The sequence below is a fragment of the Pteropus vampyrus genome, unplaced genomic scaffold, assembly GCF_000151845.1.
Source record: "Pteropus vampyrus isolate Shadow unplaced genomic scaffold, Pvam_2.0 Scaffold349, whole genome shotgun sequence".
Lineage (NCBI taxonomy): Eukaryota > Metazoa > Chordata > Mammalia > Chiroptera > Pteropodidae > Pteropus > Pteropus vampyrus.
Genome location: NW_011889130.1, coordinates 1,341,966 through 1,408,398, shown reverse-complemented (window position 1 = coordinate 1,408,398; position 66,433 = coordinate 1,341,966). Strand labels below are relative to the sequence as shown.

The 66,433-nt window shown below is 37.1% G+C and overlaps 1 long non-coding RNA gene across 2 annotated transcripts; it reads left to right on the top strand.

The window, feature by feature from the left end:
• Positions 1–34,807: 34,807 nt before the first annotated feature.
• LOC105304672 lies at positions 34,808–61,692 on the top strand. Of its 2 annotated transcripts, XR_002776958.1 has the most exons (5): positions 34,808–37,849; positions 38,620–38,683; positions 52,724–52,854; positions 61,196–61,310; positions 61,539–61,692. It is a non-coding gene; the product is annotated as an uncharacterized LOC105304672 (long non-coding RNA). The 2 variants fall into 2 exon arrangements; XR_002776957.1 differs by lacking the exons at positions 61,196–61,310; positions 61,539–61,692 and adding an exon at positions 56,101–56,377.
• The last annotated feature ends 4,741 nt before the right edge of the window (positions 61,693–66,433 follow it).

Sequence of the window (66,433 nt, the reverse complement as noted above, 5' to 3'; positions counted from 1 at the left end):
ACTGTGACCAAACCAAAGCGAGTTCACATGCAGCAAAGCCAAACCCTGAACACCAAGGTTTGTAATGGAGAAATTAGAGTGGTTTATTGGCATGACGCCAAGCCAGGAGACCAGGGGGCTACTACACAAAATCCAAACTCCTCAATGGTTTGTAATCAAGGATTTTTAAAGGCAGAGATTGAGGGTTAGGGAGTAGGGGTTATGGATGAAGCTAATTGGTTAGTTCTTGTGAAAGCCTCAGTGGTTTTCTTTAGTCTGATTAGTTCAGTTCCTAATGTGAGGAGCTAAGATTCTATAAAATATCTCATAATTGTTCATCAGCGATGTTATTTTTAAAGGAAAAGGCAGAAATTGAATGTCTTGTTACCATTGTTATTAAGTCAGTGGTCCCCAACTTTTTGGTACCAGATGCTTGGTGCTCAATGCCTGATGATCTGAGGTGGAGTTAAGGCAGTGATGCTAGCTCTGGAGAGCGGCTGCAAATACAGATGAAGCTTTGCTTGTTCTGCTGCTCACCTCCTGCTGTGCAGCCTTGTTCCTAATGGGCCATGGACTGGTACTGGTCCAGCCGGGGGGTTAGGGCCCCCTGGTTTAAGTTATGATTGTTTTGTGCTCAACTAGCTACATTTTTCTGTTATCTCAAATAAATAAATATTTATTTCTGATACAGAATTTATATTTCGAGTTTTTATTTATTTTATTAAGCAAAGTGTACTTTTAAATATTTTTGCTTTACAGGCAGACCTTTAGGATGTGATTAACATACTTTATTTAATCTTTGACTATTAGCTACATGACAACCAAAGCAATGAAAACATCTAGTTAAAGCCTACGCATACATTTCTAGACTCTATAATCTAATACCTAAACGTGTTTACTGTTAACTGTCAGTTTCATTGTGCCATTCTGGAAGCCCTGCCTTGACTTATTATGTTGTCTCTTTGGGAAACAAAAACACATAGTGTCTTGGGCCACCATAATAATACCTCATACTGGGTGGCTTAAACAACAGACATTTATTTATCACAGTTCTGGAGACTGAAAGTCCAAGATCAAGGTGCCAGCTGATAGGTTTTATTCTGAGGTTTCTTCTCTTGGCATATAGGTGACTATCATGTAAGTGGCCTCTTCTTTGTGCCCATGTGGAGAGAGTGAGTGAGCTCTGTTCTCTCATCCTCCTCTTCTTATAAGTACACTAATCCTGTTAGATCAGGGCCCCACCCTTATGATGTCATTTAATCTTAATTACTTCCATAACGGCCCTACTCCAGATAGTTACATTGGGGGTAAGGGATTTAACATATGAATTTGGGTGGACACATTCAGTTGATCACACGTGGCTTATTAAATAATTTTGGCACAAAAGCTATTTGTAAGATTGAAACTTCTTGCACACATATTTTCAAACTAAAGTGAATAAAAATATATACACACATGAGGGTGGGGAGAGAAGGAGGGAGGGAGAGAAGGGGGTGGTCAAAACATATTTGTGGCAGAAAACTGGAAGGAATCACCCACTAGTCTCTTCGCAGGACCCCACATGAGCTTGTCCTCCCCATCGCTAAAGCACCAGAACCGTGGACTGGAGGACAATGGCCAGTGGTGAACATACCAGGCCAGCTACACAGGATTGGTCAGTACACTGACTCTGAGGGACACAGAGCTCTTGGTTTAGAATTCAAGCACACAAAACCACAGAAAGGAGAAAAAAAGGAACAAAGGACAAATAGGATAAATAAAAATCAAATTGCAAGATGATAGACTGAACCCTAATTATATCAATAACCATATTTCTCATGGTATATAAATGGTGTGATCACTCTGATTAAAAGAAATTTACAGATTGGGTTAACCCCAATAATATGTTGCACACAGTAAACATACTATAAATATAAAGAAAGATGCATTGGTGGACCAAGATATACCATCCTAACAATCAAAAGAAGCTAGAGTGACTCTATTATTAATATTAAACAATGCAGATTTTGGAGCAAAGGTTATTATGAGGGCAAAGACATTTCATAATGAAAAAGGGTCAACTCATTAAGGAAACATAAAATTCTAAACATTTATGCCCCTAATAACAGCTTCAAAATAGATGAGGAAAACAAATGCAAAGATAAATAGACAAATTCACAACTATAGTCAGATATTTCAATATCCCTCAATAATTGACACAAGTAGAAAAACCACCATTGTAATAAAGTCTGACTCCAATTTGTGGTGTCTACTGAACATTTAAATCCTCCCTCTTCCTTTTCTGTCCCACATCTAGGAAAGCTTATATGAAGCCCTGGTGCTCACTCCCTGGGCACTGTGGGAAATTCCTGCTGTTAATGGAAGCCCTTGAGCTGACCCTACCCGCTAACTACCATAAAAACCCTAAGACAGTCTCCCTTCTCATTTTAGAGCTGAAAGTCTCATTATGTGGCTAACAAACCTTTTCATCCTCTCCTATATGTATATATGTGCTGTCTTCAATCTCAATATTTGAACCAAATTTGGGGTTGAGATCCCTCCTGTTTCTGTGGACTGACCATAGCAATCATTAAGAACATAGCAGACTTGAACGACGCTATCAACCTGCTTGGCCTGATTGACATTTCTCAAACTTTCCACCCACTGTAGAACACAAGTTCTTTTTATGTGTACATGGTCCATGTACTAAGATAGGTCATATTCTGGGCCATAAAAATGAGTAACAAATTATAAAAGGTTCAAGTCATATAAGTAATGTTCTCTGATCACAATGGAATTAAATTAGAAATCAAGAACAAATCTCGGAAAACACCCAAATAATTTGGAAATCAAATAACACATCTAAATAACCCAGAAATCAAAGAAGAAATCAAAGGAGAAACTTTTTAACTCAATGAAAATAAAAATACAACATACCAAAATTGGTGGGATACTGCTAAAGCAGTACGTAGGAGAAACTTGATAGCAGCAAGCCTGTATTAGAAAAGAAGATCAAATGAAGGACTTTATCCTCCACCTTAAGAAACTAGCAAAGGGAGAAGTTAAATTCAAAGTAAACATAAATTGAATAATATAAATCAATAAAATAGAAAACAGGAAAACTATAGAATATCGATGTAACCAAAAGCTGATACTTGAGAAACAATAAAACTGAAAAACCACTAGCTAGACTGGTTAGGAAAGAAGAGAAGACACAGATTTCCAGTATCACAAATAAGAGAGGTGATATCAAGACTGGTTCCATCAATATCGAAAGGATTATTAAAGGGCTACTATGAACATCTTATGACAATAACTGACTGTTTTGGTGAAATGGACAAATTACTTGAAAGATACAAATTACCAAAGCTTACTTAAGAAATGGATAACCTAAATAACCTTATATCTATGAAATAAACTTATTTGGAATTGAAACTCTTCTCACAAAGAAAACTCCAGGCTCAGATGGCTTAACTGGTGAATTCCTCTAGATATTTGAAGGAGAAATAATGCCAATTCTACACAAACTCTTCCAGATAATTCTGCTGGCTCCATTCAATGACAAAACATAACAGACATTTAAAAAACCCACAAAACCTAGAGGCCAATATTTTTCATGAGCAAAGAAAAAATTCTAAACAAAATATTAGCAAATTGAATGCTGCAGTATATGAAAAGGATAATACTTTATGACTAGGATTTGTTTTAGGAATTCATGGATGGCTCAACTTTCAAAAATTAATCAACGTAAGAATACAAATTATAATAACACTGAAAAGTAGGAAATACTTAGGGATAAATATGACAAAATGTGAAATACCCATATAACATTTCAGAAAGAAATTAAAGAAGACAATAATGGAGAGACATGCAGAGTTCATGGGTTGGAAGACAGTGTTGTTAAAATGCCAATCCTCCAATTGATCTACAGATTCAGTACAATCCTAACTAAACTCCCAGAAAGGTTTTTTTGTTTTTTGTTTTTGTAGAAATTGACAAGCTGATTGTGAAAATTTATGTGGCAACACAAAAGATTTAGAACAGCCAAAACAACTTTGAAAAAGAGTAAAGTTGGAAGACTAACACTATCTAATTTAAAAATGTATCATGAAGGTAGTGATCAAAATTCTGTGATAATGGCATAGAGATAGAGTAATAAATCAATGAACACAATAAGGAGTTCAGAAATATATATGGGCACCTGATTTTCAAGAAAAGCACAAGGACAACATAGTGAAGAAAGGATAATCTTTTCAACAAATGGTGCTGAAACAATTGGATATGTAAAGAAATAAAACTTTGATACATACTTCACCATCTGCAAAAAGCAAGTCAAAATGCACTATAGACCCAAATATAAAACCAAAAAGTGTAAAAATTTTAGAGAAAAAGAAAATATCTTTATGATCTTGAGCTAGGCAAAGATTTAGATACAACACCAAAAGCACAATACATTTTTTTAAAACTTATGAATTACAATTCATTGAAATTAAAATTTCTCTTCAAAAGACACTGTTAATAGAATAAAAAGACAAGTCAAAGACCGATACCTGATAAAGAACTTGTATCCAAACATAAAAAAATTCTAAAACTGCAATAACAAGAACATAAACCAATTTTCAAAAATGAATGAAATTTAAAGAGATAATTCAGAAAAAATATGGGTGGCAAAGAAGCACATAAAAAGGCTCTCAATATGATTAGTTAATTACAGCAAAAAACATGGATTAAAACTATGGTGAGAGTCCTCTATACACTTCCTGAAATGGCTGACATTAAAAACATGAAGCATACTAAGTGCTGATGAGGATAATATGGAGGAACCGGGGCTCACACTGCTGATGGGAATGAAAATGGTTCCAGTCCTTTGGGAAACAATTTGGCAGTTTCTTAAGAGTTAAAAGTGGATTTACCCTATGGCCCAGCTGTTCCACTCCTGGGTATTTCAACTAAGAAAAATGAAAGCATAAGTCCACACAGAAGCTTGCATACAAATGTTCACACCAGCTTAATCTAGAATAGTGAAGAACTGGAACACCAAACTGTCCACCTGCAGGTGAATAGGTAGACACACTGTACTCTTTACTTACATTCGATACTCAGCAACAGGGAAGAATCAACTAGCGGTATGTCCAACAACATGGATAAATTTCAAGTTGTGCTAAGAGATGATACTCAACCCAAAAGGAGTACCTGGCTGTATGTCATTCATATATGGTTATAGAAAATGTGAACTGATTTATAGTGATGGGAAGACAACCAGAAGTTTCCTAGGGAGGGGTTGGGAGATCATAGAGGAACAGAATGAAATTCCTGAAGGTAAGTGATGAGTCTGATCTCTTAGTGGTAATGTCACCATTGTATCTGTACAGTTGACCCTTGAACAACACGGGGCTTAGGAGTGCTGCACAGTCAAAAATCCATGTATAACTTTTGACTCTCGAAAACTTAACTACTTGTAGCCTACTATTGATCAGAAGCCTTAGTGATAACCTAGACAATTGACTAACACATATTTTGTATGTTATATGTGTTATATACTGTATTCTTATAATAAAGTAAGCTAGAGTATAGAAAATGTTATGAAGAAAACCATAAAAAGAAAATACATTTATAGTCCTGTACATACTTATTGAAAAAAATTTGTGTATAAGTGGACCTGTGCAGTTCAAGCTCATGGTCTTCAAGGGTCAACTGTATATGAAAACTTACCAACTGTACACTTTTAATATGTATGGTGTGTCATTTATACTTTGATAATCTGCTACCCTCCTGGCCCACTTCTCCCTTCCAGTGGAGCCCAGACCCTGTGGTGCAAGGCACCACTGGCCCCTCCTCTGCCATCATTGTCACCGTGTTTTAGTTCTCTGCAGAGTATTAGTTACTCTGCCATCATTTTGTATCTTCCCTGGTTTCCTGTCTCCACAATAGATGCACATCTCATCACAACAGGCCTGCTCTGTTCACCTCTTGCCCACTCAGGTGCTCAGTGGCTCCTAGTTTGGTGAATGAATCATTTAGGTTGGTGGACAAGGAATGAGCATAGAGAGAGCAAGGACAGGTTCCACAGTTTGCTGTGGTTAAAGAGGCCACTTGAGTCACAGGGCATGCAGTTTGTGGCTCTCTGGTCCCAGGCAGGGGCTGTTTTCACCTACCTCCAAATCCACGCAAAAGTGTAAAATATAAAAATTAAATACAAAGTTACATTCAGAAGCAAAACAAGAGTGGAGACTGTGGGTTGTGAAGAGCCCCCAAAAGGTGAGGAGTATACTTCATGTCCTGAACAGACAGTGCAGGAGGAAGGATCACTACCAAAGGGCCCTCTGCTTAGAGGCAGAGGGATCTGGAGCTCAGCTGGGGTAAAGAGACCACAGGAGTGACTTGAGGGGTTACTCATTCCCTTTTCCTGTTTCCTTTGGGCCAGGTAACAATGCAGGAATGCCTGTCTCCACATGGGGAGAGGGAGAGGGCAGAGGAGAGGGAGAGGGAAAGGGAGAGGGAGATGGAGCAGAGGAGAGAGAACTACTGCTTGGAACAGATGTAAAGTTAATGGATGATGGAGAAAGCAGAACTCATGGACTCCTGATGCCAAGTCCACTGTTTCCTCCCCATCAATGATGGGTCATTTTGATGCTATAAAATGCACAAATCTGACCTAATTATAAGCCCCTGCAAACGAGGAGATCTTGCTCTCAATGCCCCAGAGCATGTGGCAGCCACCAAGAGCTGCCTGTCCAAAATGGAAGCCAGGAGCCACATGTGTCTAAACTTAAATTAATTAAAATGCAGTAAAATTTAAATTTCAGTTCCTCATTACACTAGCTATATTTCATGTGCTCAGAAGCCATGAGTGACTGGTGGCCACTATCCTAGACAACTCAGGGCAACATATTGGTCTATGGGAGTCTTAAATTATTTACCCGAGAACACAAACATATCAGATATTATCTTAAATGTGTTCACCTCCTTTCCCCATACTATGAACAGAGTTTGGACTTTGTCTAATCAGCCCCTCCCCAGCAGAAGAGTTTTGGCTCCAACTGTTCTGTGTGAGGCTAAGGGCGGCTTTGAAGTTAAAAGGCACCAGATGGAGAGAGAATAGGAGAAAAGGGAAATGTTTAAAATCATGCATGGATTGAGTTGAATTTTTCAAACTTTAGTCATTTGGTACTTCCCTTGCAATATTTTGTCATGTCTAAGTGATCTGAATAACTATTTTCTTTAAATCTAATTTAAATCAGCTAGTTTTTCTCTAGATAGCCTTGTCCTAATGGTATCAGTAGGATATAGTTTAGAACATAATTATTCATTCTAATTATATTTTATCTAATTTATATTAATAAACACAACTATTAAAATAGAAATGTCCATGTAAAATCATCTCTCATAATATGATTATTTTGGTAGTTCAATGTGGTTTTATTAACACATTTAGACCATCAGGAGTCCCTGTAACATGCTCTGGTATGTCCTGGATTATGTTTGCAGAGAAACGTAAGTGAAAAGTTTGCCTTTCTTAGAGTCACTTTTGATGGCTAACCTGTGCTCTGAGCATTGTGCCACTCGGGTCGAATGTGTGGGTCCTGCTTCATAAAGGTGCTGACATCCAGTTAGTACTCTGGGCCAGGCTATGGAACTGTCGTGTGCAGAATCTCTCCTAATCCTGGAATGCCTGACTTTTGTTCTCATGTGAAGACACTGAAGCTTGGAAGTTTGGAGCAGCAGGTGGACCTGGGTCTCTTTCACCTGTGCACTTCGCTGAGTGTTCAGCTCTCACTTGAGCCTGGCTGTTATCAGGCTGATGGTCTTGGGCTGCAATGTCACACTTGTCTCAATACTAATCATGTGCTCCTGTTTGGAAATGTCTTGATTTTGGATGGTACTAACTGTGTAGAATGACTGACTTCTTCATTCGAGAGGCTGAATATTGAGGCTGAATGTTGATTTATTTTCAGTCCAGAGCTGACTTCTGACCTGCATTCTTATTCTTCCTACTCCCCACATGCATGAACAAATTCAAAATGTCAGACTTAAAAAGGAGATTCTAAGCCTGGATATTTTACTAAGTTTGTGAGGGGAAAAATAGTTGTCATTAGATAGAGAAAGATCCAGCAAGTCAAGGACCAGTCCTGGGCACATTGACAATGGCTATCTCAAGCAACTGTACCCCCAGATCCTCACAGCATGGCAGGACATTCTCAGCATTACAACTCCTGGGTTCCAGGATGTTCTCAGCATTACAACTGCTTATCTATGTTCAAGTGTATTACACAGACGTGTCCTGGTTGGGAAATACACATGGGCAGCCATTGTATCACCATCTAATTCTCAGCTCCCAGCACATACTAGGCACTCAAAAGCCATTTGTGGGGTAAATGAAAAAAGCAGGGCTACAATGACAGATTGATCAATGAAAGAGCACTGACCAGTGAGAAAGAATGGCTAGGAAGGCAACAGTCCTGTATTCTAGGACATTCTTCCCACATGTGACTGGCCTGTGATTTTGCCTCTTTGAATTTCTCATTCTCAGCCATAAAATGTTCTCTTGTATGTCCAGGCTGGATCTAGTCCTGATGTGCTGAGATGGAGTCCTTGGTCTCAGGCCCTGTCGATGCAGGACAGGGGGAGGCAGGCTCAGCCCCTTGTACCCAGCTACAGATACAGTGACCAGTGGTCTGGAACCATGCCACATTGGTTCCAGACCCAGACAGTTTAACTTGGAATTTAGCCCAAGTTCCAAGCTACAGGAAGGATGATGGTCCTCTTAGGGTAGGGGACGCATTTTACTTTGGCCAAGAGACTGTTGTATTCCCCCAGGAGACCTGAGACAGAGCAAGGGGAGGAAGCAGTCTCTGGGTGCACTGCCTGGCTTCTCTGGGCTCCTCAGTGTAGACAAGCTTTGCTCTGGGACCCTGAGAACCCTGGGCATGCCAGTAGCAGCCACAGTTCCCAAGACCATGGGTTATTAATAGACTTTTGGATTTTTCTGGGAGCTACCTCCAGACTCAGATGCTGTGACTGACCAGCGATTCAGAACACACATTTGGAAGAAGATAAAAATAAATAGCTTGTTTTAGTGTTGGAGAAATTGTGGAGAAAAAGGAACCCTCATACACTGCTGGTGGGAATGTAAATTAATACGACCACTATGAAAAAGAGTATGGGGATTTTTCAAAAAATTAAGAATAGAATTACCATATGACCTAGCAATTCCTCTTCTGGGTATCTACCCCCGAAATGGAAAACATTTATCTGTAAGGAGATATGCACCTCTATGTTCATTGCAGCATTGTTGATGGTTGCCAAGACATGGAAACGACTTAAGTACCCTTCAATAGATAATTGGATAAAGAAAATGTGGTACATATATACAATGGAGTAGTATATAAGAGAAAGTGAAATACTGCCATTTGCAACAACACAAATGGATCTTGAGATTATCATGCTAAGTGAAATAAATCAGACAAAAAGTTGAGAACCAAATGATTTCACTTATATGTGGGATATAAAACTGAAAGCAACAAACAAGACAGACAAAAACTCATAGACACAGACAACATTTTAGTGGTTACCAGAGGAAAACGGGGGGAGGGAAGAAGGTAGATAAGAGTAAAGGGGATCAAATATACAGTGATGGAAGGAGATTTGACTTTGAGTGGTGGGCACACAATATGATATACATATGACATAGTATTGAATGGTACACTTGAAACTTACATAATTTTATTAAACAATGCCACCCCAATAAATTTAATTTAAAAAATGTAGCTTGTTTTACCTTGTGATGAGCATGCACTGAGCCATGGGAATAAGGATTCCAACTTTACCCATGATTTTAAAAAAAAAACTTTGAAAAGAACAAAGAGCATTCTTCTTAATGTCTTTTTCTTATTTGTTTTATTTTTTCCTTTATTTTAAATTTATTTTATATATATATTTTATTATGGTGACATTGGTTAACTAAATCCAGTAAATTTCAGGCGTACAATTCAAAACAGTAAGGCATATATATATTGAATTGTGTATTCACTACTCATAGTTAGATTTTTTTCTATCACCACATATTTGAACACTTTTACCCCATCTACCTCCCCCTCCCCTCCTACCCCCTCCCCCCTGCCCCCTACCCTCTGGTAATCACTACTCTGTTGTCCATGTCCATGAGTCTCTGTTTGTTGCTTTTAGGTTTATATCGCATATATAACTGATACCATGTGATTTTCAACTTTTCTGTATGGCTTATTTTGCTTAGCATGATTATCTCGAAGTCCATCCATGTTGTCGCAAATGGCAGTATTTCATCTCTTTTTGTGGTTGAGTAATATTCCATTGTATATACGTACCACAGTTTCTTTATCTAATCATCTATCTTACAACAATTCAGTTGTTTCCATGTCTTGGCCACCATGAATAATACTTCTATAAACATCGGTGTGCAAATATCTTTTCGGATATGGGTTTTCAAGTCTTTGGGGTAAATACCCAGTAAAGGGACTGCTGGATCATATGGTAGATCAATTCTTAGATTTTTGAGAAACTTCTATACCATTTTCCATAGTGGCTGTACCAATTTGCAGTCCCACCAGCAGTGTATGAGGATTCCTTTTTCTCTGCATCCTCTCAACACTTATTATTTGTCCTATTAATAATAGCCACTCTAAAAGGTATGAGAATGGCATCTCATTGTGGTTTTGATTTGCATTTCCCTAATAGCAATGTTGAGCATCCTTTCATACGTTTGTTGACCATTTGTATGTCTTCTTGGGACAAGTGTCTGTTCAGGCCCTCTACACATTGTTTGATTGGATTGTTTGTTTTTCTGTTGTTATTGAGTTGTATGAATTCTTTGTATATTTTGGATGTAAGGCCCTTATTGGAAGTATTGCTTGCAAAAATATATTCCCATATGGATGGTTGTCTCTTTACCTTGTTGATGGTTTCTTTTGCTATGCAGAAGCTTTTTAGTTTGATGTAATCCCATTCACTTATTTTTGCTTTTACTTCCTTTGGCTTTGAAGTCAAATTCATAAAATTCTCTTTAAGTCCAAGGTCTATGAGTTTAGTTCCTATGTTTTCTTCTATGCGATTTATTGTTTCAGATCTTATATTCAGGTTAATTTTGGTGTGTGGCGATAGACAACAGTCTAGTTTCATTCTTTTGCAGGTAGTTTTCCAGTTTTCTCAGCACCATTTATTGAAGAGGCTTTCCTTTCTCCACTGTATGTTTTTGGCTTTTTTGTCAAAAATTACTTGCCCATATAAATATAGATTTACTTCTGGACTCTTGATTCTGTTGCATTGGTTTTTGTGTCTGTTTCTCTGCCAATACCATGCCGTTTTAATTACTGTCGCTTTGTAGTATAATTTGAAGTTGGGCAGAGTGATGCCTCCAGCCTCATTCTTTTTTCTCAGGATGGCTTTGGCAATTCGGGGTCTTTTGTGCTTCCATACAAATCTGATGATTTTTTTGTTCTATTTCATTAAAAAATGCCGATGAGATTTTTGATGAGGATTGCATTAAATCTGTATAATGCTTTAGGTAATCAGGTTGCTTTAACGATGTCCATTCTTCCAATCCAAGAACATGGGATATCTTTCCACTTCTTTCTGTCTTCATCAGTTTCTTTTACTTTTAATAGAGTCTTATAGTTTTCATTACAGAGGTCCATCACATGTTTCATTAGATTTATTCCTAGGCATTTTATTCTTTTTGTTGAAATTGTAAGAGATAACTTTTTTCCACTTTTTTGACAGTTCATTATTAGAGTATAGGAACTCCATGGGTTTTTGAACATTGATTTTGTATCCAGAAACTTTTACTGTATTTGCTTATTATTTCTAGTAGTGTTCTTGTGGAGTCTTTAGGATTTTCTACATAGAGAATCATATCTTCTGCAAATAACGACATTTTGACTTTGTTTCCTGTTTGGATGCTTTTTATATATTTCTCATGCCTGATAGCGCTCGCTAGGACCTCCAATGTTATACTGCATAACAATGGTGATAGTGTTCCTGATCTTAGAGGAAAGGTGTTTTTTTCTTTTTTCTTTTTCACCATTAAGTATAATGTTGACTGAGGGTTTGCCATTTATGGCCTTTATTGTGTGAAGATACTTTCCTTCTATACTGATTTTGATAAGTGTTTTGATCATAAATGGATGCTATATCTTGTCAAAGGCTTTTTCTGCACTGTTGATATGGTCATATGATTCTTATTTTTAATTTGTTTATGTGGCGTATCACATTAATCAGCTTGCGTATGTTGAACCATCCCTGTGTCTCTGGAATGAAGCCCACTTGATCGTGATGTATAATCTTTTTAGTATGTTGCTGTATTTGGTTCATTAGTATCTTATTTAGGATTTTTGCATCTGTGTTCATGAGAGATAATTGGTCTGTAGTTTTCTTCTTTTGTGTTATCTTTACCGGGTTTTGGTATCAGAGTAATGTTGGCCTCATAAAATGAGTTAGGAAGTATTGCTTCTTCTCCAATTTTTTGGAAGAGTTTGAGGAGGATAGGTATTAAATCTTCTTTGAATGTTTGGTAGAATTCACTGGTGAAGCCATCTGATCCTGGATTTTTACTTTTGGGTAGGTTTTTGATGATTGTTTCAATTTCCATACTGCTAATCGGTCTATATAGATTTTCCAGCTCTTCTTGATTCAGTCTAGAAAGGTTGTATTTCTAAGTACTGGTACATTTCTTCTAGGTTATTAAATTTGTTTTTAAATACATTTTTATAGTATTCTTGTATGATCCTTTGTATTTCTGCTTTTTCATCCTTGATTTTGTTTATTTGTGCCCTTTCTCTTTTTTCTTTAGTGAGTCTAGCCAGGAGTTCTTCAATTTTATTAACCTTCTCAAAGAACCAGTTATTTGTTGCATTTATTTTTTCAATTCTTTTGTTTTCAATTTTATTTGATTCTGCTGTAATTATGATTATTTCTTCTCCTGATTTTAGGCTTCATTTATTCTTCCTTTTCTAGATTTTTAAGATGAAGTGTTAGGTTGTTTATTTGGGCTCGTTCTTGTTTTTTGAGATAGGCCTGTAATGATATGAACTTTCCTCATATTACCGCTTTTGCCATTTCCAAAAAGTTTTGATATATTTTACTATCATTATCATTTGTTTCAATGTATATCTTGATCTCCCTGTTATTTTTTCTCTGACCCAGTCATTCTTCAGTAGCATGTTGCTTAATCTCCATGTATTTGTGGTTCTTCTCGCTTTCTTTTTACGGTTGACCTCCAGCTTCAAAGCATTTGATCAGAGAATATGGTTGGTACGATTTCAACCCTCTTATATTTGTTGAGGCTATCTCTGTGTTCCAGTATGTGGTCAATCCTTGAAAATGTTCCATGTGCACTAGAGAAGAATGTACAAGCAGTTGTTTGAGGATGAAAGGCACTGTAAATGTCAATTATGTCCAGTTGGTCTAATGTGTCATTTAAAGGTGTTATTTCCTCATTGGTTTTCTGTTGGATGATCTGTCCATATCTGACAGCAGGGTATTTAGGTCCCCTGCTATGATAGTGTTTTGGTCTTTTCTCCCTTTAGTTCTGTGTAATTGCTTAATATATTTCGGGGCTCTCTGATTGGGAGCATAGATATTAATAAATTTTATGTTCTTGGTGTATGGTTCCCTTTATCATAATGAAGTGTCCCTCAGTATCTTTCTTTACCTTTTTTATTTCAAAATCTGTATCATCTGATATTAGTACTGCTACTCCTGCTTTTCTCTGCGTGCCATTTGCTTGAAATATCATTTCTACTCTTTCGCTTTGAGTCTATATTTGTCTTTGGAACTGAGATGTGTTTCCTGGAGGTAGCACTTGTTGGGGTTTTGTTTTCTGATCCAATCTGCAACTATATGCCTTTTTATTGGTGAATTCATTCCATTTACATTTAGGGTGATTATTAAAATATGAAATTTTCCTATAGCCATTTTATCTTTTGCTTTCTGGTAGCTTGATATTTCCATTGCTTCGTGTCCTTGTGTTTCTGTTTTTTTTATTTTGTGCGGGTTTTGTGGATTTTCCCTATGAATCTTTGGCATGTAGTTACCATTACAAATATGTAAAGAATAGTTATATGTATAGTACATTTTCTTCTGCATGTGCCTTGTCTCCATTCCCCATTATGAATTTAGATTTGAATCTTCCTCTTTTCTGCTATTGTTGTCTCAATTTGTCTCTATATATGCTGAACGTTCATTACTATCTTGCAGTAGCAAATCTCTTCTTACTGTTTAAGCTGTTCTTAGTAAGAGTTGCAGTCCTCTGCTTCTATCTGCATGCTAATCACCTTACTCATAGTTACGTATTTTTTAGTCATTTTGCTTTAGGTGAGTTGACCCCTGTTAGTATTTCCTGTAGTGCAGGCCTCGTAGTAGAGAATTCTCTCAATTTTTGTATGTCTGGAAAGGTCTTTATTTCTTCTTCATATCTAAAGGAGAACTTTGCTGAATACATTATTCTTGGCTGGTAGTTTCTTTCATTTAATATTTTGAATATTGGATTCCAATCCTTTTTTGCTTATAAGGTTTGCGCTGAGAAATCTGATGATAATCTAATGGGTCTTCTCTATAGGTTACCATCCTCTTTTCCCTGGCTGCTCTAGAATTCTGTCTTTGTCATTCATTTTTGATAATTTTAATATAATGTGTTTTGGAGAAGGCCTTTTTGGGTTGAGATAATTGAGTGTTCTGTTGACTTCTTGAATTCCAAGCTCCAGCTCATTCCTTAGATTTGGGAAATTCTCGTCAACTATTTGTCTGAAAATGCTTTCTAATCTCTGCTCCTTTTCCTCCCCTTCAAGAATGCCCATTATTCTTATGTTTCCTCTCCTGATGGTATCAGCTAGTTCTTGAATTTCTCTTTCATTATTCTTAATTCTTCGGTTTCTCTCCCTTCTGATTTATTTCTAGATTTATGTCTTCGATATCACTGATCCTTTCCTCCATTTGGTCTACTCCATTTCCCAAGCTTGCTATTTCATTTTTCATTTCTTGTAGTGTGTTCTTTAATTCCAGAAGTTCTATTTTGTTATTTTTGAGAGTTTCAATCTCCTTGCTAAAACTTATTCCAATGATCTAGTTTTTTTCAATTCCTGGAATTGTTGATATGAATTGTTTTGGATCTCATTGAGTTTTTCAGAAGTCCCATCCTGAATTTTCTGTCATTTAAGTTGCATGTTTCCATGTCTGTAAGCTTATTGTCTGGAGATTTTTCTCTTTCTTTCTGAGCTGCCTTATCACATTGGTTGTTCATGGTGTTTAATGGACTATATCTCCGCCTGCACATTAATGGAAATGTATTCTGCTTTTTTTTCCAGGTAGAAGATTTATTATATAAAAGTCTGTCTTTAGCCTGTTGCTAAGATGGCATTTTCCTTTTGTTTTTTAGTACATGGCATCTTAGCCTCTTGGATCCCTGGTTTATATAATGTCTTAATAATGCCTTTTTTCTTATAAATATTCAATCATGCTCGCTACCTTCAGTCTCAGTCCTTGTCAGTGTTAGTGATAGTTTTGGTAGCCTTTGCTCAGATTCCCCTGGGGCTCCATGGTGTTCAGTCATGGAGGACATAGGAGGAAGGGCCCTCTGGGTTGGGGAATGGGGACTGCGGCTCAGCTTTGTGTTTTGCAACCACAGCTGGTAAAGTTAACTGTTGCTTCCCTGCCATCTCCACTTCTCTACTTTCTTCCCTGATCCCTAGGTAGTGTTGTTCGGGGTACCTGCCGCACCTTCTCCCCTCACCGTCCTCCTGCAGGGAGCTCCAACTTTAAGAGGCAACTTGTTTGTTTCTCTCAGTCTACTGCCCAACTCCCATGGTTCTGACCTGTGGTAGCTCTTATTCACAGGTCCCTCACTCAGACTTACTGGTGCGCAGGTTGGGTGTTTTTTGTTGAGTTTTATATGTTCAGCTTATTGTTGTTTCAAGGAGAGACATCTGGGGTCATCTCTCACTCCACTACTGATGTCACTCTCCCTTTTTCCTTTAAAAAAATTAAGTTTTATTATAATTTACACACAATAAACTACACATATTTAAAGCGTACAATTTAATGTTTGGCACACATATACATTTGTGAAACATCACCACAGTCAAGATAGTGAACTCATTAATCATCTCTAGAAGGTTCCTTGTGCTCCTTTGTAATCCTTCACTCCGCACCCCCCCTCCCCCAGCACCCACTAACCTGTTTTTGTCACCAAAGATGAGTTCTATTTGCATTTTCCAGAGTTTTCTCTACAGGGAATCAGTTATACCGTATATACTTTTTTCTCTCTGGCTCCTTTCACTCAACAGGAGTAATTTGAAGGTCAGCCATGCTGTTTTGTATATTAATAGTTCATCCTTTTAATTGTTGAGTTAAATTCCATGACATGGATGAACTACAATTTGTTTATCCATTTATCTGTTGATGGACATTTGGGTTGTTTCTTGATTTTGGCTGGTACAAGTAAAACTGCTATTGAATAGTCATATACAAGTCTGTTAAGAAGATTTATTTCCCAAGAGACTGGATAAATACTTAGGAATGCAATGATGGGTCATATGGTAGATTATGTCTTTTTAAGAAACATTCAAATTGTTTTCTAAAAGATTTGTATATCCCCACCAACTGTGTGTGAAATTGAAGTTCTTCAACATCCTCACCAATAATTGCTGTGGTCAGTCTTTTTATTTTGAGCCAGTCTGATAGTTGTGTAATGGTAGCTGTTTTTTTTGCTTAAAAATTTTTTTCTTGTTGAGGTGAAATTTACATAACATGAAGTTAACCATTTAAAAGTAAACAATCCAGGTGGCATTTGTCCATGCACGATGTGCAAACACTGCTTCGATCTAGTTCCAAAACATCATTACTCTAAACAAAACTGGCATCCATTAAGCAGTCACCCCCCATTTCCCACTCCTTCCCTGTCTTTGGCAACAACCACTCTTCTTTCCATTTTATGGATTTACCTATTCTAGATATTTCACATGAATGTAATTATGTAATGTTTGGCCTTTTATATCTGGCTCTTTCATTTAGCATAATATTTTTGAGGTTTATCACTGTTGTAGAATTTATGAGTACTTCATTTCTTTTTATGTATGACTAATATTCCATTGAATATGTATACTACAATTTGTCATTCATCTGTTGACGGACATTTAGCTATTAATATTTATATACAAGGCTTTGAGCACATTTTTAAAATTCTTTTGGGTATATATCTGGAAATGAGATTACTGGGTCAATGTGTTCATTCTGTGTTTAACCTTTGAGGAAATACTAAGCTGTTTGTTACAGTGGCTTAGGCATGTTATATTCTCAAGAGCAATGTATGAGGGTTTTAATTTCTGCATATCCTTGCCAACATCTGTTATTTTCTGATTTTGATTATAGCTATCCTCGTGGATGTAAAGTAGAATCTCATTGTGGTTTTGATTTAAATTTCCCTATTGACTGATGATTTTGAGAATCTTTCCACATGGTCATTTACCATCGTTATAATTTCTTGGAAGTATCTGTTCAAAAATTTTGCCCATTTTCATTTCTTTTAAAAATTAGTTAATAACATTATAAAACTTTCAGGCATACAACATTATAATTTGATATTTGTATACTCTGTTAAAGTGCTCACCATTAAAAGTTTAGCCTCCTTTGTCACCATATATTTGACCCCCTTTACACACTTTGTTTTTTCCCCCAATCCCCTTTTCCTGTTAGCTATCATTCTGTTGTCTGTATCTATGAGTTTGTTTTTGTCCTGTTACTTTGCTCCTTTTTTGTTTTATATTCCACACATAAGTGAAAACATAATTTGTGTCCCTTTCTGTCTGACTTATTTCACTTAGCATAATACTCTCAAGATCAATCTATGTTGTCACAAATGGCAAGATTTTATTTTTTTTATGGCTCAGTAATATTCCTCAGTGTGTGTGTGTGTGTGTGTGTGTGTGTGAATGGCACTTAGGTCGTTTTCTTATTTTGACTTGTGAATAATGCTGCAATGAACATAGAGGTAAATATATCTTTTAAAATAGTATTCTCATATTCTTCAGATAGATACCAGAAGAAGAATTTCTGGAGCATATGGTAGTTTTATTTTAATTTTTAAAGGAACCTTTGTACTGTATTCCATAGCGGCTGCACCAGCTTACAATCCTACCAATGGTGCATGAGGGTTCTGTTTCTCAACAACCTCTCCAACACTTGTTATTTCTTGTCTTTTTGGTAATAGCCATTCTAACTGGTGTGAGGTGGTATCTTATTGTGGTTCCGATTTACATTTCCCTAATAATTAGTAATGTTGAGCGTCATGTGCCTGTTGACCATCTATATGTTCATTAAGATCCTCTGCCATATTTTAATCAGATTTTGTTGTTGTTGTTGTTGAGTTATATGAGTTCTTTATATATTTTAGATATTAACCTCCTTTCAGAAGTATGATTTACAAATGTCTTCTCTCATTTGGTTGTTTGCCTTTTTGTTTCGTTGATAGTTTTCTTTGCTTTACAGAAGCTTTTTAGTTTGATGTAGTCCCATTTGTTTATTTTTGCTAGTTTCCTTTACCTTTGGAATCATATTCATAAAAACTGAGACAAATGTCTGGAAACTTAGTGCCTTTGTTTTCCTCTATATATTTTACTGTTTCAGGTCTGACTTATTTCACTTAGCATAATACTCTCAAGATCAATCTATGTTGTCACAAATGGCAAGATTTTATTTTCTTTTATGACTTTTATTAAAGTCAAGTCTTTAATCCATGTTGAAATAATTTTTGTGTATAGTGTAAGACAGTGGTCTAATTTCATTCTTTTTCATGTCCACTTTTTCCCAACACTATTTTTTGAAGAGACTTTCCTTTTTTCCATTGTATATTCTTGGATCCTTTTCATGAGACAGTTGCCCATATATGTGTGGGTTTATTTCTAGGCTCTAAACGCTGTTCCATTTGTCTGCTTTTCTGCCAGTACCATACTGTTTTGATCACTAGTTTTGTAGTGTAGTTTAAAATCAGTGTGTGTGATACTTACTGCTTTGTTCTTATTTCTTGGGCTTGCTTTGGCTAATTGGGGTCTTTTATATTTTTCTGCAAATTTTATAATTTTTGTTCTATTTCTGTGAAAAATTCCATTGGGATTTTGTTAGGGATTACAATGAATCTGTAGGTTAATATGGATATTTTAACAATGTAGTTAATATGGATATTTTAACAATGTTAATATTTTCAATCCATGAACATAGAATTATCTTTCCGTTGGTTTGTATTTTCTTCAATTTATTTCAACAATATCTTGTAGTTTTCAGTGTACAGGTCTTTTACCTCAACAGATTTTTGAATATTGATTACAAATCTGGTGACCTTAGTGTATTCATTTTTTATTTCTAATAGTTTTTTGGTGGAGTCTTTAGGGTTTTTCTATATATAAAATCATGCCATCTGCGAACAGTGACAGTTTTACTTCATCCTTTCCAATTTGGGTGTCTTTTTTTTCTTGCGTAATTGCTCTGGCTAAGACTACTAGTTCTTGTTGAATAAAAGTGGTGAGAGTGGGCAGCCTTGTCTTGTTTCTGATCTTAGAGGAAAAGCTTTCAGTTTTTCACCACTGTGTGTGATATTAGTGGTGGATTTGTCATATATGGCCTTTTTATGTTGAAGTAATTTTTTTATGTCCCTTTTATTGAAAGTCTTTGAAAAATTAGGAATGGATGTTGTATCTTGTCAGATGCATTTTCTCTATCTATTGAGATGATCATATAATTTCTATCCTTCATTTTGTTGATATGGTATATCATGTTGATTGATTTGCAGATATTGAAGGATCTTTACATCCCTGAAATGAATCCCACTTGATTGTGGTGTATGATCCTTTTAACATGTTGTTTTACTTGCTAGTTCATCTATGTTCATTACAGATATTGGCGTGTAATGTGTGTGTGTGTGTGTGTGTGTGTGTGTGTGTGTGTGGTCCTTGCCTGGTTTTGGTTAGCAGGGTAATGTTGGCCTCATAAAATGAGGTAAGAAGCATTCCCTCTTCTTCAATTTTTTGGAAGAGTTTGAGTAGGATAGGCATTAAATCTTTGAATGTTTGGTAGAATTCACCAGTGAAGCCATCTGGTCCTGGACTTTTGTTTTTTGGGGAGGTTTTTGATAACTGTTTCAATTTCCTTACTAGTGATTTATCTATTCATATTTTCTGTTTCTTCATGATTTAGTCTAGGAAGTTTGTACGATTCTAAGAATTTGTCCATTTTTTCTAGGTTGTCAAATTTGATGGCACATAGCCTTTCACAGTATTCTTTTATGATCCTTTGTATTTATGTGATATCTGTTGCAACTATCTTAATTTCTAATTTTATTTGAGTCTTCTCTGTTTTTCTTTTGTGAGTCTAGCTAAAGGTTTGTAAATTTTGTTTATCCTTTCAAGGAAAAAGGTATTCATTTCATTAATCTTTTCCATCATTTTTGTAGTTTCTATTTCATTTATATCTGCTCTGATTTTTTATTATCTTCTTCTTCTTGCTGATTTTAGGCTTCATTTGTTCTTTTTTATTCTAGTTCTTTTAGGTGGTGTCATGTTAGATTGTTTGAGTTCTTTCTCGTATCTCGAGGTAGGCTTGTATTGCTATAAATGTCCTTCTTAGTACTGCTTTTGCTGCATCCCAAAGATTTTGGTGTGTCATATTTTCATTTTTATTTGTCTCTACGTGTTTTTTGATTTTCTCTTTTATTTCTTCATTGACCCAATAGTTGTTCAGTAGCATGTTTAATCTCCAAATATTTGTGATTCTTCCAGCTTTCTTGTTATGGTTGATTTCTAGTTTTATACCATTGTGGTCAGAAAAGTCGATGTGATTTCAATCTTCTTAAAATTTTTGAGACTTGTTTTGTGTCCTAACATATGGTCTATCCTTGAAAATATATCATTTGCACTTGAAAAGAATGTGTACTCTGTTGCTTTGGGATGAAAATTTTTTAAATATTAAGTCTTCCTGATCTAATGTGTCATTTAAGGTTGATGTTTCCTTGTTGACTTTAAGATTGGATAATCTATTCATTGGTTTAAGTGAGATGTTAAAGTCTCCTCCTATTATTGTATTTGTATCTTTTCTCCCTTTAGGTCTGTAAATAATTGCTTTATATATTCTGACGCTCCTAAATTGGGTACGTATATATTAATCTTATGTCTTCTTAAGGGATTGTCTCCTATATCATTATAAAACCTCAATCTTTGTCTCTTACCATTTTTGTCTGTCTTGAAGTCTATTTTGTTGATATAAGTATGGCCTCTCCTGCTTTTCTCTGAATACCATTTGCTTGGAGTATCTTTTCTACCCTTTCTCTTTGAGCCTTTGTTTGTCTTTGGACCTAAGATGGGTCTCCTGACAACAGCATATAGTTGGTTCCTGTTTTTTAATCCATCCAGCTACTTTGTCTTTGGTGAGTTTCATATATTTACATAGGTTAGGGTGATTATTGATATATGAGGACTTACTACTGACATTTTATCTTTATTTCTCCCCAACTGCTCTGTATCTCTTGTTTCTTTTCCTTTGTGATTCTGTTTTCTATTATGACTTTCCTATTTCCTCTTTTTTAAGGGTCATATATTATTTTTTATTGTCTTTAGTTCTCTGTTTTATTTTCTTCTTAGAATATTAGAAACTGTTGTTTAAAGTCTGTTAATAAGTCCAATGCTTGTATTTCTTCAGGGATGGTTTCTCCCACCTTACTTTCTTCCTTTAAACAGCCCATATTTCCTGTTTCTTTGTACGCCTTTTAATTTTTTTTCAAATTAGACATTTGAAGAAAAAAGTCATCTCTTCCATTTTTGAAGAATGGCTCTGTTCTTATAAAGTTCTTCACTAATCAGTTACATGTAACTAATCAGTTACATCTGAGTCTTATAATCAGCACGAGAAGAAAGCTGAATTCTTCTTAGGTATTTTCTGAACAAGCATCTTGTGTAGGCCCATGTTTTTATTTTAATTCCCTGTATACGTGTATGTTTTAAATAATCTCCTAAAGAGTCAAACTCCAGCTTCTTTTTGGAAACTTAATTTATTGTATGTCTCTATCTGTTATTTACTGCTGAGAGATTGCAAATCTTAGGATCTTCAGATCTTAGGATCTCTGAAGCTTTCTCATGCAGTGTTCATTCATTCTTTCCATCTGATATCTGAGTTAGGCAAAACAGAGACTATTTCTTCAGGCAGCTCCCAGACAGGTTACAATATTTTAAATAAGGTCTGCTCTGGTTCCTGCAGTTCAAGGTGGAGAAATTGAGAACTGTCTGCCACCTCCTCCATACCTAGTCTATGCCATCCTAGGAAGTGGCTGGAACAAGATTGAGCAAAAATGTCACAAATTTTCCTGCTTATTTAAACTTTTCCCCTTATGATTGGGTGTCCACTGGTTGCTGTCGAGCTTTGTCTGTTTTCCAAAGTCCTAATACAGTAAAAATTTTCAGTTGTGTTTTTTTATGTGAGTCTCCATGGAGAGTTATGGCTTTGAGCTGCTACCATTTTGCTGACTTACTGCCTTTTAAGGCTTACTTTTGGTGGTGTAGAGTTCTGTGGGTTTTGGCATGTGCATAATATTATGCACCCACCATTATAGCATTATAAATAATTGTTTCACTGATAAAACAACAACAACAACAACAACAACAACAACTTGTACTTCACCTACTGAGCTTTCTCCCATTTTCAATCTCCCCTTGGCATTCACTGATTATTTTACTGTCTCTGTAATTTTGCCTTTTCCAAAATGTCATATAATTGGAATTATACATTGTGTAGCCTTTTCAGACTGGCTTTTAAAACTTAGCAATACACGTTTAAGATTTATCCATAGTTTTTTGTGGCATGATAGCTCATTTATTTTTATTGATAAATAGTATCCTATTGTATGTATGTACTACAGTTTGTTTATTCATTTACCTGTTAAGAACATCTTGGTTGCTACAGTTTGGGGCAATTATAAATAAATCCATTATAAATATTTGTATTTAGGTATTTTTATGGACCTAAATTTTCAAATCATTTAGATAAATACCTAGGTGCACAAGTACTGGATCACATGGTAAACATATGTTTAGCTCCATAAAATTTATTCCTACCAGCAATGAATAAGATTCCCGCTGCTCCATATTCTCACCAGTATTTAAAATTGCCAGATTCTGATCATTTTTTATTAGATTCCAGACATTGTGCTTTTAACCTTGTTGAGTGGTAGATATTTTGTATTCATATAAATATTCTTGAGCTTGGTTCTGAGATGCATTTATGTTACTTGTGAACAGTTTGATCTTTCTGTGTCTTGTCATTAGATTTGTTAAGTAAGATGAGTAAGATGAGAGCAGTGTTCAGTTTAGGACTACCTTGTGCTGATCAAGGGATGGTCATGACAGAGCACCTCAACCTAAGGGAGCAGCATCAATTTGGTCAGTACTTTCTGCCAGGTTCTGGTAATACTCCTTTGCTTTCTTGCTGTAACTCCAACTAATGCTCCCCACACTAATCCTAAATACAAAGCCAAATCAGAGTATAGGGATTTTTACTTCTTTTTTCCTGTGTTAACCTAGCATCTAGAATGACAGATGTTACACAGCAGGTTTTAATGACTATACTGAAAAATTAACATATATAACATGTATTTCATATGTTATATCTGTATATATAAACATTTTATCTCTATTAGTGATATTTATGTTAAAGTCTATTATGACTTATTTAATACAACAAAACCAGCCTTTTCATGCTTATTATTTTTAATTCATTAAAGAAGGTATATTACTTTGCTGGCAATGCCATAATACAGTATCACAGACTGTGCGCTTAAGCAACAGATATTTATTTTCTTAGACTTCTGGAGGCTGGAAGTTCAAGATCAGGGCGTCTTTAGGTTTGGTTTCTTCTAAGGCCTCTCTTGACTTGCAGATGGTTGCCTCTTTTATTAATTGAAATATATTTGACGTATAATATTGTATAAATTTAAAGTATACACATGTTGGTTTGATACATTTATAATTATCATTGTAATGACAATTATCATCTCTATCATGTCACATAATCATTTCTTTTTGGTGATGAAGTAATTAACATCCAGTCTCTTAACAAGTTTGATGATTGTAATACAATATTGTATTATTTACAATATTTACTAAATTGTGCTTTAAATATCCAAGACTTTTTTAATGGTGCCTTCTAATGGTGTCTTCACATGGTCTCTTCTCTGTATGTTCTTATCTTTTATCTCCTTGTATATCCAAATCTTCTTTTCTTATAAGGACACCAGCCAGATTGGATTAGAGCTGACCTTAACATCCTCATTTTAATTTAATTACCACTTTGAAGGGCCTAACTGAATACAGTTACATTGTATTAGGTGTTAGGGCTTCAACACATGAATTTGGGGAGTATAATTCAGCTCACAATAGAAGGACAAATAATTAAAAATATTGGAAATGAATAGCTTGTCATGTACATGAAAATCCAAGATCATTAACATTAAAATTAGCTTAAAAATAAATAAGACAATTAAGCAAAAAATACTGTTAATGTATCAAAAGCGACAGCTTTCCTATGTGCAAATAAATACTTGTTAGAACATGTATAACAATGTCTTATTTACAATAATAAGAATCAAATCAAAAGAACATAGTAATAAATGTTTACCTATATGTACATTGGTGTGTAAAAAAACTATTAACCTGCATGAGAGATTTAAAGAGAATATGTAGTGGGCAGAATTATGTTATTGGTAGACAGGATAACGTTATAATTTTACTACTGTTATTTACTAATGTGTTATTTTCACGTTAATTCATAAGTATAATGCCTCAGAATAAATCAGAACCTCAGTTTTTTTTTTTTTTTTTGTAGATTTGGCCCTAGAAGCTTATACTAAAGTTTATCTTGATAAATAGCTTGTGAAAATAATTGTGGCAATTCTAAAAAAATAAGAGTCAAGAGGAACGATTAGCATTGCCTGGTACTTAAATCCATAATAAAGCTACAATAATTAACATGCTAACATGCTGTGTAAATGGTGCATCAATAGATTGACTATAGGAACAACCAAAAAGTCTACAAATAGATCCAAGCATGTAATGGAATTTTATATGTAATAAAAGTGATGTTTCACAATAATAAAGAGGACTCTGGTTTCAGATCCTAGTTATAAAGAATTTGGAACTTGTCACCTCAAATATAAAGCAAGAAAAGCTGGACAAACTGAAAACCAATGACCTTTCTTTAACTTATCAGAGACTTGAGGTTGCAGAGCAGACTACCATCCTGAAATTAAAAGAGACAAGGGCATCCAGAAGGATACAAGAAATGAGAGATCTGCTTAATACAGAAGCCCTTGGAGCCATACTGATAGGAGAAACAAATTGGTATTTTTAACAAATTGCTGGAGAACGAGTGTGGTCTATTATGATAGTAAGAGTTTTCTATGCAGAGACAGCAATATTAGGAGGTCCCTGATGTTAAGTTCACCAAAGGGGGAACGCACAAAGCCGAAGGTGTTAAGCAAGGTTTATTGTAGCAGAGTGACAGCTGGGCTGAACCAAAGATGGCGTCAGCTCTGAATGTGAGGGGACTTGAAACTTACATGGGGCTTGAGGAGGGCTTTTTCGGTGGGAATATTTCGGGCGGGTAAATTAGCATGGAAAGGAAGAAAGTCCAGTGAAACAGGAGGTGAGCATGTAGCGTTGCCAACCCAGACTCAAGCTCCGGTTCCCACACAAAAGGTAAGGGACGAGTCTAGTTCCCACATTACAGGGATAGGGATAGGGCCCTCCTGGACCTAACACCCACACGTTTGTGAATTTTCCCTCCAGAAACTCCACCAGGTTCTCAGCCGAGAATTCCAGAAAAATCCTGTAGGCAATGGTAAAGGAGAAGAATGACCATTGAGAAACACACCTAAAGCTTTCTCCATAACAAAGGCCTACTCTCCAGGGACAAGGACTTTGCCAGAGTGTAATTCTAAAATTTTATTCTACTTTGAAGGAGGTAATTATCCCCCACTCCAGTTCCCCGCATCCTTTCTTTCTCGTCTAAGGGGCAATAAACACTACCAGAATAGTCAACAAGGGAGCTGATTTCAAATAAATAGATTTGGAAAACTGCAACTAGGAAAAGGGTTGAAAAGAAAGAAAGCTATGCCATTGGAGGAAAGACAGAAATACTTGTGAAGGTCAGTGGCCCACTAAAAGACTGTGACATGACTGGAAGATTTCTTCTTCCCCACACCATACCACACACCAACACAGCTCCAGAATAGTAACAGTGAATTGCAGCTGAAAGAGCTGCTCGACTCAGACTCTACTCAGACTCTACTCAGTAAGCTGTACATAAAGAAAGCCCTGGAGCTAATAGTGGAGAAAGAAAAACAGTAAACCTAGACTGCTGTTTGACACCATACACAAAAATTAAGTCAAAATGGATCAAAGACCTAAGTATAAGATCTGAAACATTTAAATACATAGATGAAAACACAGGTACTAAACTCATGGACTTTGGACTTAGGATTTTATGAATTTGACTCCAAAGGCAAGGGCAGTAAAAGCAAAAATAAATGAGAGTACTACATAAAAACTAAAAAGTTTCTGCACAGCAAATCAAACCATCAACAAAACCACATGGGAGAAGATTTGCAAATAATACTTCCTATAAGAGGCTAATATCCAACATAAAGAACTTATACAACTCAACAATAACAAAAAACCCACAAACAATTCAACTAAAAAGTGGGCAGAGGACCTAAACAGACACTTCCCCAAGAAGATATATAAATGGCCAACAGACATTTAAAAGAACACTGAACTTCACTAGCTATAAGAGAAATGCAAATGAAAACCACAGTGAGATACCACCTCACACCTGTTAGAATGGCTATCATCAACAGGACAATAACAAGTGTTGGAGAAGTTGTGGGGAAAAAGGAACCCTCATACACTGCTGGTGGGAATGTAAATTGGTACAGCCACTATGAAAAACAATATAGAGATTCCTCCAAAACTTAAGAATAGAGCTACCAAATTACCCAGAAATCCTTCTTCAGGTATCTACCCGAAAACATTTTAAAAGTGCTTATTTGTAAAGACATAGATACCCCTATGTTCATTACAGCATTATACATGGTAGCCAAAACATGGAAATAACCTAAGTGTTCCTCAGTGAACTATTGGATAAAGAAGCAGTGGTACATATATACAGTGGAACACTACTCAGCCATAAGAAAGATGAAATACTGCCATTTCTGACAACACAGATAGACCTAAAAGTATCATGCTGAGAGAAATCAGATGGAAAAGAACCAGAATCATGATTTCACTCATATGTGGGATATAAAAGAGAAGGCCACAAATTAACAAATAAAACAAACAAAAAAGTCATTGACACAACAGTATAGTGCTCACCAGAAGAGAAAGGGAATAGGGGGAGGTTGAAAAGGGTAAAGGGGGTCAAATATATGGTGACCGAAGGAGACTAAACTTTGGATAATGAGCACATAATGCAATATACAGATGACACATTATAATATTGTACACTTGAAACCTATATATCTTATTAACCAATGTCACTCCAATTAATTTAATTAAAACAAAACAAAACAGAACACTAGAGAATTTGAGCATCTGTTACCTATACCTACAACAATGAACATAGCCTGACTCCTAGACAGAAAAGATAAAAGCTGTTCAGTTTCTATTATCAAATACATGCTTAGCTTTTAATTTTAAAAAATTTATAAGATATGCCAAAGGCAACACACAAAAAATGAAGAGATTAAAAAAAATCTTGCAGAAGCAGACTCAGACATGACACAGATGCTGGAACTATGAGACAGGAAACAAAATATAAATATGTATGTCAGATATATTTAAAAAACTAAATGTTAAACATATACACACAAAAAATGAATAAAATAAAATAATACTGCATAGATCATGACTGTGTAATTCCCTTTTCTCTTCCCTTCCATTTACAACTAGTAGGACATCCCTAACCCAAAAATGTTTTCTCTGCACAGCACACCAGGACACCTGAGAAATCCATCTGAAGGTGGGTGAATCAGAGCTGGTAGAGGCTGTAGAAACAGAGGATTCAAGGTGGCAGCGGCAGCGGCGACAGCAGCAGCAGGGTATCAATGCCAGTGCCATGCCAGTGGCACCAGCAAAACCAATAGTGGCAGCAACACCAGTGATCCCAGTGGTGGCAGTGGCATCAGAGCCACCAGTGGCGGTGGTGGTACCAGGGACCCTGAAGGTAATGATGGTACTGGAGGCACCAGGAGTTTGCAGCTGCAGGAGTGGTATCTGCATCCTCTGCTCCTCTGGCAGAGGAGATGGAGGGCAGGAGTGGTGAATGAAAAATCTGTTCGCCCCATGGGCTGCAGCTGGAGGGTCCTGCTGCTCTTCAGTGGTTCCCAGACTTCTGAGGAGAGATATCCATGACTGGGGGAAGGAAAGGAAAAAACGGAGGCAAAGAGAGCTAAAGGAACATATTTCCTACTGTCTGTAGCAGGAGTTCAGCAAGAGGACCCCCTAGGACTCCCCAGACTCCCCCACTTGAGGATCCTCCTATAAGCCTTGGGCACATACCTCCCAACTCTGCTAACAGCCCATTTTTGAAAAAGCACTCACTCCCAACTACAGCAAGGAGGCAGCTCCAGTAAGAGAAACCAAAACCTTGTGCTATAGTATCACCTGCTGGAAATCAAAAGAAAGGCTTAGAATCAAAATAAAGCCTCACCTAAATAAGAAAGGTGTTCGCTACTTCAAATACAGTGTTAGAAGCACATCTCATCAAACACTATGCAAATGGTAATTCTCTCTCTCTCTCCCCTTCTCTCCCCACTTCTTTTTCTCTCACACACGACGACAGTTCTCCAGCAACCAAACTCAAAGATGTGGAATATTGCAATCTAACTGATAGAGAATTCAAAAGAGCTTTTATGAAGAAATTCAGTGAGCTACAAGGAAACTTAGAAAGGCAATTCAGTTAACTCAGAAACAAAATTAATGAATAGAAGTACTTTACCAAAGAGATAAACACTCTAAAAAGGAGCCAAACAATTCTGGAGCTGAAGCACTTGATAAATGAGATGAAGAACATGTTAAAAAGCATTGGAAATGGAGCATATCAGATAAAACAGAGAATAAGTAATCCAGAAGATAGGAATCTAGAAATAATTCAGGGGGAAGAGAAGAAAGAACTAAGACTTAAAACTGTGAGAAAAACCCTACAAGAGCTATCAGACTCTATTATGAGAGCTAACTTACGAGTAATGGGTATACTAGAAGGAGAAGATGGGGGCAAGGGAGCAGAGAGTTTATTTCAAGAAATAATAGCTGATAATTTCCCAAACCTAAGGACATACAAGTCCATAAAGCTAATAGAGCACCTTGTTATCTCAAAGCTAAAAATCCTTCTCCAAGACACGTTATGATGAAGTTGTCAAAAGTCTATGATAAAAAAGAATATTAAAGGCTGCCAAAGGGGAAAAAAGTAACCTACAAAGAAACCTTTACTAGGCTATGAGCAAATGCTCAGCAGGCCAGGGAAAAGTGGAATGACATATTTAAGTATTGAAAAATAGAAACTGCCAGCCAAGAATACTTTATCCAGCAAAATTATCTTTCAGATATGAAGAAATAAAACTCCCCGACATAAACAAAAGCTAAAAGAGTTCACCCCCACTAGACCTGCCCTACAAGAAATGTTAAAAGAGCTCTTCTAGTTCAATCGAAATAAAAAAGTACACAAAACTCAGAGTTGATAAACAGTCAGAATTTAAAAACTATAATTTTATTTTAGAATCGGATGTTAACAATTATAGAATAAAGGTTAAAGGAAAGGAATACTAAAAATAACTGTGGCTACTATAATTTGGTAACAAATTGACCATAAAAAGATAATTTGTGACAGCAAAAATATAAAAGGAGAAGAGTAAAAAAATGAAATCTGTGTAGGCAAATAAAGAAAAGTTTCTACCAACAAAAATTGGATTATTTTATCTCTGAGACATTTTATGTAAACCTCATGGTAACCACAAAACAAAAATCTACAGCAGAGACACAAAGCATAAAAAAGGGAAAACTGAGTAAATTAACATGAAGAAACCACCAATGTAAGAAGGCAGATAGACCCATGAGGAAACAGGAAAATGGAGATTTAAAACAGCCAGAAAACAAAAGGTAAAATGGCAATGGTAAGTTCTTACATATCAATAATCACCCTAAATGCAAATGATTTGAACTCACCAATCAAAAGGCACAAAGTGGCAGGCTGGATTAAAAAACAATAACTATATGCTATCTTCGGGAGACTCATTTCAGCTCTAAAGGCACACAGGCTCAAAGTAAAGGGGTGAAATATATTCCAAACAAGTGACCAAGAGAAAGCAAAAGAAACCAAAGAAAGGAGGTGTAGGCATACGTATAATAGAAAAATAAACTTCAAGCTAAAAATAGTAACGAAAGGCAAAGAAAGTTATTATATAATGATAAAGGGATCAATACACCAAGAAGTTACAATGATCATAAATATTTATACTCCCAACAACTGAGCACTGAACTATATTATGCAAATACTAACTGATGTTAAGGAGAAATAGACAACAATACAATAAAAATAGGAGATTTCAATACTCCAGTATCAGCAATGGATAAATAGTTCAGATAAAAAAATCAATAAGGAAACATTGGAATTGAAGTATACCTTAGAATAAAAGTACTTAACAGACATATCCTGAACATTCCACCTTACAGCAGCAGAATACACAATCTCCTCAAGTGCACATGGATAATTCTTCAGGATAGATTATATGATAGGACACAAAACAAATCTTAACATATTTAAGATGCTTTGAAGTCATTGCAACTACTTTTACTGACTACAGTGGTATAAAACTAGAAATAAACAACAAGAGGAAAGTGAGAAGAACCACAAATATGTGAAAACTAAACAAACTCCTAAACAACAAATGGGTCAAAGTAGATCAAGAGGGAAATAAAAAAGTTATCTCAAAACAAAAGAAAATGGAAATACAACATATCAAGTTTTGTGGGATGTAGTAAAATCAGTTCTAAGAAGAAAGTTTATAACAATAAACACATGTATAGTCATGCACCACATAAAGATGTTTTGGTCAAGGATAGTATAATCCCAAAAGATTATAATGAAGTTCCTAAGATTGCAATGGGACCATGGTCCCATTAGATTATAATAAATCTGAAAAATTTCTCAAAATTAGTGACAGCATAACTGTCATTAATAGAAAAGTTCATGATCCATTATTTGCTTACAAGTAAATCTATGATTTAAAAAAAAAGACAAACAAGCAAATCACTATAGACATATTTCTGAAAAAAGTGACATCTTCTCAAAAAGAGCCTCAGGCAGGAAAGAGCTCTTAGATATTGGTCTTGGCAATGACATTTTGGACATGATGTTAAAAGCAGAAGCAACAAAAGTGAAAATCAACAAATAGGACTACATCAAAATCCAAAGCTTTGAACATCAAAAAATATATTTTAATGAAAAGACAACCTATGGAAGGGGAGAAAATTTTTGCAAACCATATGTTGCATAAGAGGTTAATACCCAAAATATATAAAAACACATAGAACTTATGTTTTTGTTTTCTACAGTTTGAATATAATATGCCTAGGTGTGTGTCTGTGTGTTTTTGAGTGTGTGTTTATTCTTCATGGTGCTCTATGAGCTTTTTGGATCTGTCATTTGGTTTATAACATTAAGTTCTTGACCATTACTACTTCAGGTATTTCTTCTGTTTCATTCTCTTTGTTCTCCTTCTGGTATTCCAAATATGAGTACATTATTCCCTGTAAAGATCTTGGCAATTCTGTTCTACATTTTAATTTTTCTCCCTTTGCATTCTTACTTTGGAAAACAAGAACTTAAGGCATTAAACAAGAATTTAATGCATAGTATAATGAATACAGACAACAATACTGCAGTATAATAATGAAATGTAATAAATATCACTACAAAAGCAATCACAATATACAAATGTATTAGAGTAACACATTGTACACCTCACTTTTATACAATGATATATATATATTTATATACACATATAAATATATATATATTACGTTCAATTAAAAAAATAACTGAATAATATGTTAAGTGGCCTAATGGAAAAGGTAGATGGCATGGGAAAAAAGGGTGGGTAATGTAAGCAGAGAAATGGAAACTCTAAGAAAGAATTAAAAAGGAATGCTAGAAAAACCTGCAACAAATGAATAATGCCTTCAATAAGTTTAACAGTAAACATAAAGTGGCTGAAGAAAGAATCAATGAGTTTGAAGATATCTCAATAGAAATTTCCCAAATAAGAATGCAAAGGGAGAAAATTAAAAAATGCAGAACAGAATTGCCAAGATCTTTACAGGGAATAATGTACTCATATTTGGAATACCAGAAGGAGAACAAAGAGAATGAAACAGAAGAAATATTTGAAGTAGTAATGGTCAAGAACTTAATGTTATAAACCAAATGACAGATCCAAAAAGCTCATAGAGCACCATGAAGAATAAACACACACTCAAAAACACACAGACACACACCTAGGCATATTATATTCAAACAGTAGAAAATAAATACAGAGAAAATCTTGAAGGAAGTCAGAGAAAAAACAATAACGCCTACCTACAGAGGAACAAGGGTAAGAATTACAGCAGACATCCCCAGAAACCTAGTAAGCAAAAAGTGAGTGGAGTAAAATCTTTAAAGTGTTGAAAGAAAAAATTCCACCAATACAGAATTCTATATCCAGTGAAATTATCCTTCAAAAATTAAGGAGAAAACAAAATTGAATATCCTTCAAAATTGAAGGAAACAATATTGTGATAATTCATTGCCAGCAGACCTGACTTGCAGGAAATGTTAAAAGAAGTTCTTCAAGCAGAAAAAAATAATATAGGTCAGAAACTTGGATCTATATAAAGGAAGAGCATCAAAGAATAAATAAAAGTAAAATAAGTCTTTTAACTTTTTAATTTTTAACTGATCTAAAGACAACTGTTTAAAGCAATAAAATTAACAATGTATTGGTAATTATACCAAATGGATAAATGAAATATGTGAGTAATAAACAAGAGACAGAAGGATGACTTTGGAATACTCTGAGATACAGTTCCTGTACTACATGCTAAGTGGTATAGTGTGATTTGGAAGTGGACTTAATTTTTTAAAAATTTACTTTGCAAACTCTAGGGCAATTACAATTTTTCTTTAAAAAAGAGATGTATGGTTGATAAACTAAGAGAAAAGTGTAATCTTATAAAATTCCCATTTAAAACCAGAGAAAGCAGAAAAAGGTACAAAGGAAACAAAGAACAAAAGTAACAATTAGAAGTCAGTAACAAATATGGCAGCTATTAATCCATCAGTATCAATACTCGCTTTAAATGTAAATGGTCTAATCATACCAATTAAAAACAGAGGTAGGTAGGATGCATTAAAAAAAAAAAAGACCAAATTATATTTTGTCTACAAGAAACTGACTTTAAATATAAATTTTCAAGTAGGTTAAAAATAAATAGATGGAAAAAGGTAAACTATGCTAACTCTAATCAAAAGAAAGCTGGAGTAGCTACATTAATTTCAGACAATACATACCTAAGAACAAGGAAAACAATCAGGAGTAAATAGTGGTATTAAATAAGAATAAAGGGACAATATTTTGAGAAGACGTAACAGTCTGAAACATGTATGTGCCTAACAACAGAACATCAAAATACATGAGGCAAGAGCTGATAGAACTGAAAGGAAAATTAGATACTATTTTAATTATAATTGTTTGTCATCCTTTCAGTAATCAATACACCAATCAAATAGAAAATCAGTGAGGCTGTAGTTGACCTGAACATCACCATCAATAAACTGGATCTAATCAGATTTATAGAATTCTTCAATAACAGCAGAATACACGTTCTTCTTAAGCTCACATGGAACATTGATCAAAATAGACCGCATTGTGGACAGAAAGCACACCCAAACAAATTTAAAAAGGTAGAAATCATTGTATACAAAGTTTGTTCTTAGACCATAATGAAATTAATTAGAAATCAATATCAGAAAGACAACTGTAAAATCTGAAAACATTTGGAGATTAAATGGCATACTTCCAAATAATCCATAGTTCAAAAAAGAACTTTTAAGAGAAATTTTAAAATAGTTTGAATTAAATAAAAATGCAGCTTATCAAAATTTGTACTACTAAAGCACTGCTTAGAGGAAAATATCTAGCACTAAATGCATGTATTAGAAAAGAAGGAAGATCTAAAATCAATAATATGAACTTTCCCTTGAGTAAACTAGAGAAAGAACAAATTATACCTAAAGCAAGCAGAAGGAAAGAAATAATAAAAATTAAAGCACAGATCGATAAAATTGAAAACAGAAAAGCAATAGAGACAATTAAAAAAATTCAAAAGCTGTTTTTTCGAGAAAAAAAATCAATAAAATTGATAAAAGCCTAGCAAGGCTAATGAAGAAAACATGGAGAAGATATGAGCTACCAATACAACAATGAAAAAAATGGCATCACTACTCATTATATAGATATTAAAAGGATAATAACAATACTAAGATCATTTCTATACCCAAAAATAATATCTTGGATGAAATGCAGCTATCACTCCAAAGGTACAAACTAAAAAAAAACACTCAAGGAGACATCAATAACCTAAATAGTACCATTTATTAAAGAAATAAATCGATATTTTAAAACCTTATGAAAAATAAAGTGCTATGTCTAGATGGTTTCACTGGTGAATTCTAATGACCCATGTAATGAAAAAAATATTAATTTCCACAATCTCTTTCAGGAAATATAAGTAGAAGGAACACTTCATAACTCATTTTATGAGACTATCGTTACCCTAATGTCAAAGTAATAAAGAAATAGTGCATTATTTAATATATTATGTCATATCTTAATGTGGTGTGGCTGCCTTTCAAAGCATAGCAAAAATACCAAAAGCCAAATAGTTAAAGACTGATAAATATAATTTTTGTAAAAACTTAAATCTTCTATTTGACCAAAAACAACATTGAAAAGCAACTAATAATGTCCAAAAACAAATATCAAACATTTACATGAGGAAAGGCTAATTTATAAAGTGTATTGTACATTAAAGAGAAAAATGATTGTTATGGATTGAATCATGTCCCCCCAAAAATACATATTGAAGTTCTAGTTCCTTTTACCTCAGAATTTGACCTTATTTGGAAAGACGGTCATTCCAGATGCAATTAATTAAGATGAGATTATATCGAGTAGGTTGGGCCCTTAATTCAATATGACTGGAATCTGTACAGAAGATGGCCACATGAAGACACATAGGATGCCATGTAAATGAAGAAGGCAGAAGCTGGAGTTATGTAGCTGTAAGCCAAGGAACACCAAAGATTGCCAACAACCTCCAGAAACTAGAAAAAGGCAAGGAATATTCCCCCTAATGTTTTCAAAGGGAGCATAGCCCTGGTGACATCTTGATTTTGAACATCTAGCCATCCAGTATTTGGTACTTTGTTATAGGAAAGAGATAGAATGATTAAATATCCAATGGAAATATCTAGATGTGAATAGTCAGTAATGATGATCTATCAAAGATAGATGATATGGAATAAGGATGAGAGAATTGGAACTTTCTTGTAATGTGACAAAGACTCACCTTGATCAAACTTTAGTCAGGCTCCTCTGAGCCTTTTTATTGACTAGGGCTTGAACTTAGCATCCCATATCCATCTCATCCTTGATGGGCTTGAATAGCCCAGTTTTAGCAAGAATTCTCCAAAATCAGTTTAGAGAGGATCCTCATCCTTGACCTTCATTCTTCACCTTTGACATCTAAGTCCTTGGCTTGTCTTTAACAAGAACCCTTTAATCCAGTTTAGCAAGAGTCTCTCTACACTTGAAGTCTCCTTGTAGTAGTTTGCCATCCATTTATTCTTACTCTGCTCATTAACTATAAATCTCCAGCTTTCTTTGCTGTATTTGGAGTTGAGATTGCTCTCTTCCCCTTATTGCAGTAATCTTTAATAAACTCTTACCATTTTAACAAGTGCCAGAATGATTTTTTTCTTAAATAAATGCTAGTGGGAGCATATATTAGCACAGTCCTTTTGAAAATGTTAACATCCATCAAATTTTACAGATCTATTTTAACTAAGCAATTCTATATTTTGGCACTAGTATCACAGAAATAACAAATATGCAAAGAAGTATGGACACAAATATTCACTGCACATTATAATAAAAACTGGAAACAGAATAAACATCTGTTGCAAGGAAAGAGCCACCCTTAAACGCGTGTCTTTCTACAATGCCAGGTTGAGTGGAACCTTCTCAGATAAACCAATCAGGTACCTACACAGGTTAACAACACATAGAGAGGGGAAGTAGAGTCTTACACAACAGAGTAAAGGGATGAAAGTCCTTAGCAGTCTCCCAAATGAGCTCTGTTGGCTGGCAGAGCAGATGGTTTCGTAGGTTCCAAGCCAGCGGCAACAGCAGGCAAAAGGTCAGCATCTTCAGCTCTCAGCATACCTGTTTGTGATGCTCTTGAGTCAGTCTTGAGTACCATCTGTCTGAGGTGTTCAACTTATATGGACATTATGGGGCAGAATCCTTCTGCTTGCGACTCCTGCAGTCTAGGTTAATCCCGTGCAGTCGTGGCTGTGGTCTCTGTGGTTTTGGGCAGTCCAGGCAGACCCTAAGGGCGTTCCCATTATGTGCCAGTTGACGTTACTGTCATGGCTCCTATGGAATCCATTTTATAAAGATCCCAAAGTTCTCAGTTCTTATGCTCTATAAAAGATCCATCTAAAAGGTATTAATAATATACCCCTCTAATGCAACATCATACAGCCAAGAAAAAACATGATGTAATTCTAAATATTCTGACCTGATACTATGATTATACTGTATTAAGGGTCAAAACAAGTTGTAAATAAGTAGAAACAGCTCTTTTTAAAAAATGTATTTGTGTAGTGGTCTGCACTGAATAAAGTCAAGGTTAAGCACCCGCAAACACTGGTTACATTTGGTAAGTTGATAAAGCTCGGGAAATTGCTACAATTATCCCATCAAGCACTACTCTTTGGTTTAAACTGACCGTGTTTACTCTGAAACAACCGACTTCTCACCATCCCAAGGCGCGGAGATCGCCGGGAAATGTAGTCCTTTTTCCTCGCGCAGCACTCTAGGTCTGTATGGGCTCTCTCTGCGCATGTGCAACCTGAGCCCGGCTTCTCCGTCCGCCCTCGCTGGGGAGACGCGTCCCAAGCGTCTGGGTGTACGCGAGTGCGGGGCCTGCGCACGGCGCCGGGACCTTGAGCGGCGCAGGCACGTTGCTTAGAGTGGTGTCCTTGTGCCGGCGGCAGGAGCGGCAGTTCTCGGGAAACGGCCCAGCTTAGGCGGGGCCCATAGTGCCCGCCTCCGGCCGGTTTCAATCTCGGCCGGTGAAGGCCGGGGGGATGATCTCCGCGCTGGCCTCGCGGTCTCGGGGGCCAGGCCCTCGGAGCGTGTGGGAAATGGTGCGCCGAGCCCCGCCTGCAGCCCGACCCGGGAAAAGCCCTCGCCGGCCGCGGGAGGGGAAAGCGCATGCGTTGACGGCGAGCGTGCCAGAAAGCGCGGGCGGTAGGTCTGCGGTGGAGCCCGACCTCTGGAGGCGGAAAAGCCCAGTACATTTTCTCGTCACCTGCAACCCAAACCGAGAGAAATAACCTGGTTGCGAGTCAGGGCCCCGCGTCTGAAAATGAAGATGTTAATAACGTCCACTTAAAGGCGTGGATCCGAGAGTTGGATACATCATTTGTAAAGGAGTTAGCAAAGTGCCAGGTACTAACCACGGAGTATTAACTGCTACTGTATTTAGAAGGCAGTTTGTCTTTTTCACTGGGTGATTTACCTAAGCGTCACATCATTTTGTGAGGTCAGTATAACCATCTGCATTAAATATGCACAAAACAAAACAAATCCGAATCTCAGGTCGCTGAGGTGATACTGAGCTTAAGAAGGTCGGTGATTTCCAGGATCACCCAGATTCTGACAGCCAGGAGACAGTATGTTCACACAGTTAAACCATCAAGAGCAACTTATCAAGAGTTCTTTTGAAAAACTACAACCCACTTAAAGAGAATAAATTAAAAAAAAAAAAAAAACATCCTTGCCCTAAAGCACCTCATCCCTTTTACTGGCCTTTCTGTGGATTCTCTAACTCAAGGGGTAAACAACATTGCTAGGAAAATAAAGGATGTGGCCTGTGTCCTTCTACTATGTTAATTTTAATGAAATAATAGTGTCATCTTTTGGTGTATTTTAATCATCTGTTGTTAGCTTTTTGTTTGTATTGTTCAAAGCAAATCAATCTTTACCTAATGAGAATTGGTAGTTGTGAGCCCATGATCATTTCAAAGTTGCATATGGACTTGTAAGTGCTGCTTCTACAAGGTCCTTCCCTTGCTTTTTCAAGGGCCAAAGGGCCCTATTCCTATAGGAAGGCTGCTGCCCAGCTGGGCTGCTGAGATTATTGGTAGATGAACGTGGGAACTGTAAGGCAGGCCAGGTCTCCTGACCCCCATTTGCTTTCTGTCCCCACTCCCTGACAGCTGAACCTTCCTTCACAGTCCTCCACACTCTCCCAAAAGCCTACAGAAAATGAACACACCTCAGGTGAGCTCTTTTTTTTCATCCCATACTGTGTGTTAATGGGTTTACCTCTTGATTTTAGATTGCTCTCAGCTTCTGTTACACATCCTTTATCAATGCAAGTTATTCTCCTTTTATAACCAGTTTAATAAGATTTTATTTGAGTCATGAATGTACATTGAATTATATTGCATACTTCTCTGTATCTGTTGGAGTAAAAGTATAGCTTATTTTCTGTAATCTACAAATATTAGCGGTAGCTTAAATGGATTTTTAAATGTTAACTCATTCTCGAATTCTTGTATAGACTCTACTGGCTAATGAGTATTTTGTGTTTTCACACTTGTTCTGACATCTTTTTGCTAATATTATATTTGAATTTTTATTCCTGTATTCACAAACTAGACGAGCCTTTAATTTTATTTTATTGTGTTCCTGACCAATTATGGTATCATGGTTATACTAGTCTCACTGGGGGCACTTTCCTGCTCTTTCCTTCTTTTATTTAAAAAAAAAAAAAATATATATATATGAATATATATATATATATATATATATATGTATATATATAATTTGTGTAAGAAAAGCACCTGTTACAGATTTCATGAAAATCACCTCTAAAATTGGACTTTGTGAGGGTTGTGTGTGTGTGTGTATAGATACGGATTATTGAATCACTTTACTAAACCATAGGTCTAGTCTGGTTCTCTATTTTTTTATTGTCCCTACATTTTCAGAGGAAATTGTACATTTTTAAAACCTGTTTTTAAATATATTTTCATAAGCTTGTTGGTAGTATTCTCATATCTGTTTTTATATCAGTAATTCCTGTTTCCATCCATTTAAAATTTTTTTTTAATGTAGGAGCTGCTAATCAGAAAACAACCAAATGTATTCTTGTTGGCCCTATCAGAAATCTAGAATTTCAGGCTCTGAGGATGAGCTTGGGAATTTGTACTGGTAGTGTATTTAAATACTGAGAGCTGAGGGAGCATAAACTCAATCATTTTGCTGCTTTCCACTTCAGTATACCAGCTGTCAATTTCTTTTTTTCTTTTTTGGGCAGGTAATATATTCATATGACTCTAAAATCTAAGCAGTTTAAAAAGGTTAATATGTTGAAAAGTCTTCCTAACATTTCTCTTCCCATTTGTCCCAATGTCCTCAGCCTCCTACAGGTAACCACTTTTATTATAAGTGTCATAGGTATTTTTCAGTTGTTTATTTGTGAAAAGTAAATATGAATATATTCATTCTGATTTCCTCCCAATTCTTATTCAACCATCAGCACATGTATATACTTGATCCCCATCTTCATCCCACATACCACATAACCATATATTCTTTTTTATGGCATTTTCCATGTTGTGCCATATTGTTACTTAGTGAGTGTTTTGAGTCCCCTGGAAAGATATGTTGAAGTCCTAACTCTAGGTTCCTGTGAATGTAATCAAGTTAAGATGTCCTTTGGGTGGGCCCTAATCTGGTGTCCTTTTTAAGATGAAAGAAATTGAAACAGACACACAGGATGAATGCCAAGTGAGGACAGAGGTAGAGACTAAAGGTGGCAGTTTTAACCTCAGGAATTCCAGAGAGTGATAACCACCAACAGAAGCTAGAAAGAGGCAAGGAAGGATTCTCCTTGATAGGTTTCAGATGGAGCCTGGCTCTGCCAATGCCTTGATTTCAGACTTCTAGCTTCCAGAAGTGTGAAATAATATACTTCTGTTGTTTTAAGCTCCTCTCACTCCCAGTTTGTGGTACTTCGTTATGGCAGTCCTAATTAATATAGTGAGCTGCCTTATTCTTTTCACAGAAGCGTAGTGGTCCATTGTGTGAAAGTACCATTGAATCAGTCTCCTGTTGAAGGACACCAAATTTCATCTCTGGGTGAAACTGTTGGGTAAAATGATAGAAGTGGGAATACTTTGTCAGAGTTACACGTACTTTTCATTTTGTTACATATCATGCAATTGTCTTTTATGGTTTTAACATTTTGCATTTCCGTATGCCAAGATTTTGTTTATTCATTCATGTATTAAGCATCTCCTGTGCACCAGGCACTTAGAACAGTGCCTAGAATGTCACTAAACAACAATGAGCACAATGGACAACAATTTCTCCTCTAACATACATTTGGGTGAGGGGGGGGAATTAATAAAGGACTTTATATTGCTTGTTGGAATTTAATAATAGATGTGGGAACTGTAAAGCAGGATAAGTAGCATACAAAGTGTCGAGAAGGACCAATTTTAATTTTAAATACAGTGGTGGGCTCCCCTGAGATGACAATATTTGAGAAAAGATTTGAAGGGATTGAGGGGAGAAGCCTTGGGAATATCTTCTAGGAAATACTTCTGGCTGAGGAAACCTCCATTGCAAATACCCAAAGCAGAGTGTTGCTCTACAAACAGCAAGCAGGTCAGTGTGGCTGGAGATTAGCTGGAGTGATAAAGGAGTCAGGTCACGTGAGCCATTGAGGAACATTGCAAGGAGGGAAGTGTTGAACCAGCCATTGTGGAGGTGACATGGGCGACATTATGGGGGTTCCCCCAGACCCTGAGAACATGGCTTGTGTGCAGGTAGTTAATGTTGGAAGAGGAATGGGGATATAGGGAAGAGTGAAGCAGCCAAGAGAGGAAAGCCAGTCTAAAGATGAATTATTGATATCATCACTTCAGTGGGTCATGGAGCTCAGTCCATAGGGAATGTCCTTCAGAAGTGTCCACCAGGGAGAGAAGGTGGAACATTTACCCACAGGCTTCTATCCTTAGTTGTGAGTTGCCCCAGGATGCGTTCAACCTCGTGCACTTGCTTTTGGATTGATCAGTAGTAGTTCCATTGCACCATGTAAACTCCTGAGGTGGCATCAGAGATGGCCTGGCACAGAATGCACAAAGTCACTCAGCAGTCCTCAAGGATACTGGCTTGGGGACCTGGGCATATGTTTCAGGGCACCTACCTACGTGAGTCTGATTCGGCCCTTGCCCCTCAGGTTCACCTGTGCCCCACTCTATAAGTCCATGCTACAGTGAGACTTTCAGGCGCTGCTTAGATACAATCTTTGTTACCTTTGTTAATCTTGTGTTGCTACAAGAGAATTAGCTCTATAGTTCATTGCTGCACCTGGCTCCAGGGCCTAAGTGTTATTCATCATCTCCTACAGCTGTCTGATAGAAGAGTTTGTGCTTATTGAAATACAATTTGCTCATAATAAAATATACCTTTTAAAGGTGTACAGTTTTATGAATTTCAAGCAACATACACAGCCATGTCACCACCACTATCCTCAAGATATAGAATAATTCTATCACCACAAAACATTCCTTTGTAGTCAGTCCCCTTTACTGTCCCCAGTTCCTAACAACCACTGATGTGATTTCTGTTCCTAGAATTTTTCTTTTTTCAGAATGTCATGTAAATGGAATCATTCAGAATGTAGTGTTTGACTCTGGCTTATTTCATTGAAGACAGTGTTTCCTAACCTTATTATTGTACTCCTCACCCCTCTCACCCTGCAGCCGTTTTAGACATGCTTTTTTAAATCACTTCCTTATGAAATTTTAATAGCACAGATACTGTTTATATCTGCTTATGGACTGTAGCTTTTTGGAGGACCACAGAGAACTGCAATGTCTAGTTTTTGGCACCTAAGAACAGATTTTTTTTTTTCTCCCCTTTGGGGACAGTATTGCTTCTGTTAGAAATGCATGACTTAGCATAAAGCTTTGGAGTTTCCTTTGTGTTATTGCATGTATTGGTAGTTCAACCCTTTTTATTACTGCATAGTATTTCATTTCATGGGTGTAATATAATTTGTTTATCCACTAACCAGTTGATAGTTTTAGGTTTTCTTTTGTGTTCTGGCTCAGAAATTGTTTTTTAGATTTTGGTGATTATGAATAAAATTAACAAAAATTAATTTTTAGGGTTTTTTTTTTTGGTTAGGCATTTCATTTCTCCTGGGAAAAGAAAGTAGAATTGCTGATTTATGACAAGTATAAGTTTAACTTCATAAGAAACTGCAAACCATTTTTCAAAGTAACCATTCCATTTTGTGTTCCCGCCATCAATATAGGTGATCTAGTTGCTCCTCATCCTCTTGAGTATTTGGTATTGCAGTGTTTTTTTTTTCACTTGAGTCACTCTGCTATGTATATATTTGTATTTAATATTAGTTTTTAGTTTGCTTATTTGACTTTTATACTTTGATGAAATGTACTTTCAAATCTTTTCCCCATGTTTTTCAATTGAATTTGTTGACTTATTGCTAAAATTTGATAGTTATTTATATATTTAGATACAAGTCCTTTATTTTGCAGTATTTCTGCAAATATTTATTCTTAATTTGTGACTTGTTTTTTTTTTCAAAAAAATTATGTAAATTATGGGGGGTGGTTTGCATATATTCTCACTTTGTTCTCACTTTATTCTTTAATTTTTCAATTTGAGTTGACATTCAATATTATTTTATGTTAGTTTCAGGTGTACAGTGTTGTGGTTAGACATTTATATAATTTACGAAGTGATCTCTCTAATTAATCTAGTACTCAATTGGCACTATACATAGTTATTACAATATTATTGACTATATTCCCTATACTATACTTCACATCTCCGTGACTATTTCGTAACTACCAATTTGTACTTCTTAATCCCTTCACTTTTTCCATCCAGGCCCTCAACCTCCTTCCATCTGGCAATCATCAGTTTGTTCTCTGCATCTATGAGTCTGTTTCTGTTCTGTTTGTTTATTTTGTTCTTTAGATGCCACATAAATACCCAGAAGTGAAATTCTGGGTCCTAAGGTAGTTCTATTTTTAATATTTTGAGGAACCCCCATATGGTTTTCCATAGTGGCTGTACCAGTTTGCAATCCCACCATTAGTGCACAAGGGTTCCCTTTTCTCCATAATCTTACCAACACTTGTTTTTTGATTTATTGATGATAGCAATTCTGACAGGTGTGAGGTGATATCTCACTGTGGTTTTAATTTGCATTTCCCTGACGATTAGCGATGTTGAGCATCTTTTCATATATCTGTTGGCTCTCTGAATGTCCTCCTTGGAGAAATGTCCATTCAGGTCCTCTACCCATTTTTTAATCAGATTGTTTATTTTTGGTGTTGAATTGTATGAGTTTTTTTAAAAATGAGTTTGGATATTAATCCCTTATCTTCTGTATCACTGGCGAATGTCTTCTCCCATTTGGAAGTTTGTCTTTTTGTTTTGTTGATTTTCTTTACTGTGCAAAACATTTTTAGTTTGATGTAGTCACATTTGTTTATTTTTTCTTTTGTTTCCTTTGCCCGAGGTGCTATATCCCCAAATATGTACTAAGGGTGATGTCAAAAAGTTTACTGCCTGAGACAACCAAAATGATGTAGATGATAGAGGCTCTGTTCATCCCTCTGGCAACCAAATCAAAGTTGTGACAGAAACAAGGAGCAGCAGCAAGGAAAAATCGCCTGGGATCTAGATGAACAAGCCATACAACTAGGGAGAAATCCAAGAAATAACCCTGCAACGCAGAAGGTAGAACGGGGCGAGGATGCAGGGCTGCCTAGTCTTGAGTGGCTGAGTGAGATGGAGGCTGCGGCAGCGGCAGCGGCAGCGGCAGCGGCAGCGGCAGCGGCAGCGGCAGCGGCAGCGGCAGCGGCAGCGGCAGAAGCCTCTTAAAGGGGCCGTGTTTGTGAGCGGATTTTCCTGGTGACAGACCTGCTCTCTGAGCACCAGTGCTAATTTGGCTGTGCACCGGGGGCACCAGGGACTTACAGGAAGACAATGTCAGAGCGAGGGCCGAGGCGAGATTCGCTCTGAACTGAAGTTCAGGCAGTATCCATTGTTCCCTGTTGAGCATCCCCCGCACTGCCATAGCAGTGACATCATCAAACTGGATAACAGAGGTTGCTCCGCCGAGAAGATTCCCTGAAACCCCACCTCCTCCAACTCGTGGCTCCACCCAAGCCACATTTAGGTGTTTCTTCAGTGAGTCAGGTGCACCTTGCTGAGCAGCGCCTAGACTCACACTGGAGCAAGCTGGCCTCAGTTTCTGGTGTGGCCTTTTGAGGTAACTATTAGCACAGCATCTGTGGATTGCTTGCTGAATCTCAACAGGTGGCCTCAGAGGGGCAAAGACTTGGGCTAAATTTGGCCTGCAGCTGAACCCTTCTCAGGACTGTGCCACTGGACACCTACTTCAGAAATCCACACTAATAAGACCGGGAGACTTAAGAGCTTTGCTGTCGGAAGCCAGCTGACAAAGTAATTGAGGGTAACTAAAAGGGGGAGCATGGACTGAGGAAAAGAAAGAAGACAGACAGAATTGCAGGAGGGAGCACAGATTCAAGCTGTGTCCCTGAGTTTATTTAGAACACACTATTTATAACATTACAATAAGAAAGACAGTAGTCAAGAATCAAGGTTAGCCAGATTACTATATCTAGTAGAACAATGAGATTCTCACAACTCAGAACTCTCTGCTAAACTGTTGCAAGGAATTTGCAGTGATTGCTATGTGAACAGTTACCTCCCGGTTTTTCCCAGGCTTTACAATCTCAACTTCTTACATTGTTGCCAAGTACACAAATATCCTTGTTCCTTGTTATACGATTTCACATGTCCATAAATGACTCCCCACACTTTGCTTAGTACATAGAAACAGACATGGAAAAGCAGCCAAAATGGGAAGACAAAGAAGCAGAATCCATATGACAGAACAGAACAGAGATCCAGTTATAATGGAGTCAAGTAATCTAACAGATGCAGTTACTTATCAGGGATCACCCATGTGACTGGCAGCTGATTTCTCAAAAGAAACCATGCAGGACAGAAGAGCTTGGCAAAAAATATTCAACACGATGAAGACCCAGGATCTACAACCAAGAATAATTGAGCCAGCAAAGCTGGATAAATCATTTAGAGTTGAAGGACAGATAAAGAACTTCCCAGACAAAAATAAGCTGAAGGAATTTATCACAACCGAGCCAATATTACAGGAAATGTTGGAAGGACTTCTTTAAGAAGAAAAAACATATCAAAAACAGGAATCAAGAATGGTAACAACTACATTCCTATCAATAAGTACCTCAAATGGAAAAGAATTAAGTGCTCCAACTAAAAGGAAAACAAGACCCCTACATGTTGCCTATAAGAACTCACTTCAGATTAAAAGACACACACAGACTAAAAGAAAGGGGATGGAAAAAGATATTGCTTTGATGGACCTAGAAGGTATTTTAGTCAGACTGAGAAAGATGAACACTATATGATTTCATTTATATGTGGAATCTAAGGAATAAAAAGAACAAACTAATCAAAACAGACTCACAAATATAGTGGACAGTTTGGTGACGGACAGAGTGGAGGGGGATTTGGGGAGCTGGGAGAATGGGGTGAAGGGTTAAAGAAGTACAAATTAGTAGCTGATAGATGGTTATGGGGATGGGGAGCACAGCATAGGGAATGCAGTTAGCATTAATATGTTGGCTAGGTGGAGGGTCAGGGGAGGGAGGGAGCAATTGGGGGGGTTGTTTTACGAACTATATAGATGTCTAATCGATGTACTGTATACTTGAAACTAATTAAAATAAATAAATTCTTTAAAAAAAGTTTACTGCCTATGTTTTCTTCTAGGAGTTTTACTGTTTTGGGTCTTACATTTAAGTCTTTAATCCATTTTGGCCTTATTCTTGTATATGGTGTAAGAAAGTAGTACAATTTTATTTTTTGTATGTATCTATCCAGTTCCAACATCATTTACTAAAGAGACTGTCTTTATCCCATTGTATATTCTTGCCTCTTTTCTCATAGATTAATTTACCATATATGCCTGGGTTTATTTCTGGGCTCTCTGTTCTGTTCCATGGATCTATGTGTTTGTATTTATGCCAGTACCATGCTGTTTTGATTACTATAACTTTGTAGTATAGTTTAATATCAGGTAGTGTGATACCTCCAACTTCGTTCTTTCTCAAGATTGCTTTGCCTATTTGGGGTCTTTCGTAGTTCCATATAAATTTTAGAATTATCTGTTTTATGTCTGTGAAAAATGCTATTGGTATTTGATAGGGATTACAATTAGGCTATAGATTGCTTTGTGTCGTATCAATATTTTAATGGTATTCTTATCCGTGAGCATGGTATATGCTTGCATTTTGTTTGTATCTTCTTCAGTTTCTTTATTTAATATCTTATAAATTGTGAGTACAGATCTTTTACCTCCTTGGTTGAAGTTATTCCTAGGTTTTTTTTTGATTTTGTTTTTTTGATGCTGTTGTAAATAGGATTTTTTTCTTAATTTCTCTTTTTGATAGTTTGTTATTGGTGTATTTTTATGCAACTGATTTCTGAATATTAATTTTGTGTCTTTACTTAATTCACTTATCAGTTCTAATAGTTTTCTTTGGTGAAATCTTTAGGGTTCTTCATATAAAGTATCATGTCATCTGCAAATAATGACAGTTTTCTTCCTTTTCAATTTCTTTTTTTTGTCTGATTGCTGTGGACTATGTCTGTTTTAACTGATGAGAGTATTCCATTCTATGCCATATATTACCAATTATTGATAAGACATTTATGTCATTTCAAGTTTGGTGCTTTCATGAGTAAAGCTGCTATGTAAGTACAAGTTTTTGTGTGCACATATTTTCATTTGTCTTGTATAAGACCTAGGAGTGGTTTCCCGTGTCTCCTGGCAAGTATTATAACTCTGTAGTTATATGCAGATTTTCAACTGTGCAAGAAGTCGGCACTCCTAACCCCATGTTGTTCGAAGGTCAACTGTGAATAAAAAACTGCCAAATATTTCCAAAGAGACTGTGCCATTTTCGTGCCCATTTGCTATACGTAATAGTTCTAGTTGTTCCACATGTTCACCAGCATTTTGTTTTGTAAAGCTGATGAATTTTGACTTTCAGTGGATATTTGTTGAATTTACTTGGATTTTAATTAGCATTTCCCTGATTACTAATGATGGCGAACAACTTCAGTATGCTTTTTGGCCATTCATATATCTTTTATAAAAAGTCTGTTCAGATTCTTAGCCCATTTGTTTTGTTGGATTTTTTTTTTTAATCTTATAATTCAGTTGAGAATACAATCTAAATAGAAGACTTTTATAAGATACAAGTTTTGGAAATTTTTAACTTTTTCTCCAAAACTGAGGTTGGCCGTTTTTTTTGTTTTGTTTTGTCTTTTTTGCTTAATAATGTCTTTTGAAGGGCAAAAGTTTTCATCTAGATGAAATCCAATTGATCATTTGCTTTCTTTTTAAATTCCACTTGTCTTCCTATTTGAGAATTCTTTGCATAAGTGAAAGTCATTCAGATTTTCTCCTATATTTTTCTTCTAGAACTTTTATTGTTTTAGGTTTTACATTTAGATCTTTGACTTTTTCCAATTGATTTCTATATATGATATGAAATATGGATTGTGATTTATTTTTTGCAGCTGAAGATCTAATATTAAAAGCATTGTTTTGCTGTACTGGTTATCTTTTCCCTATTAAATTGCTTTGGCATCTATGTTGAAAATAAATTGACCATATATGCATAAGTTTATTTTTGAACACCATTCTGGTTTATTGCTCTAAGTATGTATCTTAATGCTAATAGTGCACTATTTTGATTAATATACTTGTGTAATAACTTTTTCTTTTTTTCTTTTGGCTATTACAGATTCTTTTCTTTCTCTATATGTTTTAAAATAGTTTAATAATTTTTCTTAAAACCCTGGAGGGATGCTTATAAGGGTTGCCTCTAATCTATGGATCATTTGGGAGAAAATTTACATCTAACAATATTGAGTTTTCTGATCCATGAAAAGTGTTATCTCTCCATTTTGTTAGCTCTTTAATATTCCTTTGCAATGTTTTGTAGTTTTGTAATTTTTAGTATACTTGTCTTAAACTTGTTTTGTGAGATTTATCCTTAAATCTTTGATGCTGTCTTTAATGATATTTAAAAAATTTTAATTTCTAATTGTTTGTTGGAATTATATAGAAATATAATTTATAGTAATCAATATTGTATTCTTCCACCTTGCTAACTTCATGTGTTACTTCAATTAGATGTTTTGAAGACTACTTAGAATATTTTATATATTAAATAGTGCGATTTGTAAATATTTTTATACTTTTGTAATCTGTATGCATTTTAATTTGTTTTGGAACAAGATATAATTTAATGAGAATGAATTCAATTATTCACCACTAAGTACAGTGTTAGTCATAGGCTAGTTGCTTTTTTCAGACTGAGGACTTTCCTTTCTCGTCCTACTACTGTAATATTAGTATCATTTCTTCCTTAAAAGTTCATAGTAGATTTACTGCAGAAGCAACTGGACCTGCAGTTTTCTTTGTCAGAGGTTTTTTGTTTGTTTGTTTTTAAATAACAACTTTGAGATAATTTGTGTACCATAAACTTCAGTCTTTTAATTTGTACATTTCAGTGGTTTTTAATATGTCCACAGAGATATGGAACCATCACCAATATTTTAGAATATTTTTATCACCCCTAAAAGAAACTCTGTACCCATTTGTAGTCATTCCTAATTTTTGCTCCCCAGCCTCTAGCAATCATTGGTCTCCTCTATATTTGTATAGATTTGTCTATTCTGGGGTTTCATATAAATGGAATCACAGAATATATAGACTTTTGTGAGTGACTTCTTTCACTTAGCATGATCTTTTTTAGGTTTATGCATATTGTTACATGTATCAGTAATCCAATTCAGTTTCTGGCCAAGTGATATTTGATTGTATGGATATATCATATTTCGTTTATCTGTTCATCAGTTGATGGATATGTGGATTGTTTCTCTTTTGACTGTTATGAATTATGCTGCTATCAGGATTTGCATAAAAATTTTTGTGTGGACATAGTTTTTAATTCTCCTGGGTATAGATTTAGAGTGGAATTAGTAGGTGATATGGTAACTCTGTTTAACATTTTTAGGAATTGCCAAATCATTTTCCAATATTTCCAGAGCACTGACACTATTTTGCAACCCCACCAGCAATGAATGAAGGGTTTTAGTTTCTCTACATCTACATCGACACTTGTTATTGTCGGTCTTTTTTTTTTTTTTTTTTTTTTTTTAATCGTTCTAGTGGGTGTGAAGTGATATCTCATTGTGGTTATGATTGCATCCCCCTAATGACTAATAATGTTGAGCATCTTTTTCATGTGCTTATTGGCTATCTGTATATGTTTCTTGAAGAAATATGATGCCATTTTTGGACCTGTGGCTTTTTCTTTAACAATTTCCTCCTTTTGATCATATTCTCAGCTTAACTGAGAGATGTGTTAAAAAATTAAGGCATTAGTGCTACTCTCAGCTACTGCTCTATAGCACTGTTGATTCTCGGTATGGCTTGCTAATGATCTTTTGTAACTAAATTTCAGCTTCCTCAGAAGTATTGATCCAGGTGATGTTGATCACACACGGACACCTCCTTGCTCAGCTGAAGAAAATCAAGGTCTATTCTATTATCAACTTTGGTCAGAGTCTAAGGATCTTTGCTGGGCAGTTAATGCCTTAGCAATGGAATCTGCAATGTCTCCCAAGAGTTAAGGAGGGGTTTCTTATCGTATTCTCATTGTTATCTCTTCCTAACCAGGAAAATATGGCTTTGTCAAAGTTAGCAAACTCTGAATCATGGGACGCTTCCTGGTACATCCTTTCTAGAACAGTTAGGGGCACAGTTAGATAATATAAGAGGCATTGCGCATCTGTATGCCAGCAATATAGGTATATTCATAGGCCCAAGGAGAACAATGACCACCACAGACAAAAATAAATCCTGTCAGGCACAATTACTCACTCAAAGCAGGGGTCAAATTTTCTCCTGGTCAGAAATAAAAAAGTTTTTCTAAAATCTAGAGATTAAAGAAAAGACCACAGACCCCAAAATAGTATCATATTTCTTCAAAGAATATATATATGAATAGTCAATAAACACATGAAAAGATGCTCCCCACTTAGCAATGGCCTGAGAGATATGGATGATGGCATTATCTTTCTAGGCCAGTGCCAAAGTAAAGGAAAGAAAGAAAAGAAGGAAGGGTTTTATGTTTAGCTATGGTAGGAAGTCTTGGTCTGGCATCTTGGGCAGAAGTCTACATCCACATCAGCTCCTTCTTTTTCTAGTCAATTTGATTTGGCTGTCTCTAGCTGGTGTGAAGAAGATGGAGCCTTCTTCAACTGTGAAATATATACTCAAGGTTCAATGCCTTCTAGTTTTACAACAGTGTCAGTGGTCAGGAGTACTTGGTAAGGTCCCTTTTAATGGGGCTCGAGAGCTGTGCTTCTCTCATGAAGCTTCCAGAATACCCAGTCACAAGGCTCTAGACTATAAGCAACATGATTCCTTGAATTGGGGTCTGGGAAATTTTCCTTAACTTGTCTGAGCATAAGACAGGCTTGAGCATAAGACATTAAAGACATTAAAGTAGCTGGTCATACTAGCTCATGACAACAAGGGACCAACAAAATGTTATATACCAGTAGACATCGGTCTATTGCTGAATATCTTGTGTAGCATGAAAACACATTTTTTAATAGTTTCTTTGCCACTGTGAAGGCATTAGCCTTGTGGTGGGGAAGGCTTCAGCTCATCCAGAAAACATACATATAACAACATATTGATAACCCAGACCAAGTGGCAGTTGAATGAAGTCCAGCTTAAATACACTATAGTGGATGAAAGAATGCAAAAAAAAAAAAAAAAAAAAAAAAGGGCGAGGCGGCTGTTTGTGAGGGAACTGTAAGAACCAAGTTGCTGTTTTTGGTTTCCCAAAGCCCAGACTATTTGTTTAATTTATAGCCATTGTTTACTCATCTTAATTTGTATGACTGTTACCATGTTACAAGGACATCAGGATGGCTAATGTCTGGCAATGAGGGATCATATTTGTGGAAGCGAAATGGACTTCATCCACATGTGTCCCAATTTATATATTTTATTGTTGCCAGCTATGCATGAAAAATCAACTAGGGCATTTCCCTGATACTCAGATTCATTCCTTTTAGTGTGAGCCTCAATTTTTATCACAGACATCTTATACTAGGACATATCAGACTTACAGGAATTTTACATAATTTCTGGAACACATATCCTTATAGAAATGCAATATAAAGAAGGTTCTCTATTACTTCTTATTTGACAATGCTTCCCATAGTTTAACATATCAAATAAGCCTAATTAGTTCAACGTTTCTCTTCTTATGAGGAGAGAGGTAAACATTTCAAGATTATCCAGAGGCCGTCTGGGAATTCACAAAGTTAATCGGAGTCAAAAAGACTTCTTTTAGAATTTGATTTTGGGAAGTTTGTCAAAAATATGAAAAGTTTTGGACATTTGGCTAAGGATCGCAGCTTATTATGAAACAATGCTTAATTATCTATTTGACCAAAGTGACAATAAAAGATATCAAAGACAAATACAGAAGGTTAGCTTTTACTAATAAGATACCTTTTTCTTAAGTAAAAGAACAGATTAAAACAACATAAAACAATTTTGATAAAACAGAATCTTTTTCAGCAGATCACTCAAAAAGAAAAGGCTTTTAGCGGATGGAAGAAAATTGTTTTAACTTTACATAATTCTACCATTGATATTAAAGCTTAATTTAAAAAACCCTATAATAATTCAACTTTAGCCACCTTAATTACATGAAGCAAAATTCTCTTTTCTCATTCTGAAACACTCAGGATAAAATTGCTTTCATTTCCCTTAACAAAAATGCATATTCATTCCTCATACTTTTTCTTAGCCAAAAACATCCTACTGTACTCATATGAAGACACACCTTTTATTATTTCCAATTGTGTAACGGTACAAATCTTCACTTCTTTAAAATGACTCTTTCTCTTCTTCTCCTTAATTCAAACTGGCCTTGGGCTCATTTGTTTATTTTTTTTCCTTATTCTTCTGCACACTGCACGACCACTGCCTTAATCATTAAGGCTTTAGGTCAGCATCTAACATCTTAGAAACAAAGCCTCAGGTCAGTTGACCAGAGAAACAGAGTTTCGATCAAACTAAAGATAACATCTTTGCAGGTCCACACACATGAAGGCAGAATGATCCAGGCAGACTGATACCATGACTGACTTCAGGACCTGATGCAATGATCAACTGCCTCTACCTCCGCCCGACTAATCAGGAGAGCCCATGACCCCAACTCCCTTAGGTACTATTACTGATACGTTTTCCCCTCTATAACCTATTCACTAGAAGCCATTGGGAGCCAGGTCTTTGAGTGCTAGCTCACCTGTGTCTCTGGGCTTGGTGCCATTTCCTTAAGTAAACCTCTACTTTCTTTGCTGCAAACTCTCATTCATGTCTTTTTTGGCTATTGACGCGTGCAGGCGAAAAGAACCGCTTAAGTTCTGTAACAGTAGCTTCAATTACATGTATTAGAATTTTTAACTTTTAAAAGCCAGAATTTCCAGTAAAAACTAAGAAGTAAACAATTATGAACTGTGTTTTATATATTCTGTGGCTTGGCAAATTCATAAATTTATAGTTCCTAGAAATGTGCTATTTTATAAAAAATTTCTCAGTGTGGCATTAAAACATATTTACTAATAGAGCAAATTTATCTTTAGTTTTTCTGCAATAGGAAGCCAAAAGATAAACTTACATTTAATAATTAATGTTTCAGTCTTTTTTATTATTTATAAATGATCTGTATATTTAATAAGTTTTCATCATTTAACTTAACTTACCAAAACTTCATGGTTTCAGGTTACCAAAAAGATCTGGGAAACTAATTTGAAAAGTTTACCTAAAAGCTTTTATCCTAATTATATTTATTTAATTTACTTGCTCTTAATAATTATGTCTAGATTACTTATAAAAATTTCATCATACAGTTACCGGAAAATGGGGATCCTCTCACGGCACGTTGTCCAGGTTCTTGATGTCTTGAACAAAGAATTGAGCAAGACCAAGAAATACAGTAGAAAAGAAAATTTTTATTAGAGGGGAAAGTACACTTCCATACATGGAAGCAGGCCTGAGCAAGAGAAGTGTGGCTCAAAAGGCCTGGTTATAAAGCCTTCAGGGTTTTATTCCTTGTTTTTGCTGTGAGTGGTTACTTTTCTTAGAGGAGTGGGCTTCCTTGATTGTCAGTCTTATTGACAGGACTCAGTGATTCATCATTTTGCTTTCTGGGCATGTTTGTTTCCAGAATTCAGTCTGCTATAATGATATTAATGAACTTCTGGGCATATATATGCATCATATTATAATGATGGTATAATGAAACTTGGGTGAGTTTAAGGTCGTTGGGATCTTTATTGTGCAGGTGCGAGTGACTGGCTTAAACTGGTACCTAATTCTCTGCCTACCACTTTCTTTGTGTGCATAAAAAATATGCCTTTTCGCTTGCTTAATTGTGAGTGGATTAGGGCAGACTCTTTCTAGGATAGGATGACTTAGTGTCTTTGCAGGCAGACTTGGAAACCCCCTAACTTTCCTGCCTAACTCTTTTCTAAGAGTCATGAACCCCCTTATTATTAGTGTGGATGCTGAGGGATGAGAGGTCTCTTCTTCCATATCTGCTTCTTGCTGAGAATGGCTGTAGTCCTGAGAATGGCTGAACCCCTGTAGGGGTTTCATGGAGCTTTTTTCCCTTTCTGCCTTAGTCAGGGTGGGGTCTTGGGTTTCCTGCTGAAGTGCCACCTCAGTCCCTAGACAAGGAAAAGATACAAACTTATTATTTAAATCATATCTCTATTAATTTCTATTATTGATTTGCCTATTAACTGAGTAAAGGGAAACAGGCTTCGTTAATATATTTCTTAAAGAGTAAATAAGACCTTTGGTCTAAAGTCACCTTCCCCCATCAGACTCTAAGGGCCCTGTCTGACTTAACACTATTTCTGCTAACAATGGGCTGATGACCCTTATCAATAGCCAGAGGATCTGAGTCACCAGGGCAATTATCAGAATTTGAGGGAGAGGGCCTTTTATCCCCAAAAAAATAGAGAAGAAAACTAGGTTTACTAAAAAGATTAACTCGGCCAGAGATGTTCCATTTCATTTCCTTCTAAAAGATTAAGAATTTTACAAGTGATGTCCCATCTCAATACCACGTTATTTTTCTTACTGATAAATTTTGTAACAGATAATATAAACTTATTTTACTAGTAAACCTAGTGTTGTAGCCACCAGCCCCCGATAGACACACGAACCACCAGAAATAAGTTAGTTATAGAAAACACACTCTTTATTCAGCAGCTGGGTCTGCCAGGGGTACGCAGACCCCAAGTTAAGCAGCCCCAAAATGTATAGGTACAGGGTTCTTAAGCCCTAAACCCTATTCCTCATTCTGTCTGAACACAAAAGTCTATTTTTCTTCTATTTACTAACTGTCAACCCACAGGTTGGTTGTGCAAGTGGGTGTACAGAAGCAGAAAGCTTATTGTTAGAATGTTATGTTCCTATAGGTGATAGCCTATGTTCCCCTGGGCGATAGCCTACGTTACCGTGGGCGATAGCCAAGCAGTAATTTTCCAGCCAGCACACTAGGTAGAATAAAGTTGTTTATCTTCATTATATTCAGTTTTTTAACTCTTAAGACATGTTTAATTAAACAAACTTAAACTAGCTTTTATTTACTAAAGATTAATCTATGATTATGTGAACTTGAAAAAATACTTGGGTTGGTGTCTATCTATCTGACTTTTGGAATATCCAATCCTTACAAGTGCTTGCATTCAAACCAATGAATTTTTTAACTTATTAAATTAATTTTAACAATACCACTTGGTGGTAAAAATTATCTAACATTTACAACATACATATATAGACTCGCACAGACAGATACAAAGATCTTTTAGTCATGAGACAGGCACAATAATGCAAAACTCACTAGTTTATAAAAGAGGTTGGATCTAAATTTTGTTTTGGCAGTTGGAATAAGTTAACTTTATCTGTCGAGATGGCTAAAGCTTTTACTAAAATTCATGGAGAAGACCCTTAAGATTTATGTTTGTCCTAGACAAGTCAAGATGTAAATGGCCTTTCTCCACCCCTTTTTTTCTTTGAATAAGAATTACCTTTAATAAGAATTACCTACTGAAATTTGCATTTAAAAAAGATGGCCTAGATAAGAGTTCCTGGAAAAGACCAGGTATTGACATCTTAAAGGCACAGGGAAAGAAATGCAAGCTTCTCCTAGAAGGACTTTGGTTTCCTAAGGACAATATTTATAAGCCTTTTGAGAAGACTAGGAGAGGTTTTGGGATGGTAAAAATAACTGACGGGCTTTGAATTGTTTTTGGTCCTGTGAAAACTAGATTTGTAAAAAAGGGCACCTGTTTTTAATATCTTAAAGAACTGGGTTGCTAAGTGGCATCAAAAGACTTGAAGAAGAATTTTCCACTCAAATGGCTAACCTTGTAATCAGCTCTTTGTTCTGTTTCTGTAGACATGCTTGCTGCATAGGCGAAGGGCAGAGTGAAGATCAACTGAAGACCTACCCTCCCCTTTGGTCATTCTGTCTAGATAACAGATGTATTGCCTAAATTCCTGTCTGAAAATCTCATGCTTTGTAACTGCCCGTAGCCCATAGCAACTCCTGCTCTCTGTAACCACCTGAAGACAAATCAACCAACCAGCCCATGCCAACTGTAACAGTGCGTGGATATAAAAGCAAAATTGCCCCTTAGCTCGAGTCCCAGATCTTCAGAGTGCTAGCTCTTTCTGGGACCGCCGATGTAATAAACCTGAGTTATCCAACTCTCAGAGTGGTGCCTGGTTTCTCACCGATCTGATTTCACAGCATTTCGGCCACAGACTGACAAATCCATTCACCTATTTTTGGAATGTTTCTTTCCTTCTGGGTATATTTTGTCAGGCTCTGATATTAGCTTCCAGTTTGGCCAAATTTCTGATTAAAAAGTTATTAAATCTTTTCAGTTATCTTGTCAGATTTCAGCCAGACCAAACAGTAAATATTTCTGGCAGTATTAAATAATCGCATAGACCCAAGAGGGTGCAAAGATGACTACCTGTGAAAGATTTAAAAGTCACTTCCAAAGATAGCTAAAGAATGAACCAATAGCCTGCATGTCCCAGGCAAGCAGAAAGTCAGGAACGGGACAAGAAAGTAGTAGGTAATAGCTATGCTGGGAGAGAAAGAATCAGTACCCAATTGGTCTGGAGTTGGAAAGAAAGGGACAACATGAAATTTTATTTCCCCCTCTCACTGGCATCTGGAGGTAATCCATTTAGAAAAACTTGAGGATCCTCCCTGGGTTTAAGAAATGTTCTAAAATTGTGGCTTTTAGATCAGCCTTTGACCTAAGAGTGAAAGATACCTGAGAAGGATTGCCTATAGCCTCAGGTGGTTTTATTTTAAAAAGGTAATTGTTCAATAGTAGTGGAAAGGTAATTCAGACAGGATGACTAGAATGAGTACTCAAAGGCTAGAGGGGAGCTGTAGAAGTTATGTTAGTAGTCATGTCTATCCTATCATCTTTTATCTTAGGCATATATTATTTTTAATTTTTCATTACCCCTAAGCAATAAAGCTTTCAATGAAGCTACTTTGAAACACTGAAAACTTTTGCTTCTGCATGCCAATAAAGTAGATATCTCATTCTGTTTGCTAAGTTTGGGACCCCTTATTTTCAAGTACAATTTAAAAATTTTTTATCTAAATAGAGTGCTTCTCATGATGTGGCAGCCTGACCTTGCCTGATCATTTCCTGCTCGAATGAGTTAGTTCCTGACTACACCCCACATCCCAGGACTCTCCGGCTGACACAGCAGTCTGAAAACCCACTCAAATGATTAAGCCGTTTTCCTTATAGTTTGGCAGCCAATCAGTGTTCTCCTTATGTTCTTCTTTCTTATATGGAATATCTATAGCAGTGTAGGAATGTGAAAGTACAAGATGGTATAAAACTGCCCTTCTAATCTGAAACTCCGCACTCTTTGTGGAGATAAACTGGCCCTCTTTTGGCATTGGATGGCCAGCGGAGGGAGCTCTTGATAGGAAAGTCATTGCAAAGGTCTCTCAAGTCATTCCAGGTCAACCTGGCCACCTAGACCAATTCCCTTATATTGATTCTTGGGAGGCAATAGTTCACACCTGATCCCCATGGTTGAGAATCTGCCTAGAGGAGAACTGTAGAGTCCTCCTAGCATGAGCCTTGGCACCCTCCCAAGGTCAGTTGGGAAAAAAAAAAAACAAACCAAAAGAAGCCTGTGTTACCAGCACTAGGCCAGACCAGTCTCCATTCTGCTAGGCTTCCAGGAGCCTATAGTCCAAATGATAGTCGGCGGGGCGGCGGGGCAACCTATTGACTTTATGGTTGACACCAGAGCTGAATGCTCAGTTGTAACACGGCCCGTGGGCCCCCTTTCTCAAAAACAAGCTACCATTATAGGAGCAACTGGGGGACGAGTCCGTCATCCCTTCCTGCAGTCCCACCAGTGCAACCTAGGAGGATGAAAAGTCGTCCATAAATTTCTGTATCTGCCCGACTTCCCTGTGGCACTGATAGGACGAGATCTTTTAGGTAAACTACAGGCTTAAATTACCTTTGACACATGTGGCCAAACCCCTCTATGAAGCTACAAAGTGGAGAGAACGAGAGCCCCTACTCTGGGAATCTACACAACAGAAGGCCTTTGAAGAAATCAAACAGGCACTCACTAACGCCCCCAGACTAGGACTCCTAGACTTAACCAAACCTTTCTTTCTATACGTACACGAGCATACAGGTGTCACAGTAGGGGGTCTTAACTCAACTGCTAGGATCTTGGCACTGTCCCGTGGCTTATCTCTCCAAACAGCTTGACTCTGTCACCCAGGCTAGCCACCCTGCTTGTGAGCACTCATAGACACGGCCCTCCTTGTGTCAGAGGCCAAAAAACTGGCTACCCTTTAGGCCCGGCCAACCAGACCATGATTTCACTGAAGTCTTGATGAAGTGTTTTTTAGCTGATCTGACTTGACAGACCAGATCTCTAGTGCCTTTTCCCCTTGTAGCAGCTGCAGGCCCACACCTGTGCTGCTGTTGCCCATCCCCAGTTTCCGTTCCACCTGAAAAGCAGCTCCCTACCACAGGGCGCACGCACAATCCTCTCGGTGTACGTAACATGCTTTCAGATTCAGACGTAGCTAGGATTGTGTTCCCTGGTATCTTAGGCATTAAGGTTCAGTGTTTTTCCCTGGATGCTCAAGTTCAACTCATGGTAAGGGAAGGCAGGAATCTCAGCCCCACGGCTCAGCTGTCAGTGAAATATAGCAGCAGCAATGGGGACTTGTAGACCCTCCTCCTTCCAAACTAACGATGGGAGGGAGATCAAGAAGTTTGGCCTGTAAACAGTTCACTAAACTATAATAGTATCCTCCAATTAGATCTTTTTTGAAAGAAACAGGAAAATAGGAAGAAGTCTCCTATGTATAAGCTTCTATGCTCCTTTACCAAGACCCAGACTTATTAGAGGTCCCAATGATAGGAACGCCTTCTGGAGATCTCAAAATAATCAGGAATTTTCTCCTCCATCTTCACCCTCACACTTTGAGGGGGTCCGAGTTCTCTAGGGAGAACTCTCTGAGGAAACTAGATATGCACCCTCAGGGAAGTTACAAACACTCACATGGGAAAAGATGAGTATGTGCATAACCTCTGATCCGTATTTGTTGGTGTCATTATTGCAGGAAGTAACACCTGATGGAGGAGATTGGATGCTCAGACAACTTTGTTAGAGGAAGAAGAATTTATTGCCAGCAGAGCACGTGGGCTTACTAGCACCAAGCATGAGCTTTCCTAGGTTAGATTTCTTACAGCTCATATACATACACATGCAGTATCCATGCAAGGGGCACATGATTCCTTTGTCTGAGGTTCTAAATGCACTTCATGACTCAGGATGGGGAGAGGGAGTTTCAGCTGGGGGCTGCAAGGGAGAAGGAATTCCCAGAACACTAGTCCTATCTATTTACAGATCATTTGTCTTGTAGGTGTGGCAAGAGTTTCTAGAAGGCCATGTAGAGATCTATAAAGTGTGGTTAATCTATAACCTGGCAGAGTCGGTCATTTCTGCAAGCCCTTCTCTTTGCATTTTTCAGATGCCTCCTCTCCTCTCTTGTTATATGTAATATGGAGGTTGAGTTAAGAATTCTAATTATGATGGAAAGGAAAATGTATGTTTTTGGTAACAGAAAGCATAAAGTATGGAGATATATTTTGAAGGAAATTGAAGGAAAAGTATTTTTCTTAAAGTTGGTTATTTCTGAATAGTGAGAAGAGGCAAACTAAGGGAAAGAGGAAGGTTGCAGAAGGTTTGTGAAGAGAAATCCTGAGAGGAAATTTTATGTGATTAAGCTAAAGAAGATTGGAAATTTAAATGTCAAAAGTAAGCTAATGCAAAATTGAGTGGTGTTTTAATGTTCCTTAGACTACTGTATCGGTCTGCTACTGATGTTATGGACAAGTTTTCTGAGTAGAAAACAAGGATTCCGTGCTCCATCAAAATAATTGCCTGTGTTTTATGTTGCTTATACCAGTTTTCTGAGCCTTTTAGAGAATATACTAACATTGGCCCAAAGTCTGAGGGCCAGACACTCTTGGCTATACATTTCATAACTCAGGCTGTGCCAGATAGCCAAAGGAAGCTCCAAAAGTTGGAGCCTAGACCCCAAACCCTGCAGGCTGCCTTGGTGCCAGAGGTCTTTAAGGTGTCCAATAAATGGGACAGGGCAGAGAAGGAAGCAGAGTACAAAAAGGCGCAAATTTTAGCTGCCATAATACAAGGACCATCTTGAGGTGACCCTAGGCAATAAAAACCTTTCAGTCCTGGAGGGCCTTGATCTTGGTTGCCACAATTGGCGTTGTCAGGACTGGGGCATAATCAATGTGCAAACTGTAGAAGGAAGGGCACTGGGTGGGCAAGTGTCCTTCTAACCCTGTTAAGTCGGGGAGAGGTGGACCTTATAAGCCCTCGCCCCACATAGCAAGCCTCTCATGAAGGGGCTGCTCTCTCCTCCAACAACAGAGGCCCAAGCGCTTGCAAGCTCCAATCCTAGAGAAATATACCACAATCACAACAGTCTTTTACTAGATACTAGAGCTACCAACTCTGTCCTGACCCATCCCATGGGCCTCTCTGCAATGCTAATTGCACAGTGACAGGAATAAGTAGCCTAATGTAATTTTCTTTTCCCATTGTGAGACCAGGACTAGCATTGAAATTCTCTGCCACACATAAGAACCAGGGTCCAGTCAAGAGAGTGACTTGTCTCAAGAAACTTGAACTCAGCCCCCTTGCTCATCACATAATGCACATTTGTGAGGAACCGAAGACCATTCATAGATGATCCGCTTCTGTGTCAGTTTCCTACAAGCACAGCAGCTCCCTCTCTGCGATCTATTGAAAGTCAGCCCTCAAGGCAAACAGAAAGGGCCCTACCAAGTTTTGTTAAGTTCCCAACTGCTGTCAAATTACAAGGAATCAACAGCTGGGTACATTTATCTCAAATTAAATCAGTTTTTTTTTTTTTTTATGAGTCCTCACAGGTTCCTCCATAAAATAAACCAGCAAGTGCGACCTAGACCTAGTCCTGCGAACCCGCGGAAGATCTTAAGTTCTTGTTCTGGGAACTAGATAAGTCCACATGACTAGGTAAGTCCACAGGACTAGATAAGTCCATATGTCCCAGGGAATCAGGGAACTTTTGTAAATAATTATTCTTTTAGCCCGGTATCTAAGCCATGACTCTCTTCAAAATGATTCAATTTCCTTTCACTAGATATCTTTACCTTGAATTAACAAACTGCCATGAAAAAGTAGCTTCATTATCAATTACCTCTACTATTAATTTTGACTTGTCTTTCCTATATTTTTGCTAAGTATATATTTTCTAGGTTGCAAGGCTTCCTACCACTTCTACATGCTGGAATGACCTCACGTTGTCTGCCTCCCGGGCCCTTGGAATAGGCTTTCCGAGATTTGTATTCCCAGTAGGCAGGGACTACAGCCCTATCTCAGCTTTGAAGAAGTTATAGAAGACAGACCTTCCTCCCTCAACATCCCTTTAAGATTAAGGGAACAAAATCTCTGAGAGGGAATAAGGTAGGGAGGAGGCAAGAGAATAAAGTGTTAATCAAGCCACATTCAGCGACTGGAATGTGCTGATCAGCCCTGCAGCCAGGCCAGGAAGATATCTGCAGAACAAAGAAAAGGTTTCTGCTGGATTACCAGCAGCTCATTCCCCACACTTGTGAAGAGGAAAAAGGACCCTTAAGACTCAGATGGGAAAACTATATCAAGACTCAGTTGGTAAAACTATCTACATTGGGATGAAGTCCTCCCCATGGCACTATTAAGAATCAGGTCAGCCACAACCAAGAAGACTGGGTTCTCCCTCTATGAAATCCTGTATGGGCAGCCACCACCACTCATCAAAGGACTAAGAGTCAATAGGTGAATTGACTCTGAGACAACAGCCTCAGGCCCTAGGGACCACCTTCCAGATTCTCAACCAATGGGTTAGGGAAAGGCTCCCTGTCAGTTTAACCACTGAAGTTCATTTTTTTTAAGCCAGGAGACTCTGTCTGGGTGAAGGAGTGGAACATTCAGCCCCTAAAACCTCTGTAGAGGGGCCCCTTTACTGCCATTTTTGTCTACCCCCACTGCAGTTAAGTTTGCTAAAATAACACCCTGGATACATCATGGCAAACTTAAACCTACAGCTGCAGAGTGGCAATGTGTTCCAGACTCTTCTGAGCCCCTCGAGGCAACCCTCTGGAAGAAAACACTGACTGTGCCGACAGACCAAGGGTAAGACCTCAGCCCTGCTTTGGTCACACCGGAAGCTGACCAATCTATGCACAGCAGAAGCCTGAGGACAATGTCTCATCAGGATGGGACCCTAGTAACCTCTTTGGAGGCTGGGTCTCCACTTTTGGTGGCTTTAAGACCTTAGTTGTGATAGTACTCCTCCTCCTCAGAACCTATCCCCTCCTCCCATGCCTACTGCTCTTGTGATCTGGTCAACCACCTCCCTCATGGAGGCTATAGTAGAAAGAAAAACTGCAGCAAAACTCCTCATGCTATGGAGGTACCAGCCTCTAACCCAAAAGTTAGAAGGATATGATGCTCCCTGACCCAGTCCTGGGTCATCATAGAGCATCAAAGGGGGGCATGTGGCAGCCTGACCCTGCCTGACCATTTCCTGCTCAAATGAGTTAGTTCCTGATTGCAACCCCAATCCCAGGACTCTCTGGCTGACACGGCAGTCCAAAAACCCACTTAAACGAGTAAGCCGGTTTACTTATAGTTTGGCAGCCAATCAGTGTTCTCCTTATGTTCTCTTTCTTTATATGGAATATCTATAGCAGTGTAGGAATGCAAAAGTACAAGATGGTATAAAACTACCTGCCATGTGACAATGGGGGCTCAGCCTTTGGATAAGAATCCACTGAGCTGGTGCTGACATCAATAAACACTGTTTCCTGCTTATAGTCTTGGTGTCCCGTCTCCCCGTTTGAGAATCTTACAACAATGATGGCCAAGTAATTCTAGGCTGTCTCCAGAAAAGTTTTGCTTCCTTTGCAAATGTCGTTAGCTTCTAGAACTATAGATCTTGAATATAAAAGAAGCAGGTATGCTGGAAGGTGGAATGCTCAAGTTTTTGGATATAAGTGATCTCATTTCTTAATATTCACATGCAGTCTATTGGACACAGTCCAGCTCAAATTGGATCCAGTTCGATCCTGGATCCAGTCTAGTTCTTAAGTTGGACCCAGTCCAACTCTGCTGGTAACCAACAAATATCATGGAACTTTGGATTGGGGAGAGGATTGAATGAGCACACCCCAGGAAATAGTGATTATCAACTGATTTTAAACAAAATGGAGAACCGTGGCTGTTACCGGTCCAAGGTCCATGTTCCTGATGCTTCGACCGAAAGTCAAACCTTCAGAGGTTGCAGTTAGGAAAGGTTTATTGATCTAGAAGGCACCAACCAAGAAGATGAGAGACTTAATTGTTCCTCAAATCTATCTTATCAAAGTATTGGGTTCAGGCTTCTTTTGTGTCTAGGCAAGAGGAAATAGGAATAGCTGTTTTGTAAAAGTCAAGCAGCAATCTTATCTAATGATTAGTATGGCTATGAGAAACTAAGCAGAAGCTATTAGCCTGAATGCCATGAGAACAAAGCAACTTGAACAAGATGGAGTCAGAGAGACCTAACATTTCAGTCTGTTACAGCCCCACTCTTTTGTTGTTGTTGTTGTTTGTTCCTCAGTCTTGAGGGAAATAGAGCAACTTGGTCCAGGTTCAATTAAGAGGGAGGTTTAGCTTTTAAGATGGAGTCAGATTTGTGTGACCCTCTTATCCAGCTCTTACAATCTCACATGCCCTCCTCTTCCATGATGGTTTCTGAGCCTTAAAGGGGGCATTCCAGTATTCAATTTAGACAAAGAATAAAAAGCAATTTTCATAATTATGTCCTCTGGTACACAAATCATGATGAACTGGCCACAGCACAAACACTTCCTTGTTCAGCTAACGAATTATCTAAAGCAATCCTATTGTCTAAGGACCCAAGTGCCAAGGACCCTAAGATGGTGTGTTGAGTCTTAGAGCTTCAGCAGCAAAATGGGCCAAATGGCTGAGATGACTATATGGGTTAAATTTTATAACATTTAGTTAGTATCAGGTGCTCAGGTAGACTTTCTGTGTGGCTTACACAGCATCAGTCACAGAGATTGTTTAAGCACGAGCTGTTATTACGATTTCTCTAAAATTTATGTTATGTAAAACAAAACGAAACTCAAAAGACAATGGACAGGAGTGATGTCAGAAGCATTGCAGAGTGAGAGATGTCTCAGATCTCTCCCCTTGCAATAACAATAAGCTGAACATTTAAAACTCAACAATTAACACCCAGCCTGCACACAAGCACATCTGAACAAGTGATCTGTGCATGAGTTTCCAGAGGTCGGAACTGCAGGAATCCAGGAGGAACAAAGAAGCTGCCTGCTTCTTTGCCAGGAGGAACAGCAGAGGTCTCCCTGCAGGCAGTGGAGGAGAAGTGAAGTTGCTATTAGTTCCCTGAATAGCCCTGACAGAAGGATCTATGAGCTCCACGCAGTGGAGCCCAGTGATCCGGGCAGAAGGTGATACAAAGACTAACTTCAGGGCAGCAACAGATGATTCTTAGCAGTCTGGTTGAGGAACGCTAGGCTGAGACACAGATATAGCAGCAAACCCCACCTGCCAACCCAGAGAACACCTCTCCCTCCATATTCTCCAAGAATGAACACTGTGGAGGCCCAGGGGAATTTGAGCAAATGCTACCAAAACTGTCGCTAACACTAACAGGGACTGAGACTGAGGGTAGCAGTCATGATTGAATATTTATAAGGAAAAAAAAGAGGCATTATTAAGTCTCAAAGCAGGGATCCAAGAGGCCTGGTACCACCTACTGAAAATCAAAAGAAAAACACCTTCTAAGTAACAGGCTAAAGAGAGACCTCTATATAATAAATCTTTCTGAAAAAGAAAAGAAAAGCAGAATACACTCCCATCAATGCCGAGGCAGAGAAATAGCCCATCAGCACCATGAGCAACCAATGTGACAAGGCAACTCAGAAAAGAGAAAAATCTCCAGAAAATAAGCTTAAAGACATAGAGATATGTGACTTAAATGACAGAGAACTCAGGATTGTACTTCAGAAAAAAAATCAGTGAGATTCAAAATAATTCATATCAACAATTTCAGGAATTGAAAAAGCAACTAGATGAGCAGAATGAGTTTTTTAGCAAGGAGATTGAAAGTCTATAAAAAGAATCAAATAGAACTTCTGAAGATGAAGAACACACTAAAAGAGATGAAGAATGAAATAGCAAGCTTATGAAATAGAACTAACCAAATAGAGGAAAGGATCGATGATATCAAAGACAGAAATCTAGAAATAATACAGAAGGAAGAAGAGAGAGACTGAAGAATGGAAAATAATGAAAGGAAAATACAAGAACTAGCTGATACCATCAAGAAAGGAAACATAAGAATAATGGGCATTCTCGAAGGGAAGGAATAGGAGCAGGGATTAGAAAGGATTTTTAGAGAAATATTTGAAGAGAATTCCCCAAGTCTAAGAAATGAACTGGAGCTTTGTATCCAAGAAGCTAACAGAACACTCAATTATCTCAACCTGAAAAGACCTCTAAGACATATTACATTAAAATTATCAAAAATTAATGACAAAAAAAGGAATTTCAAGGCAGCGAGGGAAAAGGAGATGGTAATCTATAAAGGAAAACCCATTAGACTCTCTTTGGACTTCTCAGCACAAACCGTACAAGCAAGAAAGAAGTGGAACCAAATATTTAAACTACTAAATGAAAAGAACTACCAGCCAAGAATAATGTATCCAACAAAGCTCTCCTTTAGATATAAAAGAGAAATAAAGACCTAGACATATAAAACTTGAAGGAATTCTCCGCTACGAGGCCTGCATTACAGGAAATACTGAAAAGGGTCAACTCACCCGAAAAAAAATGGCAAAAAAATACGTAACTGTGAGTTAGACAACTAGCAGACAGATAGAAGCAGAGTAGTGCAACAGGGTGTTATAAGCTTGCACAATAAGAAGAGAATTGCTGTCACAAGATAGAAATGAACATTCAGCATACATAGGGACAATTTGGGACAAAATAACAGAAAAGGGAAAGAATCAAAGATTCAAATTCACAAAAGAGAATGGAAATAAGGTACATGCATAAAAAAATGGACTACC